The sequence below is a fragment of the Zea mays genome, chromosome 10 (assembly GCF_902167145.1).
Source record: "Zea mays cultivar B73 chromosome 10, Zm-B73-REFERENCE-NAM-5.0, whole genome shotgun sequence".
NCBI classification, from domain to species: domain Eukaryota; kingdom Viridiplantae; phylum Streptophyta; class Magnoliopsida; order Poales; family Poaceae; genus Zea; species Zea mays.
The window spans coordinates 97160560-97232071 of record NC_050105.1 but is presented as its reverse complement, the minus strand read 5'-3'; the positions used below and the strand labels follow the sequence as shown (position 1 = coordinate 97232071).

Genomic DNA, 71512 nt, shown 5'->3' with positions numbered 1-71512 from the left:
AAGGCTGCCCCGGCTTCCAGTGGGGTTGGCCAGAACCTGGCTGCAGCGGCAATACTACTCCGAGCGATGCCGGAGCCATCCACCACCGAGGGGCGGCGTATCCAGGGAGAGCTCAAGAATCTCCTGGAGGATGCCGCGGTCCGACGGACCGAGAGCTCTGCCTCCCGAAGGCAAGGGTACCCCCTGGAGCATCACGCCGCGACTTCCCGATTCATGCAGGAAGCCTCGGTCCACACCGGGAGCACACGGGACGCGATGCCTACGGCCCCGGGTCGCCTCGGCAACGAGCACCACCGCCACGACCGTCGATCCCGCCTCAACGAAAAGGTGCACCAAGGCTACCACCCCAGGCGTGGGGGACGCTACGACAGTGTGGAGGATCGGAGCCCCTCACCCGAACCACCTAGTCCGCAAGCCTTCAGCAGGGCCATACGACGGGCGCCGTTCCCGACCCAGTTCCGAGCCCCGACTACCATCACCAAGTACTCAGGGGAAACAAGGCCGGAACTATGGCTTGCGGACTATCGGCTGGCCTGCCAGCTAGGTGGAACGGATGATGACAACCTCATCATCTGCAACCTCCCCCTGTTCCTCTCCGACACCGCCCGAGCCTGGCTGGAGCATCTGCCTCCTGCGCAGATCTCCAACTAGGACGATCTGGTCAAAGCCTTCACCGGAAACTTCCAGGGCACATACGTGCACCCTAGGAACTCCTGGGATCTCCGAAGCTGCCGCCAGCAGCCAGGGGAATCCCTGCGGGACTACATCCGGCGGTTTTCGAAGCAGCGCACCGAGCTGCCCAACATCACCAACTCGGATGTCATCGACGCGTTCCTCGCCGGCACCACTTCTCGCGACCTGGTGAGAAAACTGGGTCACAAGACTCCCACCAGAGCGAGTGAGTTGATGGACATCGCCACCAAGTTCGCCTCTGGTCAGGAGGCGGTCGAGGCCATCTTCCGGAAGGACAAGCAGCCTCAGGGACGCCAGCAGGAAGACGTCCCCGAGGCGTCCGCCCAGTGCGGCACAAAGAAGAAAGGCAAGAAGAAGTCGCAAGCAAAACGCAACGCCGCCGACGCAGATCTTGTCATTGTCGCCGAGCACAGGAACCTTCAGAAGCCTCCTGGAGGGGCCAACCTGTTCGACAAGATGCTCAAGGAGTCGTGCCCCTATCATCAGGGTCCCGTCAAGCACACCCTTGAGGAATGTGTCATGCTTCGGCGCTACTTCCATAAGGTCGGGCCCCCGGTGGAAGGTGGCAAAGGCCATGACAACGACAAGAAGGAGGGCAACAAGGCAGAGGAGTTCCCCGAGGTCCATGACTGTTTCATGATCTACGGTGGGCAAGTGGCGAACGCCTCGGCTCGGCACCGCAAGCAGGAGCGCCAGGAGGTCTGCTCGGTGAAGGTGGCGGCGCCAGTCTACCTAGACTGGTCCGACAAGCCCATCACCTTCGACCAAAGCGACCACCCCGACCACGTGGCGAGCCCAGGAAAGTACCTGCTCGTTGTCGACCCCGTCATCGGCAACGTTAGGCTCACCAAGGTCCTCATGGACGGAGGCAGCAGCCTCAACATCATCTATGCCGAGACCCTCGGACTCTTGCAGATCGATCTGTCCATGATCCGGGCCGGTGCGGCGCCCTTTCACGGGATCATCCCCGGGAAGCGCGTCCAGCCCCTTGGACAACTCGATCTGCTCGTCTGCTTTGGGACTCCCTCCAACTTCCGAAAGGAAACCCTCACGTTCGAGGTGGTCGGGTTCCGAGGAACCTACCACGCGGTGCTGGGGAGACCGTGCTACGCCAAGTTCATGGCCATCCCCAACTACACCTACCTCAAGCTCAAGATGTCGGGCCCCAACGAGGTCATCACCGTTGGATCCACATACCGACACGCGTATGAATGCAGCATGGAGTGTGTGGAGTATGTTGAGGCCCTCGCCGAGTCCGAGGCCCTCATCGCCGACCTGGGGTGCCTCTCTAAGGAGGTGCCAGATGCGAAGCGCCACGCCGGCAACTTCGAGCCAGCAGAGGCAGTTAAGTCCGTCCCTCTCGATCCCAGCAACAACGCCTCCAAGCAAGTCCGGATCGGCTCCGAGCTCGACCCCAAATAGGAAGCAGTGCTCATCGACTTTCTCCGCGCGAACGCCGAGGTTTTTGCGTGGAGTCCCTCGGACATGCCTGGCATACCGAGGGATGTCGCCGAGCACTCGCTTGATATCCGAGCTGGAGCCCGACCCGTGAAGCAGCCTCTGCGCCGTTTCGACGAAGAAAAGCGCAGAGCCATAGGCGAGGAGATCCACAAGCTGATGGCTGCGGGGTTCATCAAAGAGGTATTCCATCCCAAATGGTTAGCCAACCCTGTGCTTGTGAAAAAGAAAGGTGGGAAATGGAGGATGTGTGTAGACTACACTGGTCTAAACAAAGCATGTCCAAAGGTTCCCTACCCTCTGCCTCGCATCGATCAAATCGTGGATTCCACTACTGGGTGCAAAACCCTGTCATTCCTCGACACCTACTTAGGGTATCACCAAATCAAGATGAAAGAGTCCGACCAGCTCGCGACTTCTTTCATCACACCTTTTGGCATGTACTGTTATATTACTATGCCATTTGGTTTGAGGAATGTAGGTGCGACATACCAAAGGTGCATGAACCACGTGTTTGGAGAGCACATCGACCGAACGGTCGAGGCTTACGTCGATGACATCGTAGTCAAGACGAGAAAAGCCTCCGACCTCCTCTCTAACCTTGAAACGACATTCAAGTGTCTGAGGGTGAAGGGCGTGAAACTCAACCCCGAGAAATGTGTCTTCGGAGTCCTCTGAGGCATGCTCCTGGGGTTCATCATCTCCGAGCGGGGCATCGAGGCCAACCCAGAGAAAATCGCGGCCATCACCAACATGGGGCCTATCAAAGACTTGAAAGGAGTACAAAGGGTCATGGGATGCCTTGCGGCTCTGAGCCGCTTCATCTTACGCCTCGGCGAAAGAGGCCTACCCTTGTATCGCCTCTTAAGGAAGACCGAGCGCTTCTCTTGGACCCCCGAGGCCGAGGAAGCCCTCAGAAACTTAAAGGCACTCTTTACAAGTGCGCCCATCTTGGTGCCCCCCGCTGCAGGAGAAGCCCTCTTGATCTACGTAGCCGCAACCACTCAGGTGGTCAGCGCCGCGATCGTAGTCGAGAGACGAGAAGAAGGGCATGCACTGCTCGTCCAGAGGCCGGTTTACTTCATCAGCGAAGTGCTATCCGAGCCAAGATCCGCTACCCGCAAATTCAGAAGCTACTATACGCAGTAATTCTGACGCGGCGAAAGTTGCGACACTACTTTGTCTCATCCGGTGACTGTGGTGTCATCCTTCCCCCTAGGGGAGATCATCCAGTGCCGAGAGGCCTCGGGTAGGATAGCAAAGTGGGCGGTGGAGATCATGGGCGAGACAATCTCGTTCGCTCCTCGGAAGGCTATCAAGTCCCAAGTCTTGGCAGACTTCGTGGCTGAATGGGTCGACACCCAGCTACCAACAGCTCCGATCCAACCGGAACTCTAGACCATGTACTTCGATGAGTTACTGATGAAAACAGGAGCAGGTGCGGGCCTGCTCTTCATCTCACCCCTCGGGAAGCACCTCCGCTACGTGCTGCGCCTTCATTTCCCGGCGTCAAACAACGTGGCTGAGTACGAGGCTCTGGTTAACGGGTTGCGCATCGCCATCGAGCTAGGGGTTCGGCGCCTCGACGCTCGTGGTGACTCGCAGCTTGTCATCGACCAAGTCATGAAGAACTCCCACTGCCGTGACCGGAAGATGGAGGCCTACTGCGACGAGGTTCGGCGCCTGGAAGACAAGTTCTACGGACTCGAGCTCAACCACGTCGCCCGACGGTACAACGAGACTGCGGATGAGCTGGCTAAGATAGCCTCGGGGTGGACAACGGTTCCCCTGGATGTCTTCTCTAGAGACATACATCAACCCTTCGTCAGGACCGACGACACGCCCGAGCCCGGGGAGGCCTCGGCCCAGCTCGAGGCACCCTCGGTCGCCGAGGGTGAGGCACTGCGTGTCGAGGGAGAGCGGAATGGGGTCACGCCTAATCGAAACTGGCAGATCCCGTACCTGCAATATCTCCACCGAGGAGAGCTCCCCCTCGACAAGGCCGAAGCTCGGCGACTGGCGCGACGCGCCAAGTCGTTCGTCTTACTGGGCGATGAAAAGGAGCTCTACCACCGCAGCCCCTCAGGCATTCTCCAACGATGCATATCCATCACTGAAGGACAGGAGCTATTGCAAGAGATACACTCGGGGGCTTGCGGCCACCACGCAGCACCACGAGCCCTCGTTGGGAACGCCTTCCGACAAGGCTTCTACTGGGCCACCGCGGTGGCCGACGCCACTAGGATTGTACGCTCCTGCCAGGGGTGTCAATTCTACGCAAGACAGATGCACCTGCCCGCTCAGGCCCTGCAGACAATACCCATCACTTGGTCGTTTGCTGTGTGGGGTCTAGACCTCGTCGGTCCCTTGCAAAAGGCACCCGGGGGCTTCTCGCACCTGCTGGTCGCCATAGACAAATTCTCCAAGTGGATCGAGGTCCGACCCTTAACCAGCATCAGGTCCGAGCAGGCGGTGGCGTTCTTCACCAACATCATCTATCGCTTCGGGGTCCCGAACTCCATCATCACCGACAATGGCACCCAGTTCACTGGCAAGAAGTTCCTGGACTTCTGCGAGGACCACCACATCCGAGTGGACTGGGCCGCCGTGGCTCACCCCATGACAAATGGGCAGGTGGAGTGTGCCAACGGCATGATTCTGCAGGGACTTAAGCCGAGGATCTACAACGACCTCAACAAGTTCGGCAGGTGGTGGATGAAGGAACTACCCTCGGTGGTCTGGAGTCTGAGGACGACGCCAAGCCGAGCCACAGGTTTCTCATCGTTCTTTCTAGTCTATGGGGCCGAGGCTGTCTTGCCCACAGACTTAGAATACGGTTCCCCGAGGACAAGGGCGTACGACGACCAAAGCAACCAGACCAGCCGAGAAGACTCGCTGGACCAGCTAGAAGAAGCTTGGGACGTGGCCTTGCTACACTCGGCGCGATATCAGCAGTCTCTGCGACGCTACCACGCCCGAGGGGTTCGGCCCCGAGACCTCCAAGTAGGAGATTTGGTGCTTCGGCTGCGGCAAGACGCTCGAGGGCGCCACAAGCTTACTCCTCCCTGGGAGGGGCCATTCATCATCACCAAGATTTTGAAGCCCGGAACATACAAGCTGGCCAACGATCAAGGCGAGGTCTACAGCAACGCTTGGAACATCCGACAGCTACGTCGCTTTTACCCTTAAGATGTTTTCAAATCGTTCATATACCTCGTTTTCTATACATACACAAATAAAGTCTAACCGTCAAGGAAGGGTCAGCCTTGCCTCGGCAAAGCCCGACCCTCCCTCGGGGGCTAGAAGGGGGGAACCCCCTCTGCGTCAAAATTTTCCTCGGGAAAAGTCTTTCTGCCAGAACATCTTTCGCGCTTTTCGATTGCTTCGATAGCGGGATCCTAAAAACGATGGAGTACACGTAAGCGGCAAGGCCGACCGAGCCGAGGGACTCCTATGCCTCCGGGATATGGATACCTCATTCATCACCTTCTGTGATAAGTAACTCACGCTCGGATAAGCGATTCTGCTAACCGAACAAGTCTTAACGCTCAAAAACTTTTCTGCCAGAACGTTTTTCGTATCTTCTCGACTATATCGATAACAGAATCCTATGAACGAGTAAGAGTGCACGTAAGCGGCGAGGCCGACCGAGCCGAGGGACTCCTACGCCTCCGGGATACGGATACCTCACTCATCACATCCCGTGAAAAGTAACTCTCGCTCGGATAAACAATTCTGCTACCGACGAACAAGTCCTGATACTCGAAACAGAGAGGAAAGGAAACGCAGCTTTACAACACGACAATAATATGTTTGGGCCTCGGCGGCCGTGAAAAACATACGCACACTACAGACAAACTCTCCCTGCAGGTTCAGACATCAACAAAGGGAGCAGCAGCACACTCGGCGTCGTCTCCACCTTCGGCGGAATCTGGCCCGGCCTCGGACGGCGACGCGAGCGAAAGGATCTCCACCTCGAAGGAGGAAGCCAGCACCAAGCTCGGGCCATCAAAGCCAAGGTCTCCGTAAGGGTCCCGGCCCGGGCAAACACCTCGACCGGCCGCTCCGTAGCCTCAGCCAGCTGTTCCCCGAGGACATCATTCCGGCTCATGGCCTCGGCAGCCTGACTCTGGGGTTGGTCCCACCAGCGGACGACCTAGCCAGGTTCCAGCCGTCGCTGCTGCACCTCCTCGGCCAGGGAGGCCACGTGCTCCCGGGCCAACGAAGCTTCTTCTCGAGCCTACTTCGCCTCTGTCCACGCTGACACTGCTGCCTCCGGCTCCGGCTCATCGCAGAGCAGCCGAGGGTTCTTTAACTGAGCAAGAGAAGCCTTGTGTGGTAAGGCCGACCGAGCCGAGGGACTCCTACGCCTCCGGGATACGGATACCTCACTCGTCACCTTCCGCACAGGGCAACTCACACTCGGTTAGGCGGTTTAGCTAGCCGACAGGCGAGTCCTGGAGCTCGAAATGAGGAAGAAACACGGTATTACACTCAAATACCTAGATGTTCAGGCCTCGACAGCCATAATGAACAAACACCGGCACTCAAGGTGCCATTACAAACAGAACTCCGGTTCCACTCCCGCGGGTATGAACAACCTCCACATCGTAGAGCCTGCGGGACGACAAACTCCAGTTGGCTCACCGCCGACCACTACAACAGCAGCGACAATGATCTCCGCTCCGGGCGGCTAAACAGCAGCAACGATGACCTCAGGGCAGACGCTGCTGCGACAAGGCCCTCGCCCGCGCCCACACTCGAGGGGCGAGGACAAGCCGCCCAGGCCGAAGAGCCGGAGGTCCGACCGCAGGTGGCGCCGACGATCTAGTCGGCAGAGAAACCTTCTCTGGCTGCCACCACCTCAGCACCGACGACGGCAGCCACCTGCCCACCAAACCGCACCAGCGAGCACCGGCCGCCCCAAAGCGCACCGGCAGGTCCTCACTCCCGTCCTCGCCACAAGAACGAGAACGGGACCGTCTCAGAACACGAGTACCACCCTCGCGGCGTACGACGTGTTGTGAGACCCTCCGGTGCGGCCGACCATAGTCGCCCGGGCAGAGGACGGAAAGCTGCACCCTGGCCAGGCAGTAGCAGTTCGCCTTCCCCCGCATGGCTGGAGGACGCCTCCTCCGCAGAGCTGGAGGATGGTTTCCACCCCCAGATGCCGGAGGAAGAAGCGGGACGCCAGCCCACGTGAAGTCAGGCCCCGGCTCGCCTCACCCTCCTCCCCAGCAAGGATGATGAAGATCCTTGAAGCTGAGGGCGGGGCAGAGGCCGCAGCCCGGCTTGCTTCTCCCCACCATCGAACTGGTGGTCACCATTCTGGCTGACCATCAGTGAGGGGATGCAGCCGGGCTGTCTGATGAAAATCCTTGAAGCCGAGCGATGGCTGAAGGGTGCCCACCTCCGTAAGGTTGCGCTCCTCCAACGACAAGACGAAGGCAACGCGGGCGCTCCCCATCCAGGGGCTCGGAAGGTGGGAGGATGCGATGCATGAGGGGAGTGCGAAGGCATGGCTACCACCCGGGGGGTCGATCCCTTTTTAAAGGCGGCTCTTCCCACTCGCATCCTCAGGCGTCGCGGGCTAAGTCTTCATCGACGCGCTCCAGTGTCCTCCCCCAACGACACGGGGGTTGGGTCCCACACGTCATGCAAGCTGGCCCAGAACAGAAGAAGCCAAACAGCCGTGCGCGGAGCGTGTAACCGCTCCGCGGTTACAAGCACTCCTCCATCCTCGCTGAAACCAACGGTTGAAAGGGCGGACCGCCATGCAGGTGGCGTGCAACCACACCACGAAGACGCACCCCTTCGACTTCGACGCATCTAGCATGGAGGCCCAGGCCCACACGTCATGTAACCGCCGCGCCGGTTACTACGTGCGAAAAACTGCACCGCCACTTACGCTAATGTCGCGCCTTCTCGACTGCGGAACCGGTGCCGCGACTCGAGGCAACCCTGCGCATGGCCCAATAGTGCCAACCGAGCACATCGGTCACGGGTCAGTCAGCCGCGGGAGGAGGCGCGACGGTCGATCTGGCCAAAAGCGGGCCGACAGTAATGGCGGCAGTAGGCGAGCGGAAGCAGCAGTCAAATCGTCTGCAGGCTCACGCCCCCTCCTGGAGCAGCAGGGGAGCCCTCTCCCACGGCGTGAAGACGACGCACCCGTGTTCCGTCCCTCGAACGGCTCGCACAACGACTGCCCCGCGAACCACCCGTCCCGTCGCATTAACTTCGCGGCAGGGCAAGCGACACCTTTGGCAGGCGAAGCGGGCAACGTTTCACCTCCGCCTTAATGACCACGTCAAAAAAGGTGCGCCAAATCGTTTAAATTTGTATCCTTTTCTTCTTCCCCTTTCTCTCTCTTGCTACAGGGACCGGGAAAGGGGATATTTCGAAAGGGATCCTTCTCCGTGAAGGAAGCGGGCCCCGAGCCCTCCTACTGATCAGGGGTTCGAAGGCTGGCCCCTCGGAAGGGTTCGACAGCCGCCCCAGAGCACTCGGGCTTCAGGCTCATTACTGATCAGAGGTTCGAAGGCTGGCCCCTTGGAAGGGTTCGACAGCCGCCTCAGAGCACTCGGGCTCCGCGCCCACTACTGATCAGGGGTTCGAAGGCTGGCCCCTCGAAGGGTTCGACAGCCGCCCCAGAGCACGCAGAGCGAGGGATGACTATGGGTACGTCCGATACATGGCCGAGGCTCGGGCTACGCTCCCGAGGTACCCTAGGACATTTCCGAGACCAGCAGGAGCGATTTTGTAACGGGGTCCCATCAGAGGGAGGCATCGAGCCCTCGGACCCTATCGAACGGGACCGGGTCCGGCAAATCACCTGCAGGTACTTTTGGAGCGCGCCTCTGGGCCACTAGCCGACCCTTATCGAACGGGGCATGGGCGTCCACTCGGATCACCCGTCAGCAACTCACTAGAGACACCATGTTCGGCGCCCTCTGAGGGCAACATGGCACTTTCCCCCCTCCTCCTTGCGGAAAGGCGACAAAGGGGCGTATGATAAAAGTCGAGTCAGTCCTTGATCATCCTCTCGCTCTGTGCAGAGGCTTGGGGGCTGCTCTCGCAAACCCGGCTCCGGCCAAACCGTTGACAGCGTCAACAAACCAGCCTGAAAACTTGGAACCTGACCATGCACCCGGACTACGATCAGATCGCATGAAGGAACAACCAGACCGGCCAAGGCATCACGAAAGGCATTAAGACCTCGGAGGAGTCAAACCACTCCTCCGAGGCCTCGGGGGCTACACCCGGCGGGTGCGCTCGCGCGCACCCACCGGAACAAAATGTAATCGAGAAAGGCCGGTCCCCTTGCAAAAAAGTGTGACAAAGCCTCCAAGCGAGTACCAACACTCCCTTTGAGGCTCGGGCGCTACTGTCGAGTACCATAATTAGGGGTACCCCCAAGACTCCTAAACTCGGCTGGTAATCACCATTAGCGCAAACTGCAGAGGCTGATGGGCGCAATTCAGGTCAAGGCTTCGTCTACTTAAGGGACGCGATCTCGCCTCACCCGAGCCCAGCCTCGGGCGAGAACAGTAGTCCCAGACGGATTCACGCCTCGCCCGAGGGCCTCCTCAAGCAACGGGCGCTCCCTTGACTCGCCCGAAGCCCAGCTCGGGCAGGCTTCGTAGTGAAGCAGCCTTGGCCAAATCGCCTCACCAACCGACCGTATCGCAGGAGCATTCAATGCAAGGATCACCTGGCGCCTTATCCTGACACGCGTACCTCAGTCGGCAGGGTCGAAGTGACCGCAGTCACTTCGCCCTCCCACTAACTGACCTGACAGGAAAACAGCGCCGCTCGCCCCTCTCCGACTGCTGTGCCACCCGCCAGGGTGAGGCTAACAGCAGCTGAGTCCAGCCTCAGGCGCCACAGGAAGCTCCGCCTCGCCCGACCTTGGGCCTCGGCCTCAGGAGAAGTCTCCGCCTCGCCCGACCCCAGGGCTCGGCCTCAACCTCGACCTTGACCTCGGAAGGTGGTCTCCGCCTCGCCCGACCCCAGGGCCCAGCCTCAACCTCGACGTCGGGCGGAATCACGTCCTCGCCCAACCCCGGCCTCGGCCTCAGGAGGAGTCTCCGCCTCACCCGACCTTGGGCTCGGACCGACCACGCCGCAGGGGGTACATCATTACCATACCCCTAGCTAGCTCAGGCTACGGGGGAACAAGACCGGCATCCCATCCAGGCCCGCCCCGGTAACAAGTAATGATGGCTCCCCGCGTGCGTCCATGACGACGGTGGCTCTCAGTCCCTTACGGAAGCAAGGAGACGTCAGCAAGGTCCCGACAGCCCCGACAGTTGTGCTTCTACAGGGCTCAAACGCTCCTCCGACGGCCACGACACCGCGTACACAGGGCTCTAGCACCTCTCCGACAACCACGTTGGCATGTACATAGGGCTCTGGCTCCTCTCTGCCGGACGCGTTAGCATATTGCTACACCCCCATTGTACACCTGGACCCTCTCCTTGCATCTATAAAAGGAAGGGCCAGGGCCCTCCTACAGGAGGGTGGTCGCGCGGGACTCTCTCTCTCTCCCTCGCGAACGCTTGTAACCCCTACTGCAAGCGCACCCACTCTGGCGCAGGATAACACGAAGCCACGGTTTTCCCCCTTTTGTGTTCCGTCTCGCACCAACCCATCTGGGCTGGGGCACGCAACAACAATTTACTCGTCGGTCCAAGGACCCCCCGGGGTCGAAACGCCGACAGCTACTGACACTTTGGGTTGTGATAATGGTTGTCGATTGCCCACATACTTAGGATTGTACGGAGAATAGCACGAAACAGTATGTAAGACCTGCTTCGGCTGATTCTGTCGTGCTTCGGTCTCAGCTATCTTCTTTTGCTTCTGTATTGTAACTTGGCATGTCCTAGTTGTGTGCCCCTTATCCTCTCCACGGAACAAGCAAAACAACCTTCTTGATTGTGAGCTGAATCTTCCTCCAAAGCTTCGCCCCCTCTGCCTCTTGGGGCTGGTGGTCTGAAAGAGTTTTGTTGTGTCCCAGTTGATCGAGAATTGTGTTGATGCCCTTGGTTGTGATTGCCTCTGTCTTCACTTTGGCTAGGATTGTGTATCGTCCTAACATGCCTTGGGTGGAGCCTTCCTCCGAAGCCCCTGGTCATCTCAGAATATCTGTAAGCTTCTTCCCTTCTTTGTCGAAAATCATTGTCGGCTCTGATGTACTCATCCATCTTCTGTAGAAGCTTCTCTAGGGTTTGTGGGGGCTTTTTGGCAAAATATTATGTTGTTGGTCTTGGACGAAGTCCCTTGATCATGGCTTCAATAACAATTTCATTTGGCACTGTTGGCGCCTGAGCTTTGAGCCGTAGAAACCTTCAGACATATGCCTGCAAATACTCCTCGTGGTCCTATGTGCAATGGAATAAGGCTTGTGTAGTCACTTGCTTCGTTGGAAGCCCTGGAAACTGGTGACTAGCATATCCTTTAACTTCTGCCACAATGTGATTATTCCTGGCCGAAGAGAAGAATACCTAGTTTGAGCAACACTCCTGACTGCCATGACAAAGGATTTCGCCATGACAACAGTATTGCCACCATATGATGATATGGTTGCTTCGTAACTCATGAGAAACTGATTCGGGTCCAAATTCATGTCATACATGGGAAGCTGTGGCGGTTTGTACAAAGGTGGCCATGGGGTAGCCTGCAATTCTGTAGCTACGGTGAAGCGTCATCAAAAGCAATGTTGTCATGATGGAAATCGTCATACCATAAGTTATCAAAGCTTGGGCTTTCCTGACGAAGCTCTCTATGTTGTGCCTTATGCCCTTGCTCGTTGTCTTGTGTGATGTGATGCATCTCTTTGGCTGCTTCATTGATCTTCTTCTGGAGTCCAGCCAGCCGAAGCATTTTCTCCCTTCTTCTCTCCACTTGTTGGTGGATAGCTTCTACATCTCTGATTTCTTGGTCCAATTCTTCGTCCTATGGTGTTGGGCTGATGGCTTTCCTTTTCTGGCTTCGAGCCTCCCTTAGTAGGAGCCCTTTTGGATTGGTGTCCAGCGGCGCAAGGACAACCCCTGGCACTACTGCCTTCTTCGACAGCATGATAAGGTAGTTGTTTGAGTTCTTGTTGTCGAAGGTGGTCGTTCGAGTTCACCGGAGGTGGGCGCCAATGTTGGTCACTTGTTCTCAATTGTTGTGGATCAAGAATAAGGCAACCCATTTGTTATATGTTAAAGACCTTCGTTCTTCGAAGCATTATTCCCTCTCGGGCATAATGGCTCTCAGACAAAGGTCATAAAAAATACTACTCATCATTCACAGATATAAAAATATACATGTGAAATGTACTATGTCAAGCCTCTTATTTATTTCATAGTGAATGCATAAGCATTATTAACAATTTGTATTACATCGATACCTTTGGTTTGTTTGAAGGCAATGACGCGAGAGCAGTTAGAAATCAGCATGAACAATACGAGGGTACCGTTCATCTATTTATAGGCAGTCGTACAGCTCCGTATGATATTACATTTATGCCCTCATAGATTACACACAAAGTTTACAATTATCCCAAGGGTAATATTGTCATTTGCACATAACAATTTGAACAACACCTTCTCCTTTCGTCGCCTTCCCGTGTCAACATAACGAAGCTTGATTTGTTGTGCTTCCATTGGTCCGCGCCGAAGCTTTTCTGGTGACGAAGATCCTGTAACACTTAGTAGCATGCTGATAACAGATGGTTAGCGTTGTTTTTGAGGACCTTCGGAAGACGAAGGCCCCCAATAGGGACAACCTGGGTTTTTGTGTTTTTAAGCAAGGGTGAGTACACATCAACGTACTCAGCAAATGTCCCGTTTGGCTAAAGTGGACTAGTTGTATGTGAGGTTAAGCTTAAAGCAGTTGTTTTGAGTTGCTCAAGTATTTATTACTTGTAGAAAGCCAAGTTTTAGCAACAATCCCAAGTTATTAACCCAAATAGTACCCCCAAAAGGAAATGACATGCACCACCATAATTATAAACATCATCATTAAGCATCTTCATAAGGTATCCAGAGTTACTCTAATCAAAGGAGCTCCCAAGGCTGTTCATAACCGTGAGCACAACTGATTTACCAGTTTCTAACACTCTGCAGAGGTCGCACACTTTATCCATGAGCCATGATTCCCTTTATGCCCGAGGAGCACTACTCCCCATTGATCACTACCTAGGTGATCTGGCAGGGTATCACTATGTAGCCTTTACAAAGATTCACTAGAGGCCATAGTCGCCCGTTAGGTTTCTCCAGTTTGATAAACACGGTACCTCTCCCCACAGTAAGGGTGACTAACAAAAGAAACACGAAAAGAACCTCAGCACTCAGCCTTGGCAGCACAAGTACTGTGCCCGGACCCCATTAACGGCACGACAGCGAAGCCGACTACACCTCAAGTTCCTCTAATTAATCGACTAAGGGTGTCCCATACCACCCTCATGGTTTTACTGTTTTCCCGGATGGTCATCCAACGAACAAGTCCTTACGAAGAGGTACTCGGGAAACAGTCCGAGTCCCCTATAGCATCACAAGTTCATCATCATATGCAGAATAACATCATCGTATCATAAATATTCTCATCATGTTCATTGATTAAAGTAAAGCAATAACATGCTACTAATCATAGTGGCCAATTCCCAAAGGATAACCAAGGATAGGAAAATAGAACACTAGCCAATCATTAGGTTGATCATAGTATGTGGGGTAATGAATTATAAAATAAGTAGGACATAATGGGTCAGAGAACACTTGCCTTCACCAGGTTGCTGCGCAGGGAAGTCTCCTGCAATGCACTCGGGGACCACAGAATGCTTGTTGTCTACGCAAAGCAATCATTCATTCAACACACTTGGGAATAACAAAAGAACAATACACCAAACATATGCAACCGAGTGAACACAAGTTCAATATAAATGTAAAGACACATAGGTGCATTCTAGGTCTTATGGTAGATCACTATGCCTAATGGTCTATTGTTCTCTAACTAAGTCTACCTCAACAAATTACTTACTTAAATAAACTTATTCCAGGGATGGGATCATACATTAAATGGGATTAAGTCTACAAAGTTAGGCATTTGGATATTCATTAGGGTTTTACCCTTATTTTATTTCCAATGAAATTCCCATAGCCTTATTCTAACCTAGAGAGTAATCACAAAATTGAGACATGGAAATAGTGGATGGATGTAATTTAAACAGATAAAGAATAACATTATGAACATTTTGCAATTTGAACCACCCAATTTGAAGTTCATATGCAAAAGTTATGAAATTTACAAGTTTTGGAATTCAAAACCCTAAATCAGACAGCTTTTATTAATTAAATCGAAACTCAGGGTTCTTTCTACAAGAAACTAGGGCTCGACTGTAAAGGCTAAGGACGACAGGTTCTAATTCTAGGGAACCGAGGGTTTCTTTGACAAAACAACCAATCGAAGGGGTATCGGGCTTCCTCGGTCGTTGGATCTCGGATCAACGACCGAGATTAGAAATGGCGAGTGAACGCGTGGGCACGTGGGGCGTGGACGTCTAACGCGCGGGGCCCACGGGCCAGTGGCTCGTGCGGGGCGGTGGACGTGTAGCGGGGCGCCAGGGTGCGGGTTGGCTGACAGGAGGGGCCACGACATGGCTGGACCCGCTGGTCAGCGGCACCGGACATGCGCAGGCGCGAACGCGCGCTGGTGGATGGGGCCCGCCGGTCAGTGACCCATAGAGGGGGAAAATGAGGTTGGCATGGGGGAGACTGCCAGTGGGCCCCGAGTGTCGGGGTCCACATCTTCCCCGGCCGCGAACAGAGTCCTTTCCGTTGGCCGTGGCCAACGATGACGCAGGGAGGAGAGGGCATCGGGCGTCGGCGGTTGGCCGGAGGGGCACAACACGACGATGTAATACCACAGTCGGCCCTCACCGGTGAACGCGCAAAGGCAGAGAAGAAACAGGGAGAGAGAAGAAGGAAGATGGCCGACGATCCTTACCTCGGGCGGAGCTCGATCGAGGTGAGGCTCGGCCAGCGCTGGCGGGCTTCGGGCACGAACGCAACGGAGACTCGAGGCGAGGCGGTGATGGGATTCCGACGTGGTGTGGTCGCGGGGCCCAGCGTGGCGAGAGGTCGCGGCGGAGCTCCGGCTCGGCGCAGGTTGTTCTCCAGGCGGTGCTCAGGCACGGGCGGGCGAGAGTGGGCGAGCTAGGCGCGGTCTGTGAGTGGAGGTGGCCGAGCAGGGGAGCGAGGGGGGTTTGAATAGAGGCCGAGCGCATGGGCGGTTGCTTAGGGACGCGCTTCATGGACGTGTCCACGATGGCGCGCGCAGAGGAGGCGGCTACGGAGTAGTGGGCGAAGCTGACGAGCGGGACCCGCTGATCGGTGACCGCGGGTGCGAAGGGCAGGTGAGGGCGCGCGGCTGGGGCTGGCAAGCAGGGCCCACAGACTGAGGGAGTACGGACGCACGCGGGCAATGCGGTGGCGCTGACAGGGTGGGCCCACCGAGAAGAGAGAGAAAGGGGGAAGTGGGTGCGCGACTAGGGTGGACCAACTGGGTCGAAAGGCCGAGGTGGAGAGGGTCCTGTGCTGATTTGGTTTTTTATTTTATTCCGAATTATCTTTTCCTTTTCTTTTTATTTTCTCTTTTGGATTCAAATTCAAACATGCCACAAATTCAAATTGGAATAATTCAAGCATATGCATCAAACAAAAATTAGAGTTTAGGGTCAGCATGATGCAACATATCATACTACCCTAGATTTTGATCTACTAGAGTAATAATACATTTCCAATTAAATAATCTAAACCCTACTCAAAGGAAGAGAAAATAAATATATAGAGAGTAGAAAAGAGATAACACCTGAATTTAGTAGATATTATAGAAGAAATTTTATACCCCAAATTTAGAGTGTTACAATCTGTCTGTGTTAACTTTTTGTGCGAGGGATTCCTATATCGCCCCTCATGCCTAATTCTGTAGCGGGTTCTCTCGTGCTAGTGAAACTTTGGAAAGGCCTCGTAGTGCTACCCTGTCTTGCCTCCTCGGTAGAGGTGTATGAGATCCGTACAACCCGTGGCAGATGGGTATCACGACTTGTGGGTAAATATGCGCAACCTCTACAGAGTGTAAACCTAGTATATCAGCCGTGCTCACTGTCATGAGTGGCTCGATCCATCACATGAGTAATTTATGGAATTAAACTTAATTTGTCATATGCATTGCATTGTGAGATTTATTATCAATTGTGATATCTTATTTAATTAGGATGGTATATACTTATACTTAGTAATTGCTAATAAAATTTTGACCAGCTTATTAAAAGCAATGCTGAGCCTTAACCATTTTTCCTTGGTAAGCCTTACACTTCACATGAGCCCCACCGTAAGTGAGCTCATGCACATTGTTCCCCACAACTTGTTGAGCGATGAACGTATGTGAGCTCACTCTTGTTAAGCTCACACCAGGTCAAGAACAGTTACCGCTGGAGGAGCATGAAGGATACTACGATGAGTTCGGAGAGATCTAGACCATCGTCTCCGAGTCAACTATAGTTGCGAAAGATCATTGCCATCATATGATGTAATTATTTAACTATTTTGTATAGAACCCGTATATGTAATAAATATGTGACATTGATTTCTGTACATGAGTCATCATATGCGTGATACTTGATCATAACACGCATTTGAAATGCGCCCCGGTTTGCCCTTAAATATGGGTGTGACACACGTCCTCTCAGCTGCCCACACCTAACTGGATGTTGTCGAAGGCGTAGTTCTGTGAAGTCGTCTCCTTCACGGAGTCGTGCCCTCGCGCACATGTGAGTTACAGAAACGGGTGAGTGGGCCTCACTCGCCAGCTCCGTTTTCCCCGTCCGAAGCGAACTCATCTTCGAGTTCGTTGCTGATCCGACGATTGAGCAAGCTCCGCACCGCCCAAACGTGCCCCCCTCACACCTATATAAGCCACTGCAAACCCTTAGATCTATCCAAGACTTAGAAGCCTTTGTTATCGAGTTCTAGCAAACCGTTGCTGCTAGAATCACGAAGCCAAGCGTCGTCGCAGCGAAGACAAGCAACCACCGTCGTGTGGTCCTCAGTGAGTAGCGTAGGAGCTTCATGAAAGGGAAATGGGATTTAAGCCAATAGTTTTGGTGCTTGATGACCATCACAACCTTATAGACTAACTAGTTTGATAAGTGAATGAACGCAGGTCCATAAGAATGAAATTGGAGAATTGAATATGAACAATAGCTCAAACCAAGGCTAGAAGGGGAATAATTTGGAAAAGATGAACTATAAGTAGTTCATGAGTTTGGATAAGTTCTAAATACCCTTAGAAATGCTTTTGAGCACCTTAAAGGGATTGAAAAGATTAGACTTTAGAAAGGTGCATTGGAACTAAGTTAGAGCCAAAATTGGAATCTAAGACAGAGAATTCAAAAAGATGAACTATGACCTATACTAGTTGGACAAACTGCCCAAAAAGGATTTAAGTGTGCTGCTCTGTGGTGCACCAGACCGAGTTCGATGTGCGCCAAACCGGTTACATAGAGAGGGTTTATTTCAGGCTTTTGTGTGGGATGGTGCACCTGATCACTTATGCAAAGAGGCTATTTTTCAGAGTTAAGGACTTCGGCGCACCGGACTTGGTCCGATGAGCGTCAGACTTGTCAGAGTTCAACGACCAACTTTAGAATTCAATGGATAGCTGACGTGGAAGCACACGTGGCAGGGTCCGGTGCCACTGACAAGACAACTTTTCTATCAGAATGGTCACTGATCTCACAAGCGTGGCAGAGGTTCGACGGTGCACCATTGGTTGTCGCGTGGGGGGAGGGGGCGGTACAGACACATGGGGGGAGGGGTCGTGAGAGAGGGAGATGAATGGGGATTGATCCAAATAATATTGTCTATTGAATTTGAGTGGGTAAAGGATATGAGTTATCTAGCGATCTGAATCGTTGGTTTTGATGAGATTATCCAACGATCTAAACCTCTGGGTGTAATTTTTTGGTGGATTTAGTGAAAGTTATGGGTATGAGGGTGATTTGGTTGAGTGAGTTTTGCTAAATTTAAACTGATAGATTATATAGTGGCACGATGTAGTACAACCGTCGAAACTGTAGTAGATAAGAGAAAATAGATGAGGGAGACAACATATGGATCAGAATAGAGAAGGCCGTTTTCCAGATGAGAAAGCGAACAACTAACGGGCCACTTGCAAAAAAAGGCCCAAGACGAGAATTCCTTTCGTTGCGCGTTGCAAGTGCAAGTGCAACCCGCCGATCCGCGCACACAGCCGACCGCCGCCGCCATGGAGGACGTCCTGACACCGCCGCCGCAGCCGGAACTCGTCGGAGAGAAGCGTAAGAGGGATGAGACTTCGCTGGATGCGTCCATTGAAGACGCTCCAGCCGCCCCCGCCTCCACCGGCGGCGCCGAGGATGCGGCCGGCAGCGACGTCGCCCGGCACCCGATGTGGAAGACGAGCCTGTGCTCCTACTTTCGCCGTCGCGGCGCCGGCGCCGAAGAGTGCAGCCACGGGGAGTCCTGCCGTTACGCGCACACCGAGGAGGAGCTCCGCCCGCGTCCCGACGGCACCTGGGACCCCACCTCTGACCGCGCCAAGAAGCTGCGCAAGGTCGCCGCGGAGGCCCAGGAGGAGGCCGAGGAGGAGGTCACGGTGGATGAGCAGTCACTTGAAAAGTGCCTCGTCGGGCTCCCCATGGGGTGGACGGCTGATAGGCTCAAGCCCTTCCTCCAGGACCAGGCAAGTAGTACTAGTGCTGAATTCCTTCTTGTTCTTGGTTTTATTGGACAGTGTCTCGTACTGTTGAATCTAGTACTATGCATTGCCCGTAGGTATCAGCAACTAGAACTATATTTAATGCCAGAGCTCGAGAAGTTTGCTTAATCCATTGAAGCCTGAACCAATACTGATTCGATCCAGCAGGGGCGTCTAAGCGATCATGGTGTATGAGTGTTTTAGGCAGCTTAAGTGTAATTCGTATAGGTACATGTTGTTAAATATCAACACCAACACATTTGGAGTCTCATGCAGTCAATTTCTCCCTTATCCTTTAAAAAAGGAATAAGGATATGCATTCGTGAATCCTGTTAGTTTATGCTGAATTACCAACCTAATTGTTGAGAAATTTGGAATTATGCTATTATGAGAAGTGGGTTTCGCCGGATTGCCATCAAATATAGGGGTTTCGTCGAGGTGCCCGCTAAAATGCCATTTCGCTATTTAAGAAAAAGAAAAACCAATTTAATTTAGTTAAAGCAAGCAAGCTGATAGATTTACCATTCTTCTCTCCTCACCAGCGTGATGCTGCTCATATTTTTGATGTGCCCGCTCGGCTGCTCCTCTTTGCAAAGTTTTGCTAGGCGCTAGGCGGAATCTAGGCGATGACCCTTAGCCTAGGGACTAGTCCAGCCTAGGCTAGCCTAGGCGATGCTAGGCGTTTTTCTAGGCGTTTTGCTAATTTTTATAATATATACATTTATAGATAAAAAATAGGGAAGGACCAGTAGACATACCTTAGGTCCTTTGTCCTTGCAGATCTGCTGATTACTGAATCCTCAAGCACTGCTGCAATAGAAGTGGACAACACTTTTAATGCAATTGGGCATCAATACAAGTGATAAAAAAATAGGAAATAGCAAGTTAGGTACTTATCTGAGGTCTGACCCTTCTTTCATCCATTAAGTACTGATCAACAACATAGGATAGCCTTTTGAAATCACAAACATGAAGGGACAGCAGGCAGCAACACATATAAAATGCATAGCAGACTAGCAGTAAGCAGTAGCAATATACATCACATGATTCACTTCTCACAAGTCACAACACAAAACACAAGCACACAGCAGGAGTTCTAAGTTCACAAGTTAAAGATACATGGATGCATAATAAAAGCTAAAACATGACACGAAGCTGTCTCACACTTAGGGTTCATCCATCTCATACTCATCCTCATCTTCATCAAACTCTTCTTCTTCGGACTCAAAACTCTTCTTCATTGAGCTCTCTCACCCTTGCACTTCTACGCAGCTCTAGTTGTTCTTCTGCTCCCACTGCATCTCCAAGCACAGACCAAGGTATCCCTGTACCTTCCATGACTTCTTCCTCATCTTCCTCATCTCTAAAGGAAACTAATGCACAATCATCTCCATTCTCTTGGAGGAAACCTTGAGCTTCAGTTGTATCACTAGACAAGAGAACATCAGTAATTTTCTTGGACTTGATCTTTGCTCTCTTATTAATCAGCCTGTTGTTGAATTGAATGTAGACCAACTTGTTGAGGCGGTCTGTAGTAAGCCTATTTCTCTTCTTAGTGTGCACCTATAAATTAAAAATAAGAGCCCTTTTAGTTCTGCAATTTTATTGTAATGCTGCTGTAATTTTGATAAAAGATAGGTACTAACCCCATCAAACCCACTCCAATTTCTTTCACAACCAGAAGAACTTGCTGTTAAAGATAGGATCTTGGTAGTCATCTTATGTAGAGCTGGTGTTTCAGTTCCATAAAGCCGCCACCATGATGCTGAAATAAAAACCTCTCTATTAGTTAGTAGGTACAACAGATTGCTTGTTACAATGCTGAAATAAAAAACCTCTCTATCAGCAAACAACTGTTACCTGGATTATAATCAAAGTTTTCAAAAGTACTTGCAAGCTTCTTGCTAAATGGGCCTTCTCTATTTTGAAACTTCTGGAGTTCGATGTTGGCTGCTTGTTCTTGCATTTCGTCGTCATGATAATAAAAAGTCTCCACACAACTGATAAAACCTTCTGTTATTTTGGGAACATCAAAGATTGATGGGTCAGCATAACTGTAGTGTGGATTCAACAATTAAGCTGTCAAATGCAATGGAGAATCAAGTCTTCCAGCCATCTTCTTCTCAATAACAACAACACCATCCTTGAAACGGTTCTCAACATTGCCAAGGGCCTCTTTGACCTGTCTCTTTGCCTTCAATAGTTCTCCATATACAAAGCCCATGGATGGCTTCACATCTCCAACCAAACGGAGAACTTTGAACAATGGCGCAAAACAGCCAATGTCAACTTCACATCCTTCCAAAAGCTTGGATTCAATATAGTTGCTGTGGCATTTTTCCCTTCTTTGATTTCACATCCTTCAGTGAGTCCCACCTACTATGAACCACCATCTTTCGTAGCTGGTCCTTCTTTTCTTGTATGCTATCCAAAGTTAGATAGTTTGAAGCAAACCTAGTCACTCCTGGCCTTACTATCTCTTTCCCCTCAGTGAAGTATCTCATGCAAGAGGTCCAAAACTTAGTGACAGGGAACGAGGAACGATGGCGCGATCCGCGTTCTGGGAACTTCGTCCCGAAACGAGGAATGGGAACGATCGGGAACACTCCAATAAACGCTCGCGGAACGTTGTATACCAAAGATAGGAACACTTACCTTGAGGAAGCCGCGCCGCCGCGCTGCCGTCGTCCGGCCGCCGCGCTGGGGCGCGCTGGGATGATGCGCCGTCCGGCCGCTGGACGTTGTGTCGCGCTGGGAAGAGGATAGCCGCGTGGAAGAGGAAGGGAAGAGGAAGGGGAAGATGAAGAGGAAGGGAAGAGGAATCGACTGATCGTTCGCGCAGTGGGGAAGAGGAATCGCGCGCCGCGTCGTTGCAGTGGCCGCCCGTGGAAGAGGAATCACACACCGCGTCGTTGCAGTGGCCGCCCGTGGAAGAGGAATCGAGCGCCGCGTCGTTGCAGTGGCCGTCCGTGGAAGAGGAATCGCGCTGCCGCGTTGCAGTGGGGAAGAGGAATGGACTGGCCACCCTCCACCGCGTAGGAAGCCGAGGGGTTAGGAGAAGAGGAAGGGATAGAGGCGTAGGGTCGCAGGGAGCCGCGTAGGAAGGGAAAGGGATAACCGCGTAGGGTTGCAGGGAGCCGCGTACTGGTTGGTCCGCTGGTATTTAAATATACCTCAATCTCAATCCACCGATGCACAACGCCACAACACAACTCAAACCTCAACACAGACATGGTTTTCGGTTCTTCAAGCAAAAGAAAGCGTGCGGATGAAAAAGAAGATGATGATGTGCAAGTCGTCCAAGAGGTGCCTGTAGATATCCAAGATGGTGGTGCAGACGCAAACAACAGTGACGAAGATGGGGCTGCGGCTACTGGTATGAGACATCCACTTCTAGATGAAATTAATATTATTGGTGTTCCTAGTGGAAAAAATGTTGGTGGAACAAAGGAGTGGCAGTTTAAACATTGCAAGAAATTGTACAAAGGTAGTTTAACTAGAGTTCGTGTTCATTTGCTTGGTCCATTACCTGGTAAAAAAGCACAAATTGCACGTTGTATGTCATTGCAAAACGATCCCAACAAGAGCAAAGCTTTGCGGGAAAAGGTGAAAGAAGCTGATAGTAAAGGATTTCATATGAGATAACATCAGGGACGTCCACTCTGAATCCGTTGGCAAAATCGTTTGGAGTAGCCCAAAGGGAATCTGTCGATATGGAAATTACCAAATTTTTATGTGCCAACGGTATTCCATTCAATGTGTTGAGGAGCCCTCAATTTTCACAAATGATAATGGCAATACAAAATGGTCCAAAAGATTATAAAGGTCCGTCGAGTGAAAAGGCAAGGACAACTCTCCTAGATGCATGCAAGAGAAGTGTGGAGACCGACTTAGCACCACTTAAAAGTACATGGTAAGTTCTTAATTTTATTGCCTTTTCATTGTATGATTTTTTCCCAAAAACTCACTTTTAATCATGCATTAGGTTGACACAAGGTGTTTTGGTTGTGTCCGATGTATGGACGAATATAAAAAACAAGCCCCTAATCAATGTGATTGCGTCAAACAGTTGAGGTTCATGTTTCTTATATGCAGAAGATTTCTCTGGAGTTGAAAAAACTGGTGAAGCTATTGCACAATATCTCTTGAAGGCTATTGATGAAATTGGACCAGGAAATGTCCTTCAAGTGGTAACGGACAATGCTGCTAATTGCAAAGCAGCTGGAAAGGAAATTGAAAAAGTAAGTCACATATTTTGTCCTTCAAGTGTTTTTTTATCTTGGATTTTCCCTAATCATATTTTGTTTGATTACGTGTACAGGTGCATAAGCACATTTTTTGGGCCCCATGCGTTGTTCACACGCTAAACCTTATATTCAAGGATTTTGCTGTGAAATTTCCATGGATGCTTAACACATATAAGACTGGAAAAGCAATTGTCAAGTTTTTTTAGAATCATTGCCATTGTTTGGCAATGTTTAGAACCAACTCTCGTTTGGACCTACTTAAGGTGAAAAAAACTCGGTTTGCTTCACATTACATTTTGCTTCAAAGACTCATAACATGTAGAGAAGCACTTGCCACCACAATAGTCACAAGGCAGTGGAAAGATTGGGTAAATACTTGCACTAATGATGTGAAGCACCAAGCAAGGGTCATTGTCCTAATAATAAATGATGACAACTTTTGGATGGAGGCTGAAAATATAATTGCTGTCACAGAGCCAATATACTCCGTATTAAGGTTTAGTGATGGAGAAGGTCCAAAGATGGGAGAAATCTACGAGAGAATGGATTGCATGGTTGGTGAAATAAAAGATATAATGACAAAAGATGATAACCTGCATAAAGATGATTTTGTTGAGGTTGAAAGTATCGTTATGCGCCGTTGGGAGAAGATGAATCTTCCCCTTCATTGCTTAGCATATGCCTTATGCCCCAAATTTTATCATCAACAATACCTCAACACCCCAGCTCCTGGTGGCACCATAAGGCAAGCTCCTAATACAGATAAGGAGGTTATGACCAATGTGCTTGAAGCTTTTAGTAAAATTGCAGATTCTCCAAGGGAACAACAAATTTTGAGGGAGCAATTTAATGCTTTTATTATGAAGAAGGGAATGTTTGCGCTGCCACCCGTTCAATTGGATGCATTTACCATGGAGCCGATTGAATGGTGGGTAAGTTATGGTTCTGAGACTCCGGATTTAGCTGAGGTTGCAAAAAAGTTTTATCTCAACCCATCAGCAGTTCATCGACCGAGAGAATTTGGAGCACATTCAACCATATCCATAACACCAAGCGCAATAGGATGAACACTACTGCAGATAAATTAGTCTTCATCCACTCCAATTTGCGACTTCTGTCAAGATCAACAGATGACTACAACATGGCGCACATGCTAAATGGGACATCGATCTAGAAGACTCTTCTATCTAGGCTTTGCAAGAAAGTGATTATCGTTACCGTTATATATATATTAATAAATAAGCTAAGACACTATGAACTTATCATTATCGGGATCCCATCATTATCAGTTATATATACATATATTATATATTATGTACGTGTCATTGCTTGTTTCAATTACGCATCGTTCCCTGTTTCATTACAATCGTTCCCTAACTGCGTTCCTAAATCGTTGGGAACACGTTCCACGCATCGAATGAACGTGGATCAGCTGTATACCCCTCTACGTTCCATGTTGCTTTAACAGACGTACCGCGTTCCTCGTTCCCAACGTTCCGGGAACCTTGTGACTAAGGTCCAAAAGGTCCAACTGAGGCATGTGTTGCCAATGTAAGCAACGAGACTCTTACTCTCATCGAGAGAATGACACTATGGGTTGGGACGATTTTCTGTTTATTTTCTCAAACACTACATAGTGCCATACCCGTCTAAGGGTTGGGATACATATTTATAGCCCAAGGGGCTGCAACATATGCTTCATAGAGATGCGAACAGTGTTATTAAAACTACGTTTAAACGATGTTTAAACTACGTTTAAACGTCAAAACTCTAATTAGAGGTTGAAACCACGTTTTAGCGTTTTAGCGTTCTAAACTGTAAAACGCAGTGTTTTATGCATTTTAGACCATTAGCTACTTTTGGGCCCAGTCTATTAGTTACTTTTGGGGTTCAATCCAGCTCATGGGTGAAGTTTTGGTAAGCCACTAACATCTCTGTTTTGGTATTTAACTTCATATTATTGTCTGAAATTATGATGTATTGGTGTTTTTCCTATGTTGTTTAAAACTACGTTTAAACAAAGTTTAAACGTTTAAAAGTCAAAATTTCACCCACGAGCGTTCCAACGTTTTATCGTTTTAATAACCTTGGATGCGAATATGCTGTCCTACAAACAGAGCTGCCGGCGCTATTGTCACGCAGAGCCTCGAGCTCTGCCGCCGCCGCACGGGCAGCATCCGCCGCCTCCGCTGCTTCTACTTCCGCTCTCGCTGCTGCCAGTTCCGCAGCCGCTAGTCGTGCTGCCCTCGCCGCTGTCGCTGCAGCCGTCGCTGCCGCTCGCTCGCGTTCTTGTGCCGCGGCAACCTCGGCCTCCTGCTGGCGCCGCGCACTCGAAGTGATCGAGCGTAGTGACATGGTGTGCTAGCGAGGGGTCGCTGCGTATGGAAGAGGCTCTCTCAGATGAAAGGCTGCTCGTCCGAGCAGGAGATGAAGGAACAGTTGGAGCTCTTGCTGCCGACTGAGTATATGGAGAGGCGCGGGAAGGAGATGAGCAAGAGATGTTTAGGCTGCAAGACAACCTGCCTCTGATACCAATTGTAAGCATCATGACTCTTACTCTCATCGAGAGGATGGCACTATGGGTTGGGGCGATTCTCTGTTTATTTTCTCAAACACTACACAATGCTATACCTGTTTAAGGGTTGTGATACATATTTATAGCCCATGGGGCTGCAACATATGCTTCCTAGAGATGCGAATATGGTGTCCTACAAACTGCACTACCTGTCCTACAAACTGCACTAACCACTAGGTGCTGTTGTACTCTAGTCAAAAGAAAACTGCAGCAAGCTGCTGTCCTCCAAATGCTAGAAAAGCGGAAAAGGAGATGCCTGCAGCATGCTGTCCTTGCAGTCAAAAGACTGACATGCTGCTGCTGCTGCTGTCCCACATTGTCCTTGCAGTCAAAGAGATTGAGATGTTGCTGTCCCTGCACTCAAAAACCGCCAAGGACTGCTACTGTCCTTCCCACAGACCACGAGACTTATTCTAACAGCCAATTCCTTGGAGCATCAAGTTAATTGTGTGAGTTGCACAAGAGGTCCAAAAGATATGTGGTCTCTTCACATGCAGTAGCTTCTTTGCTCCCATGTTGTTAGAAGCATTGTCAGTCACAACTTGCACCACATCATTTGGACCAATGCCTTCGATTGCTTTGTCCACTAGTTCAAAGATCACTTCACTTGTGTGTGATACATCTGACATCTCTTTTGAGGAAATAAAACTGGTTCCATCAGCACAATTAGCGCACACATTCATTATGCTTCTCCTCTTATCTGACCAAACTTTGGTCATAATAGAGCACCCATTCTTCATCTTCTCGGCTTCACGTTCTTGCAGCAAACTCTTGGTTCTTGCATATTCTTCTTCCAACAATCTCCCTCGCAGGTCAAACATAGTTGGAGGTTCAATTCTAGGCCCAAATTATCCAATTGCTTCACACATTTGCTTGAACTCATCGTTGTCACATGCATTGAATGATATTGCTGTCAATGTTACAAAAAAAGGAAATTAGTGTTCAGTTCAGTACTACAACAAGGAAATCTGATGAAATTGAAATCTGTAATTAAAAAACAGCAAGGAAATTACCATGGTCAAAGGCCCATCTTGCAATATATTTATGCACCTCATGTAATCTTTCTTTCCAAAGTTCCTTGTTCAGCCTCTGTTGAGTCAAAGATTCAGATTTGGTTGCTGTAGGATCAATAGCTTTTGTCCATTTGTCCATGGGGCCTAATTTGTGAGGCTCTAAGCTTCCAACACAAGTCACTTCCTCTGACCCTCCAACCCTAGACACATGAACTTCCTCTCTAAGTTCTAGCTCACGAACAGTCTTCTCCTCCCTTTTCCTTTTTGCTTCATCTAGTGCTTTCTTGCACTTTTCTTGAGCCTCCAGCAACTTCTCTTTGGTGGTCTTCATGCACTGGCATTTCTTCACATTCTTTCCTTTCTGGGCGATATGTTGCTTCAACTGATAAACCCCTCCACACTTTTGCTTGTCACACAGTATGCACTTTACCTTGTCCTTGTTGTTTAGATCAACAAGAGCCCCATACTCCCATCCCACATCATCTGAATTCCTTCTAAGGACACTAACTCCCTCTGGTGCACTTGCAGTTTCAGATTGACCCTCTGTTATCTGAGTTCAAGCCATCAATCAACAAATTACAAACTGAATATGTGAATAACTGATATATAGAAAAGAAAGGAAACAGAGGAGAGGAGAGGTGAGGAGAGAAGCAGGGGAGGAGGACATACGGACCTTGGGGCTTGGCCGCTTGGACTGAGGAAGGAGAAGCAGGGGAGGAGCTGTCGTCGGCGGGAGGAGCTACACTTGCAGCACAAGCAGTCACCGACAGGAGGAGCTGTAGCCGCGTCGCCGGCGTGCGGCTTATTCTCTCCAGCGCCCTTATCCTCTCCCGCGCGCGCCATGCGGCTTATTCCCGCGCGCGCTCTTTCTCGTGCGCGCCGCGCGGCTTATTCTCTCCGTTTGCGCTCTTTCCCTCGACGCCATTATTCGCGCGTGCGCACCCGCGGCGCCTGGCTCGCCTCCGCACCGCCTGGGGCACCTGGGCGCCGCGGAATCGCCGCAAGCCGCCGCCTAGGCGCCTAGAGCGATAGGGGCCTGACTACCCCCCTAGTCCAGGCGGGAGGACATAGCCTAGCGCCTAGGCGGGTCGTAGGCGTTGACTTTCAAAACCCTGCCTCTTCGATTGTTGATCGTTTGGTGCTCCAGCTTCTCTGTGAGACGGTGGCTCGGCGCTCACTGCCGCGCCGGCCTCCAGGCGCAGAGCCGCCACCGCCGACCTTAGTGGCTGCTGCAAGCCTGCAAGCACGATGACGCCCTTGGCTGCCCCGGCCCCAGACCACCCAGCCCAGATCACTGTGGGGTGACCGCGTTCTAGTGTAGGAGTGGAAAGCTAGCAGGACGCCATGGAAGCGACGATGCTTCTCCTCCTCGCCATCCTTCTCGCGGGGCATCAAGGCAGCATCTTGCATGGCCTCTGACCTTGCTGGTGAAGGCGGGTTCAGTGTGGACTTCATTCACCACGACTCTGCCAGGTCGCGACTCCACCCGTCATGCTCGACGAAGCACAACCTCGTGAGCTGCAAATCCTGGTGAGAAGGAGAGGAGGAATGGAGAAAAGGAGGTCAAATCTACCAGCTCGCCTGTTTTAAATCGGTTTTCCTTTTTATTAAATAGCTAAATGGCATTTCAGCGTGTGTGTCTCAGTTGATAATGTCATCTGAACGAAACCCTTATATTTAATGGCAATTCGGCGAAACCCACTTTTCATAATGGCATAATTCCAAATTTCTCCCTAATTGTTACATGTCAAATGATGGCGCTGCAGGGAATCTCATATGCAATAGCAAAGAAAAAGAAGGGAATGACAGTTGGTTTTGTGACTTTTCAGAGTGTTGAACAACTAACAAATGCTGTTCAGGTATTTGTCCCTCTCTACATACTGTCTATTTGCTTGGGTGTCTAGGCAAGGAACATTGAGTTTTACCTCTTGAATTGGTTAGATCCTTAAGAAGAACCCTTCTGGTGGAAAGGAAATAAAGATAGTAGATGCCAATCGTAGGTCTCATCAAAAAGCACATGATGGAGCACTTGTATCCAATACTGGAACCACAACAGAAAATGGTAGCAGTCCTACTACACCTGCAGAGGAAACATCTGTGCTTGAATCGGTGTCATCAAGTAAAAAAGGTGCCCGTGATGCAGTTACTCCCCTTGCCAATATGACTTACATTGATCAGCTAGAACACAAAAATCAATCTATGGCACAGATACTGAAGAAACTTGTAAGGCCAATTTCACGTCCTTGTACTGTTCTAAACACTGATAAACTATGGTTCTGCAGAAATTGCTAATCTCTCTTTTACTGTCTAATCTAATGCAGACTCGCAATGCTAGGAAAGCTTGCCCACCTGCCATTCCCCATCCTGATTGGGTTTTTAAATCAAAGGAAATCGGTAACCTTCCAACCTTATTGTGTTATAATTTCACATGGTATTTTAGTAATTGTGATAAGCTCTTGAATGACCGTCAATGGGCTGATCCAGCATCCATCATTATCATATAATTTATGTTCTTTTTTGTGTTTCAAAAAGTTTTCTTTACTAGTACTTTTTACCACCGCTCGTCGAATGCAATTACACATGGCTTGTTTTAGCTCTAGCCAAATGCTAGCTCTGCCTCTTATGATCCCCATGCAGATTTTTTTAGACAACTACATATGGAATTATGGATGAAGATAATTGTATGACATGTTTTATGTTGGATTTTTATTTGGCAGAATGATAGAAATGTAACACATGAAGGGCGGGCCTGGTGCAGTGGTAGAGCCTACCGTCTGTAACCGGAAGGTCCCGGGTTCGAGCCCCAGCCTCTGCATATTATGCGGGTAAGGCTTGGCGCTTAAAGATACCCTTCCCCAGACCCCGCACAGTGCGGGAAGCCTACGACACTGGGTACACCCTTATAGAAATGTAACACATATTTTGATATAAGCCATGTGGGATTGTGAGTGAACTGAAACAATCTTTATCCACAGAGGAGTTAAATATAGTGCTAAGGGGCATGCATGCTAATCCTTACTTTATTACTGATAAGTGATAATCGAATCTCTAGTCAAAACAGAAGTTTTAATCAGCAAATGCAAATAGTTATGCCATATGTGTATGTGCTGGTAGCATTGTTCCAAAGGCAATAGGCAACAAGGCGATCCACGGTGAGCTGGGTATGCCCTAACTAGACACACAAGGTGAGCTGCACCTGCTTGGACGCCTAGGTGACACCTTTGAAACAGAGGCCAATGGAACAACTTCTTGTTCAATGTTTTTTGTTATATAGTTTTTACTACCCTACGATGATTATAGCACATATTAATGTTGAAGACCTTTCCTGTCAGGGCCTAAGGAGGTCCATGGAGGGGCTGCGACAGCAGCCATGGGCCCTCCAAGGCGGATTAGATAATGATAGTCAGAGATAAGATTAGAAGATTAGTTAAGATTATCTAGGAGATTAGTTGAGATTATCTAGGAAGGTTATCAGCTAACAGTCGCTGCCCAAGCCGTGGCGCGGCCTCGTCGACGTCATCACCAGCTACCTCTACTACCGGAACCCCTACACCAACGCCACACAGTACGAGCGGCCCACGGCTGCGCCTCTGCCTCTCGTGGGTCCTTGGGTTCCTGACCAGGCGTACTTCGACGATCTGTTTGCAAAGCTCAATGCAATCAACATGGCACTCTCCAGCAGCACGCCAGCACCAGCGGCCTGGCCGTCGTCGCCCGCTCCGGCACCTACATCTTCGTGAAGCGGTGAAGCCTACCAGTTGCGTTGCGCCCTCAGGGCCGTCTTCATCACCAGTTGCATGGCTGACGACGCTAGGGGCAACCATACCAGGACCAGCGTACCAGCCCCTGGCACCGACCCTCGCTGCTGCTACCATGTCGACGACTGCAGCACCCCCTCCTTCCCCATCTACGATGACAGCGATGACCCTCTGGGGTGGTTCAACAGCTGCGAGCAGTTCTTCCGGAGCCAGCGCACTCTGGAGTCCGACAAGGCCTGACTGGCATCGTATCACCTCACCGGCCATGCACATACGTGGTTCTGGCGGCTGGAACGCGACGAGCGTGAGGTCACGTGGCCACAGTTCAAGATCATGTGCCAGCAGCGCTTTGGTTCCCTCGCAGCAATAGCGACTTCTTCTGCCACGTTTGTCGTGCCCTCATCGCCGACACCGCCCCCGTCATCAGGGGCAGCCATCACCGCTACCCTTGAACCCAAGAGCGATGTCCAGGAGAGGGTGCTTGCTCCACGACAGACAACGACGACCGTCCACCTGCAGGCTGCAGCACGCGGTTTCCTAGCGCGTTGGCGGGTGAAGCAGATGATGGGGGTGGTCCATTGTGGGGGAGTCGTAGATGCACCAGCGCCCGAGCAATGTAGTGGTTGTTCACCTCCGCGTACAAGAGGCTGCAAGACATGGCGCCCCTCTGCAACGCTCTGTCCAGCGCTGGCCCTCATCTGCGGCGACCGGGCAACTACCACGACAATTCTCCATCGTACAAGGGGGTCTGCTGGCCTCGCCACCATCTGCTCCAGCCACACCACCCTTTGCGCACTTGTGGCCACAGGACCATGAGGGGCTGCACTGCACAAGATTCACTTGATGCAAGCAACACCAACGTTGGCCTCCACGGGCCCGCCTCCAAAGGCTGCTGTGTCTTTACCTCCGTGGTTCCAGCTCGCGCCCTTCTTTTCGCTGTGCAACGTTTCCTTGGGACATAGGATCAGTGTTCTTAAGGCGTCGCCTAGGCGTCCAGGCGCCCGGGCAAAACTGGTCGCCTTGCTCGCCATACCCGCCTAGGCGCCGCCTAGGCGCTAAGGCGGTTTTCTGGTCCACTTGCTCGCCTAGGCGCCTTAAGAACACTGCATAGGATGATGCTTGCAGTTGCAGTATATCTAGATTCTAGAATAATTAAAAGATGAGTCGAGATGTAAAAGATTCATTTTTCGGTGATAGGTTAGGTCATTAAAGGTCGTTTGTTGGATGGTACAGCTCGAGGACAAGCTGCTTGTCCAGGGGGGTGTAGTGTCAGGGCATAAGGAGGCCCACGGAGGGCTTGCGACAGCAGCCATAGGCCCTCCAAGGGGGATTAGATAAGGATAGTTAGAGATAAGATTAAAAGATTAGTTGAGATTATCTAGGAAGGTTATCAGTTAGTAGTTGTTGAGAGTTTTAAGGAGATAAGGATCTCTAGCTAGATAGGGGCGGCCAACTGGCTTATTTATGTAATCAATGGATGAGAAATAAAGCTGGCAAGAATTAGAAGGGAGAAACCCTCCTCTTGCTCGGCCGTGGGCAGAGGCCCCCGGCCGACGTTCCTGCCCATCGATACCCCTCTCCAATCCCTCACCGATCTAGCGACCATAACACTTCCACATCACCGCTTCTATTTTTGAGTCTTCCATGACCCTATTATAAGAGAAGAATAACCCTTCCATGTTTCAATGATTCATATCAATTTCAGACAAGCCGTTAAAATCTTTAGGCAAAGACATATAAGCATTTGGTGCTGACTGTCGAGTGTAAAATGTCAGGGCCTAAGGAGGCCCACGAAGGGGCTACGGCAGCAGCAACCATGGGCCCTCCAAGGGGGATTAGATAAGGATAGTTAGAGATAAGATTAGAAGATTAGTTGAGATTATTTAGGAGATTAGTTGAGATTATCTAGAAATGTTATCAGTTAGTAGTTTGTTGAGAGTTTTAAGGAGATAAGGATCTTTAGCTAGATAGGGGCGGTCAGCCGGCCTATTTATGTAACCAATGGATGAGAATTAAAGCAGGCAAGAATTAGAAGGGAGAAACCCTCCTCTTGCTCGGCCGTGGGCAGAGGCCCCCGACCGACATTCCTGCCCATCGATACCTCTCCAATCCCTCACCGATCTAGCGACCATAACATCTGGTATCAGATAGCTTGGGTTTCGATCTGATCCCATGGCTTCTGCTGCCAATTTCACGGTGTCATCCTGGCAACCGGCGCCCCCATCTCCATGGACTGCGCCGCATGTCACCTTCGTCACGCCGTCCTGGCAACCGACGTCCCCATCTCCATGGGCTGCGCCGCTTGCAACCTTCGTCACGCCATCCTGGCAACCGACGTCCCTATCTCCATGGGTAGCATCGCCTGCCAATTTTGTCACATCATCTTCATTGACAACGTCTCCGTCCCCATGGGCGACGCCACTAGGGGCAGCCACGGCTCAGCAATCACCAGCTCCATCGATGGGGAACTTGTGGACCAACATAAGGGTTGATCTCGCAAAGATGCAAGACACGCTCCAGAAGGTTGAGCAAGGGCTGCTGCAAATCAAGGCAGTAGTGCAACATGAGCAACACCAGCTGGCGCTGTCTGCACGGCTCCAGACGCCGACGGCTGTGGGCATACAAGCTGCTGCTTGTGGCTTCCTTGCACGACGGAGAGTGCGGGAGATGCGCCGGCAGATGCTCGAGGCAGCCTTGGTGACGGTTGACCTCGGCACACGGGGGCGCGACCTCGCCCTGTCGGACGGCCATCAGCAGCGGCACCGGGCCGCTATCTCCAAGTGTGAGCATGGTACGTGTCCGACGGGCGACGAACTTCAACTCTACAGCAACGGCAGTAGGGAAGGCACTTCCCTCGTCATCGACAAGGGCGCACTATTTAGCACCACCACATTACGCTACCGGCCGCCACGAGGGCGCCTCCGCTGGTTATTGTTGCGACCTACTCCAGGTGCTCGTCCATGTGCTCCCCTTTCGTCTAGATGGTAGGGGTGAAAACGGGTAGGGTATCCGAAACGGGTACCGGATACAAATACTAATTCGGGACCATTTTTCGGATACGGATACGGGTATTTTTATATTCGGGACGGATACGGGTAATATCCGGATAGTACAGCTTCAGATTCGGGTCGGATACGGAACGAGTACTACCCGGTAAATACCCGGATATTCGGATCGGATACGGGTACCCGGAATTCGGGTACCCGTTTTTTCTTTTTCTGCATAATAATATAGTTATAAAATCATAACTTTTACATATGAAATCGGATGAAGATAAAGTTTATATGAAAATTGTAGAGCTCGAAGAGATCTATAACTTTGTAGTACAACACATTTTTGTTTAAACATATCTTTAGGCCAAAATCATTGAAATAATGTCTAAATTTATATCAAAATAATAGACTTTAACATTTTCATGTGGGGACTTAAGATTATCTCCATGTGGGAACTTAGAATTATTTTTTTATAAACTATTTAGTAATATTGGTAACTTATTCGCAATTTCCGGTCGACACTACAATATTTTTATGAATTTAATTGTATTTTAATGATTTTGTACAACAAGAAATTAATAATACACCAAATAGCCTAAAAAATCATGAATTTTTACGGGGACACAACATATATCCACATATAGTTCTCAAAAAACATTTGGATTATAAAATCCACAAGATGTTGGTGTTTCTTCCATTCCACTCCCACTTATTGCGTGAGTTACACGAGAAATCATTTTATGTATCGACGTTTCAACATAATTAATATTTTATTTATCATTTTCATGTGGCGACTTGAGGTTTTATTTGAATAGAATGTTTATTTGTTTTGGTAAGTTTTTTGCAATTTTGGGTCAAAACTAGTGTATTTATGAATTTTAATTATATTTGATGATTTTATGTAGAAAGAAATTAATAATGTACAAATAGCCTCAGAAATCTATGAAATTATACGAAGGTACAACATATGGCCACATATAGTCATAAAAAATAATGGGACCATAAAATCCATAGGATGTCAACGTTTTTTCTATTTTATTTCCACTTATTGCGTGAGTTACACGTGAAATCACTTTAAGTATCCAAGTTTCAACATAATCAATACTTCACTTTACCATTTTTATGTGGGAACTTGAGATTATCTTTTATTAAATGTTTATTAGTATTAATTTACTTGCAATTTCGTGGTCGAACAAGAATATTTTATGATAACCAATTAATGCATTATCCGACAAGTATCCGATATCCGATCAAATAATATCCATATCCGTCACTTATCCGCCCGGATAAATATCCGGTCCCTGTATCCGTATCCGTCCCGTTTCTAACTATCCGTATCCGATCCCGAATCCGTTTTAAATACATTAGGGTAGGATACAGGATGAGCTACTATCCATCCGTATCCGCCCGTTTTCACCCCTACTAGATGGCGTCCATGGGATCCAGGTGGCTGCACACGTGCAAGTCCAATGCGCGGAGGGTGTCCGCCTTATCTTATGGGGTAAAAAAATCCAGATTCGGAATAATAAGATAAGCCGAGATGTAAAAGGCTTGTCTTCTAGGTGTCTGGTTTTGGGTCAAGTAGACTCGGTCTTTGAGCACCCGTCATGCTGCAGCTCGAGGACGAGCTGCTTGTCCAGGAGGAGTGTAGTGTCAGGGCCTAAGGAGGCCCACGAAGGGGCTACGACAGCAGCAACCATGGGCCCTCCAAGGGGGATTATATAAGGATAGTTAGAGATAAGATTAGAAGATTAGTTGAGATTATTTAGGAGATTAGTTGAGATTATCTAGAAAGGTTATCGGTTAGTAGTTTGTTGAGAGTTTTAAGGAGATAAGGATCTTTAGCTAGATAGGGGCGGTCAGCCGGCCTATTTATGTAATCAATGGATGATAATTAAAGCAGGCAAGAATTAGAAGGGAGAAACCCTCCTCTTGCTCGGCCGTGGGCAGAGGCCCCCGGCCGACATTCCTGCCCATCGATACCTCTCCAATCCCTCACCGATCTAGCGACCATAACAAAAATGTGTCAGATTCGGACATGCCTTTTCTTTTGATTAAAAGTGAACATAAGTAGTATGCGATCCAACTCTTTACAAACACAGACAAATTCTAATATGTTTCACTTACAAACGCATACAAATTCTAATATGTTTCACTTACCTAAAACATATATAAATCTGTTTTCGCCCAGTGTCTGAGACCCTTTGCAATTTATCTCAAATATTTGTAACATGCTCGTCTCATTATTCTGACTTCTGAACATTGGGGGTCTGAAAATTTTGCTTTTTCAGCTTAACTGGATGCACCTTATTATGGCCTTTGCAAGGGCCTTTTGTGCTTTGCCTCTTGGTAATGCCCTTCTGGACTTTACTCCTTTAAGCTAAGTAATGGTCTGTTCAATCACCCAGGTGGTCTTCCTTGCAAGTTTGAAGGCATTTTGGAGTCCCCAGTTGTTAATGGATACCGTAACAAGTGTGAGTTCTCTGTAGGATATTCCTTAGAGGGCAAAAAGACAGTAGGATTTATGCTCGGAAATTTCAGGTTGATTTCTCTCTCATTTTTTCACTGCTCTTAATTCCATTAATAATGACTGGTACAACGTAATTCTAGGGAAGGTGTGACTGCTGTTGAGGAACCTGTGAATTGTCCAAATGTCTCAGAAATTTCCTGCAAATACGCTCAGATGTTCCAAGATTTTCTTCAACCATCAAGTTTCCCTTTGTGGAGCAGGATTGACAACTCTGGGTTTTGGCGCCAACTCACAGTATGCTCTATAACTTCTCAATCCACAGCTAGATGCTTTTATTTTATGTTTATATGGGGATCTATAACTAAGACAACTATAGAATTAACTTCTTTACACTGGGATTGTTTTAGGTCCGTGAAGGAAGATGTCCAGCTGAAGCTGTTGTTTCACAGAATGCAGAATCACAAATATCAGAAGTCATGCTTATTGTGCAGGTTGTTTAGAGTAAAACCTCACTTGTCGTGTCCAACCATAATTAGGGTGTTTGGTTTGAGGAATGAGTTAGTCCATTATCTACTCACTTTTTTATTTGGTTTGTGAATTGAAATAGGATGATCCATCGTCACCTCATTCCTCACAAGCCAATAACTAATACTAGTATGAGGAATGGAGTCATTCCATCAAATTTGAGGAATGATCTCATGATGCAACACCTCATCTGGTATGGCTGATTCCTCAAACCAAACATCCTAAAACATTCCTACTGGTTGGCCGTTGACACCCTATCAAACTTTGCCTGTAATTTCAGGTGTGTTCAACAGGTGTTGATGAAGCTCTTATGAAAGAAGAGTTTGACAAGCTGTCTGCTATCCTGATACAAGGAGCAGCAACATGCTCACCTCCCTTGCCACTGACAACTATTGTAGTGCAAGTAAGTGTTCCCAGCTTTTTCAGAACTATGATTTCTGGCTGTTCTTATTAACTTCATTTACTTTTCATTTTTCCTTGTAAATCATATTCTGTGCTGTCCAGTAAAAGCTATAGCCCTTAGATGTTAATGACTTACTTTGTCATGGTTGTCAGTAATTTTGTTTAACATTTTTCTTTGAGCACTTAAGAGAGCTTGTAGCTTTGAACTGAACTTTTGTATTTATATATTACTCTCTAATTTGTATATCATGCTTAACACTGGGTTCATTATTCATTTGTTCTTTAGTGGTTGTTTGGATCATGTTGATTTAGAAATAACATTTTTGGAAAATATAGGCTTCATATGGTTTTCAGGAAAACTGATTTTAAGTTACAATTCTTTTGGATAAGTTTACAGATCATTCTATTTAGATTATTTGTTCAACCTTTGAGAAAATTTAGATTGGAAACTGATTCATGAAAAAAAGTTGATATGTCAGAAAACCCATACTATGTGTTAGCTTTTTTTTTTAATATCTTGATCTTTATCTTTGCTAACCGAACCAAATTTGTTGTCGTTAAGGTTAAGCTCTGAAAATTGTGGTAAACTTGAGATCAAACAACCCCGTAGTGATGTTACTTTCAGTTTATGTTGAAAACTTGCCTGTCTGTGCTGTACTTGAAATAATTAAAGAATAGTAAAACTTGAGATCATACAACCCAGTAATGAAACCAACTTGTGCATGCAGGATCATAAAGGGATATCAAATGCTGCACCTACTGATTGCCCACTGATCCCACTATTGGTACCAAAGGGAGATCAGTTGGATGGCACAACAGAAGATAAAATAAGAATCCATGATCACATAAGCAACTTAAAGTTCTCTCTATCACCAACAGCTTTTTTCCAGGTCAGTAGCTGAAACAGCAAGTTATTGCTAATTTCCTTTGCTGTTACAAATGAATGTTTTGATGACACACAATTGCACAGGTTAATACTCTTGCTGCGGAAAGGTTGTACACCCTTGCTGGTGATTGGGCTAATCTCAATTCAGACACATTACTTTTTGATGTGTGTTGTGGGACTGGAACTATTGGCCTGACCTTAGCACAGCATGTTGGAATGGTGATTTCTTTTACAAAATTTATTATCTACTGTAACCCACAACTACAGCTTGAGACATTGTTAACTTATTTACATTCTTGTTGGGAGTCTATATTTGGAAGAATTTTTCTCAAATCTATTTACTAATTTTGCCAGGTTGTTGGGATTGAAATGAATGAATCGGCAGTTTCAAATGCTTGCAGAAATGCCCTTGTCAATGGCATAAAAAATTGTCGTTTTGTCTGTGGTAAGGTAAGGCTCATATTCACTACATGAAACTGATGCCACATTGCCTCATTCTTAACTACCATGTTGTCTTCCTCTAGGAACTACCATAATGTCATCCTGTTCAGTTCCATTTTCTTCCTGATCTATCTGCATAATGAAATAATCTCATTTACTCTATGTGTTGGGATTAAACAGGCTGAAGATGTGATGGGGCCCCTTCTCACAGAATATCTTGGTTCACCACAGCAGCAGGCTGCAGCTTCTAAAAGTAATTCTGAAATCGATGATGCAAGCAAAAATGAGGATACAATTGGCTGTGCAAGTTATGATGGTGAAAATATAGATAGCTCAAAGCAGAGAAATGACAATGCTGAAGGTCAGCAGCCTATGGGTGCGTCAGTTGATCATCCTACCTGTGCAAGCGAGGTGGATGAAAACAATGTGGCTTCTGGTGAACAGAATTGTGGGGAAGCATCATTGGTTAATGATAAACCCATTGAGACAGCATCAGATAATAGTTTGGAGCAAGGCAAGGCATGCAAGGATGGTTCTTCCAGTCCAAACAACAATGTCCTTGCTGCTAATGCATGCCAGTTTAAGAATGTCGTTGCTATTGTAGACTCTCCACGTGTTGGCCTTCGCCCTACTGTAAGTAAATCTCAGCCTACTGCTGAATGATTGTAGTTAATTCCTGAAACAGTCTTCTTGTTGTCACTTTCCTGCTGTTATAGTGTAAGGAGCTATTGTTTGCCCCCCTCTATTTAATCAAAGAGCTGGTTATCTTAGGGTGCGTTTGGTTGTATTGTAATGACAGAACGGGATGGGATAAGACAATTTCTCAAACAAGGTTGTTTGTTTCAGGTCAGGGGTTGGGACAGGATTATTCAAGTGTTGTCCACAGTTGTCCCTCAAAATTGGAGGGACGAGAGAGAACACCAGAGTATGTCCCTGTCCTGCCTGTTCTCAGTTGTCCCGCAACCAAATGCATCCTTAGTTCATCCCTCTATATACTTTGTCCCTGTTCCTTGATTATCATTTGAATATTGAACCTTCTTATTTGTCAAACATCTACATGTTTTTAGGCTTGTAGCTAAAACCCATTAGCGAACCAAAACACTTGGGGTTAGCATAATGTTTTTTTACTGGATTTACTTGCACTATGTTATAGTGTATATTCTGCTTCTTACTAGGCCTGGTGCAGTGATGGGAGCTATCTCACTAAGTCACCAGGTTACAGTTCGGTTCAGTTTATCTTTTTTTTTATAAACCCTACTCATGTAGGAGCCTCTAGTAGTAGGGTCTGTTCTTCATTCTTACTAAAATGGTAACCTTCGTGGTCGATCATCCTCAGATTCAAAGTATCTTTATAGGTGATCAAGGCATTGAGGACGCATCCACGTATTCGACGTCTAGTGTACGTATTTCACATATTTGTGTTGTACCATACTGTCTTAGCTTGACAGGCACTGATAGATTTTCTTACTTCCCTTTAAGATAAAGTTTACTAGGCGCATATGCAGTGAAGTGTTTGCTGCTGCGCTATTGAATTGTGATCGAGGTAGTGATGTCAGGTGGTTCTGTTCTGAAGACCAGGGGCAGTTTCTAGCCTAGAGTTTGAACAAACATACAACAGTGTTATGGATTAGTCAGTTACAGTTGTGAAGCTCGCTCACTGCTTGTTTTTCTTTTCTTGTATCACAGGTACGTTTCCTGCAACCCTGACAGTCTAGTCGCCAACGCGATCGAGCTTTGCACACCAACATCCGAGAAACAAGAGAAGAACAAGGGCAACCGAGGGTGGCGGTCTATGAGCAGCGCGGGGCTTGCTCGGCAGAGGACGAAGTCGATGCCCAACTCTGAGCCTTTTATCCCCAAGAGGGCAATGGCTGTCGATCTGTTCCCTCACACGCCGCATTGCGAGATGGTTATGCTCTTTGAGAGATGAAGGAAGTGTGTGTCTACCAATGCCTCAGATTCTTGACCTGTGTCGAGGACCCTATCAGTTTTTCCTCATCACCTTGGCCCATCCATATGTTGTAACTTAGTGACATCTATTCGATTGAGAGGCCAGGACAGTTGGTGGTGGGATTTGCCTTCTTTTGATATAGGATCGGCTACTCTTAATCACCTGTACGTATTTATTGTTTTTGTTAAATGGATGTAATAGTAGGATTAATTTCAGCTTTTATATCGATGGTCCAACCTGGAGTGGCATCCTAGTCAGGGAAGAGAACCGTACATGAGTACTAGAGCTAGTGTTGGCCCAGCTCCAACCGTGACAGCAGTATTGCAGCACTCTGATATTTTTTGTTTCGATGTTTTAAGAGTGGATTTGGTTCCTTTTTTTTTTAAAAAAAATTGATCTGACAGGATTTGGAAGAGATAACGACATGTTCCTAATTGTTGCAACATGAGCATGATGCTATCACATTTTGACAAGGAGTACAATACTAGACCCTTGTTCATTGGTTACTTGCTAGTACTAAAGATGAATTGTCGGCCATGCAGCTAAAAAAGGGGTTAAACCAAAAGCTGAATGATTTGTGAGACAAGGTATTGCTTGGTGAGGTGTGCATGGAGAGATTTATTGCTGCATACGAACATTTGCACCTTTTTTTCCTATATATAAAAAAGCACAGGTACCAGTGCTCAAATTGAAATGGAAATAGGAGAAAGCACTAGGTACAATCGAATGAATGAGATTTGCTTTTAACAGGGCCTACACACAAAGTAAACAAATATCTAACGTACGATGTGATGCTGGTGCAGACATAAAGAGTGGGTCTTCTTTTGGAGCAAGAAAAGTAAAGCAGAAAATGAAAAGAAGAGAAGAAAAAAAAAGAGAAAATGATTCCTAGAGATTGAGTTACAGTAGGTCCAGGCTGATGAGGCATCACATTCATAAACGTACCTGTTGCTGCTGAAGTTGAGAGGCATCATCACATTCACAAGGCAGGCTCCTGCAGGCATGAGGTTTAGGTGGCCAGCATGCAATTTTTTTTATTCATTCCATTTAGAGCATTTATTAATTAAGGGCTAGGTAGCTGCTGCAGGACACTCCCATTGGCTGCAAGACCAGGTTTCTTCATCCATAAATTCTGAGCTAACAACCGCTTGACTGCCGGTGGTGGTGTTGGTGTTGGTTATGAATCACTACTCCATCACTGATTGGCATGGCATGGCATGAAACGAACCATACCGGCGGCGGCATGTGCGACCTGCAAAAGTCAACCTCCTATTTTGCTTAAACAGCCAATATATTACTAATATGCAATTCTAGACCATACAAAAATTTACTAACTTTTATTCTACCAGATAAGAAACATTAGATTTATAATAATGAGATATTTTTTATATTATACATGTTTAGAGTCAAATGTTACTGATATTTTTTTAATGAATTTGATTAAACTTGAGATGCTTTCACTGTATATCAATGTAGAGAGGGTCATGTAAGATCAAATCTAGAACTAAATTATGTGGAATGGAGGCGGTGCTAGCAGCAGCAGCAGCAGTAGTAGGATGTCAGAATACACAAGACATTTTTCTGGATCGGGCCATGCAACCATCAATCAGACCTTAGGTGTAGATGAGCAATTGGTAGTTCTTGAAATTTGAAATTGAGATTTGGTTTTGGCAAATTTGTATCGCGCGCCTTGTTTCCATTATTCATGTGAGTTTGGTACATGATGCTTGCTATCATGAAAATCTCAAAATATTCATGTGGAGACCATAGGACATGACAAGCAACAAAGGTGCCGTTTGGTTCACATATTTGTAACGTAATGGGTAACGGATAACGTTAAATCATGTTTGTTTTAGTCCAATCGTAATCAGATACCACACTAAAATTTGATACAGCCTATTCAAATTTGTTACCGTCAGTAATCGAGCCGAAACCATTACCATTACCATTTACGTTACATTTTTTGAACCAAACAGCACCAAAGTGTCTGTGATGGCAAAGAAGGAACCAACAATTCTCAAAACATGTATTTGCGCCAGCAGTGATGTCAGACAAAAGTTGGTCCATCTGGCTAGAAAATGCACGCACTGGTTGCCGCCGATTGGCAGAATACGTCATCTCCATTTATACCAGTGATCCTCCACGTGGCATGCAATCTCTCAAGAGATCATTGCACCACGTCACTGATTACATGCATGAGGCCTCCAACTAAAAAATTATTCTCTCGGCGTACATGAGTTAATCGTTTTGGCTTTGTTCTAAATCAAACTATTTAATTTTAACTTAATATATATCTATATAATTAAATTATTTTAAGCTAAAAGAGTTATATATTATAATAGTTTAAGTCACGATAAATTTAATATTTTTATTTTTATATTATAAAATTTTATAAAACATCAGGTATCACGGTCAAAGTTGATAGCGATTTACTTAGGACGACTACGGAGGGAGTATAATTAATCTATACTAATATGCGTATCTAGCTTTACACGGTTACACCAGCCATCACCTGTCCAGCCCACACTGGAAACCTTTGACTTTATACTGCAAAGCAAACCAGCCAGCACCCCATACCGTTGGACATGTGGAAGGTAGGTCAGACACCTGTCACGGTGCCCTCTTCGAATCCGGGACAAACACACGCTAGCATTTGGTGGCTCTATAGTATTTTTAAACTATGGAATGATTAGCTAACTATATAAAAGACAATGTCTTGCTTTGTTCTTCCAGAAGTCTAAACGGTTTTATTGTTGTCCATTGCTACATAAAAACTGCAATAGAATTCATAAAGTTCGGTTTCACTGTTCCCCTGTACATTCTCGTAGCAACGACTGATTAATCGTTGGCCGGCTGAAAAATATCTGTTGGATTGCAGATGATTTTCCGATACTGCAACAGTAGTAGAGGACGTACGCGTTTCCTTTTGTTGGTGTTGTTACCATCACATACAGTTCAGTCCTCTCTTTTTACCTTTAATCATGGCCAAGTTGACCGCAGGGGTTTCGAGATTTGCATACTAACGCAGACGCACAGTGATCTCCAAGAGCGCGACACGTTAGACCGCATCCAACAGTCTTGCGTAAAGCTATCTCCAGTAGATTCCTTATCTCATCCCCTATTTCAAACTCCATTCTGTAAACATTGTCAACTATAGTCTCGCGTCCCCGAGACAGTCTAATAATGGGACCTCACCATTTTACTCGCTCGTTGGCACTATCAGGGCCTCAGGGGTAGACCCAAAGAGGGCTATGACTCCCTCAATTTTTATAACCTCTTATACCTAATGTTCACTTACCATTAAGTTTTTGGATTGACACAGTTCTCTCGACTCCCGTTCTCCTCAGACCAGTCCTCGGATATATCCGTTCGAGCACATTTTTTCTGACACTGCCTGAGCTAGTCTTCCTTGCTCCCAATGTTGCCCGTCGTCTCCCATCCCCCACGTGTGACACTCCCTGCCCCCACCCATTCCTAGTGCCCTCGCCCTAGTCGTCGTTGCGATGTCGACCTGATCTTTCTCGTCACGACATTGTGACCTGTCCCTGGTGGCCAATGAGCTTAGCAAACCAGTGAGACCTAGCTCTTGACCGGAGATGTCGCCTAACCCTGCACCTTTCCTAGTGCCCCGCCCTTCGAGAAGATCGTCATTCGACAACTATGCACCTTTCTTAGTACCCCCGCCCTTCTAGAAGATCGCCATTCGACAAGGTAAGCACGACTTCAATTCGGTCAGTAAGAACTGAACGACATGTTTGCTTCTTTTGTTCATATAGCTTCCTTCTTTAAACTTCTATCGTGTATTGATATGAAACTTGAACTCTATGCAACACTAGTTTTTATGGTCTTGCTTGATTTCGTCATGTGGTCTTCTTGCCCCCCATGAATTCTCATCCTGCGTCTGTCACTGTGTACTATTTAGGGATGGCAACGGGTTTAAAACCCGCGGGTACAGAGATTACAAACCCGTACCCGCGAGATTAATGTTAAACCCGTACCCGCACCCGCGACAGGGTAGCGTATGTTACCCAAACCCGCTACCCGCGGGTTTATGGCACCCGCGGGCACAGTCATATAATAAATATTTATTACTGATAGCATATAATAATAAATATTTATTAAACTGATAAAAACATGTACCGATCTTAGCCAAAAGCTCTACGAGTTCCCTGACGCCTGTAGTCTTCTTTTATATCATTTGATTGGCTCCGCTCGCTCAAAGCTTTCGGGGTGGCACTAAATTGAGATGCATGTGCTCTACAGTCTACACAGACACACACATGGGTATGCGGGTTTGCGGGCATGAGTACAACATTTTCATACCCACGAGAAAAAACCCGTCGGGTTGAGAATCAAACCCGTACTCGTACCCACGGGTACAAACTCACACCCAAACCCGCACCCTATAGGGTTTTAACCCACGGGCACGCGGGTAAAATGTGCCCGTTGCCATCCCTAGTAATATTCATCTTCCCAGCACTGCCCCCTTCACTGCATGAAAAATAGAAGTGGCTCCATCTACTTCATATCTTGGCGAGCTCTCTCCTCCTTGCACTTCAACTGTCGGCCTCATCCATTCACCCATAACATCGTGCTCAGCTGCCAGCTCGCTCCACTATGGCGCCTTACACATCCTCCCCAGTTCCCTCTCATCCTCTATAGCGTCGCTTAGGGTTTTCACTCTCGTTGGAGAAGATCCCGCTTAGGACCGAACTGAGCTGTTGCTCTCGCGGCACCATCTACATCTTCCACCACCACCTCCCATCCTCCCCTGTTGCGGCAATGTGGCTACGAACCACCACCTCCTCTTCATGTTCTCCCCTTTAGCATCGTTTAGGTTTTCAACACTCAATGGAGAAGATACCTCCAGTGACCGAACCAAGATGCTCCTCCCGCGACATATTCCGCCTCTTCACGTACACCCGTACAACAGTGGTGGTGTTGTAGCCGTTGTTTGAGAAGATCCAATCATGGAGTAAATCGAGCTACTACTCCAACAACCAATTGCACCTCCTCTCCTGTCGCCTCCTAATCTCCCCTAAAGTTGTGGTGCAACTATGTCATCGTTGGAGATGACTCAACCATCGTTCGAACCGAGCTGCTCCTCCACTACCACCTCCTATCCTCCGATCTCACTCCTCCTCCTCCCTCGCCGCCTCCCGCCCTTTGATCTCCTCTCTCCAATGCTGCTATCGCCTAACAAGTAAACATTGTTGCCTTCGTCTCATTGGCATGCACCCCAACCATCTCCTGGTTGCAGAGAGTGATCAGGGTGTTGGTTGGGAGGCTACTAGAAGGGGGAGTCTGTTGATGGTACTATTGACGGTGGGACCCACAGATAGAGTGACATTTTAAGGGATGTGGAAGCAAAACTATTGGAGTTGGTACTTGGTATTACAACCACCATAAGCAAACAACCTCTACAATACATGCCCTTGAGTTGGACATTCTTCTCGAACGATTGGCATGCAAATAGACTATGTTTGGTTGGTGCTGAGGGCCGAGGTTTGAAAGGGAAATGAACTTAAACAATTTTCTATATTGATTTTGGTGCTTAATATCAATCATAATCATATGGACTAAATAGTTTGCCAAGTCTTTGATTCACTGGTTCATAATATCAACTTTAGAGTTTCCAAGTCAGAAATAGCTCAAACCGAGCCAAATAGGGGTAAAACTTGGAATAGATGATGTTGGAGAGTAAACTCCAGCCGGGTGTGCGGAATGCACCCCCTAATACTAAGAACAAAGGGGCTACCTAGGATTTACCTGTGGAGATGCAAGAACACAAGAACACAAGGGTTTAGAGTGGTTCGAGCCGCTGGAGCGTAATACCCTACGTCCACTTGTGGGTTGTATTGCTGAGGATGTCTGAGTTCGAGAGAGTTTGTAAGAGCTTGTCCCCTTGCAACGCATGTGCCTCCCTTTTATAGGCCAAGCGAGGCACATACAAGGGAGCTCAGGCCCGACAGGTGGGCCCTAACAATCTAGTATTAATATGAAACTTCTATCGTGTATTGATATAAACTTGAATTCTATGCAACACTAGTTTTTATGGTCTTGTTTGATTTCGTCATGCGGACTTTTTGGCCCCATAAATTCTCATCCTGCGTCCGCCACCCTGTGCTATTCATCTTCCCAGCACTGTATTTTTTTTCATTCCATTTAGAGCATTTATTAATTAAGGGCTAGGTAGCTGCTGCAGGACACTCCCATTGGCTGCAAGACCAGGTTTCTTCATCCATAAATTTCAAAGCTAACAACCGCTTGACTGCCGGTGGTGGTGGTTAGGAATCACTACTCCATCATCACTGCTTGCATTGGCTTGGCATGGCATGAAACGAACCATACCATACTGGCGGCGACATGTGCGACCTGCAAAAGTCAACCTCCTATTTTGCTTCAATAGCCAGTATTACTAAATATGCAATTCTAGACTGTACAAAAAAGTAATAATATTTAGTCTACCACATGAGCAACATTAGATTTATAATAATAATGAGATATATTTTTATATTATACATGTTTAGAGTAAAATGTTAGTGATATATTTTTTAATGAATTTGACTAAACTTGAGATGCTTTAACTATATATCAATGTAGAACTACTTTTCATCTTCCTGTAAGATGTGAGGGCAAATTTAGAACTACTTTTTTTTGGGGGGTGGAATGGAGGTAGTACGGTAGCAGCTGGATACTAGAATGTAAAAGACAATTTTGTGGATTGAGCCATGGAACAAACCAGGCCTAGGTGTATGTAGATGAGCACCTGGTAGTTCTTGAAATTTGAAACTGAGATTTGGTTTCGGCAAATTTGTATGGCGCGCCTTGTTCCTATTCATGTGAGTTTGGCAGATGATTCTCGCCATGATGAAAAAAGATTCTCAAAATATCTATCTGGAGACCATAGGACAAAGCAAACCAGGTAGGAAACCTTTGACGTTGTACTACAAAGCAAACCAGCAGCAGCACCCCATAACTAATCCGGAACAAACACACGCGCTAGCATTTGGCTAGTATTTCTAAACTATGGAATGATTAACTAATAAATACTACTCCCTCGGTTCTTTTTTATTTGTCGCGGTTTAGTTTAAAAATAAACTAGCGGTCGACAAATATTTGAGAACAGAGGTAGTATGTCTTGCTTTGTTCTTGCAGAAGTCTAACGGTCAGTCCACGAAAGATTTCTATGTCCTGAATCGAGCTTAAGTCCCTAATTTGCCAATTTGATTATGACCTCAATAAAATGAACAAGTCTTAACTCTAATATGAGAGATCGAGAGGGGAAGGGAAACTTGTGTCATACCTTCCCGTCCTAAGCTGATTGCCGTGTTAGCCAGCGCTGTCGCGTCTTGCGTCGACTCTCCTCCTCCATCATGTCGGTGATTGGGGGCTCCTGCCTTCGGCCACCGACGTCGTCCTATCCATGGTTAGTGGTAGCAGTAGATTCCCCGGAGCATGGTGGGAAAGGAGACGTGGGCTTCGATGTCGCCATAGATACAATGTTTCCGATCACTAAGAGCCGTTGGGATCGGATCCCTCCGTGGAAAATGTGGCGGCTAGGATTTTTCAGAAGCACAAGAGTGTTGGCTTCCGTGCTGGCCCTGCCTCTGTTTATATTGCGTCTCTCATAATCGAGGGCCACAACTATGGATTGGCATATGGAAAGCTAATGAAAATAATCTCTATAGTCTAGATTTGAATTCATGCCGATTTGATCGGATCTGCACACCGGACTTTGCATCGTGCCTCCCTATGCACATCACGACCTTTTGAACTATAAACATAAACACTAGCAAATACATTAGTTTAAATGGTTATGTTGATCATCAAACACCAAAAACACTTATGCAAATGGTTATGTATTGTACTCTTAGTTTAAATGACTAACTTCTACAAGTTTCCACATAGACTAGCCTAGGTGTGAAAATATACTGCATAGTGATCCGGTGAGAAGAAAGTGAAAACCCTTGAAAAATGTTTGTGAAAATGCTAACTCACTTGCGCTTATGACGAACACTCGTAGAAGTTAGCACATTTGAAAAAGATGTAAAATACAGTTATTTGAGGCAGATATACAGGCACAAGATTTTGCTCGACAGAGGTCACCGAAGTATCCGCTTTAAAAATTATAAACCTTTTTGTGAATAATAAATAACTTAATTTAAATAATGTATTTTAACTTAGGGGTGTCTGGTTCCAGCCAACTAATATTTTATCACATGTTTGAATAATAATTATATGTATTAAGTATATTCTAATTATAAAACTAATTACACTAATTATACATACGAAGACTAAAAGATGAGACGATTTTTTAAAACTTAGTTAAACATATATTTAATACGTACAATTATTCAAATATTTGATGTGGCACGAACTAAACTTAGTTGGGAAACTAACACCCCCTAATATACTAAAAAGGGTTATCCGAGAGAAGAGGAAGTAGAAAGCCTCGAGCTGCTTCAGGTCATACGTAGGAACGACTGAATCGTTCCGGCTCCTAATCGTCGTTGGCTGGCTGAAAAAACATCTATTGGATTGGAGATGATTCTCACAAAATGGAATCGTTTCTCACATCCATACGTGATAGGTAGGCTCCTCGACTGTCGACTCCTAACCACTATAGATCTTAAGGAGATTGGAGGGGATTAAATTCCTACAATTCTCTTTGATCCAAACGCAACGGAACGAGCTCTAAATTGATTCGTTGTCAGCAATGAGCCAATGAGCACCCCATATAGGACTTGATTGTGAGTGCGTGTCCTTTCGGATCGTCATGCGAGTAGATGGAGACCCAAGGCATATGCAGAAGCAGCATGGAAATTTCTCTAAAGCGAGCAGATAGAATAGATAGGTACATATCTCTTTCTTTCATCGTGCATCCATGCTGATCCATCTGCAACAGTAGTAGAGGACGTACGCGTTTTTATTGTTGGTGTTGTTACCATCACATACAGTTCAGTCATCTCCTTTTTACTTTTAATCATGGCCAAGTTGACTGTATAGTAGCCCTGTAGGGGTTTCAAGATTTGTATACTAAAATACAGACGCACAGTGATCCCAAAAGCGCGACACTTTAGACCAACTCCAGCAGTCTGCGTAATGGGCTCCATATCCCTTTGTACACGCGTGTTGGCAGTATCACGGGCGGACCCAAGGGGAGTGAGGTGGACTATGACCCATTCAATATTTTTTATAATATAACCTTTTATACCAAATGTTCACTTACTGTAAAGTTTTCGGAGCGACACAGTTCTCTCCACTTGTGTCCTCCTCGGTCTAGTCCTCGGATCTTTCCGTTTGGCCCCATTCCTCCTGATGCTGCTTGAGTCAGTCTGCCTACTGTTCCCGATGTCGCCTGCCCTTCCTGGCTTGCGACACTGCCTGCCCTAGTCCCTTCCCGATGCTCTCGTCCTAGTTGTCGTTGTGACGTCGACCTGATCTCACTCATCGCGGCGATGACCTGCCCCCGGCAACCGATGAGCTTAACGAACTAGCAAGCCCTAGCTCTTAGCCGAAGACGTCACCTAACCCCCCAACTTTCCCAGTGCCCCCGCCCTTCGAGAAGATCGACATTCGACAAGATACTCACGGCTTCGATTCGGTCAGTAAAAACTTAGCGGTATGTTTGCTTCTTCTGTTCATATTGTTTTCTTCTTTAAACTTGCTTCGTGTATTAATATGAAACTTGAATTCTACGCAACACTAGTTTTTACGATTTTACTTGATTTCGTCATGGGAGCTCTCCACTCCTCCATGCACTTCAACCACCGGTGTCATCCATTCACCCATCATATCGTGCTCTGTCACCACCTTGCTCTGTCGCAGCGCCTTTCACATCCTCCCCTGCCCCTTCTCGTCCTCCCCTATAGTGTTGTTTAGGGTTTTGGCTCTCGTTGGAGAATACCCCGCCTAGGACCGAACCAAACTATTACTCCCATGACGCCATCTGCGTCTTCCCCCGTCGCCTCCCATCCTCCCCTGCAGTAGCGATGCAGTTGTGACCCACCTCCTCCTTCTCTTGTCCTCCCATGCAGTGTCGTTTGGGATTTTGCACTCGACAGAGAAGATACCTCTGGTGACCAAACCGAGATGTTCCTACCGAGGCACCTTCCACCTCCTCTTGTGCTCCCCTGCAACAGTGGTGCGGCTACGATCGTTGTTTGGGAAGATCCAGTCATGGGCCAAACCGAGATACTACTCCCACGACCCCTTGCACCTCCTCCCTATGTATCCCAGCCCCCCTAAAGCGGTGGTGCGACTGTATCGTCATTGGAGATGACCCGACCATCGACCGAACCGAGACCCTCCTCCACCGTCACCTCCCATCCTCCAATATCCCTCCTCCTCCTACCCCGCCACCTCCTGCCCTTTGATCTCTCTCCTTCTCCAATGCCACTCTCGCCCACCAAGCAAACATTATTGCCTTTGTCTCAGTGGCATCCACCCTAACCATCGTCTGGTTGCAGAGGGTGATGCAAGTGTCGGTTGGGAGGCTACTGGAAGGGGGTGTCCGTCGATGGTATCATTGATGGTGAGACACATAGCTTATTTTTAAGGGATCGAGAAGCAAAATGGCTGGAGTTGGTCTTACAACCACCACAAGCAACAACCTCTACAATACACGCCCATAGTTTGAAAATTTTCTCGGATGATTGGCATGCAAGTAAGCATGTATGGTTGGCACTATGGTCCAAGGTTGCGTAGAATTGGAGGGTTGTTGCCTAACAATAAGGATGATCTTAACTCTGGTTTTTACTTAGCGGTAACTGAAAGTCACCTAGAGGGGGGTGGATAGGCGAAACCTGAAAATTATAACTTTACACCCCAACTAGATCCCTTGATTAGTGGTTAGAACAAGATACACAATTGTCGGAGTATAAAGACTAAGTCCTTTGCTTGTAAGGAGTATTGCTTTCAAATAATGCGGAATTGATAAATCAATACTACTAATAAGTCTATGAGAATAAATCAAGAGGGCTTAGATAAGAAGAGCAATAACACAAGTTCTTTCTTGCAAGGTGTTGCTTTACTAAATGAGAATTTAACTTAAAGCAACACCAAATAGTATTAGCAAAGAATAGTGCAAGAAAAACTTAGAAAGGGAAAGAACAAACAAATCACAAGCAATAAGCACACGAGACACGGGTGATTTGTTTTACCGAGGTTCGGCCCTCGAAGGCCTAGTCCCCGTTGAGGAGTCCACTAAGGACGGGTCTTTTTCAACACTTTCCCTCTCCCCACCGATCACCAAAGACCGACGAGCTCTTCTTCTCAAGGATCACTTAAGACCCCACAAGGACCACCACACTCTTTGGTGTTGTAAAGCCCAAAATTTATGTAAAAATAATAATAATATGCAATCTAATCCATCCCTTATAAGCTATGTATTAAGAATACTCTTTAAAGTAGTTAGATTAAAATAATTTATTATAGGAACTTCCCATTATCCTCTACTAGAATAAAAAGGAATGATGATTCTAAGATTTTAGTAACTCAAAATTTTAATTAAAAACTAGAAATTAAAATTTGAACTCCAAACACAAAAATGTGTGATTTCCAAACTAATTGGTTTCGAGAGAATACTCCTTGCTCGAATAGTATCTTTAGAGGGGTCAACATGAATTAATTAAAATAAACCTTGCATCATGCTGGGATTTTATGGCTTGTGCATTCAGGTTTGTCAAACTTAAACTTGAATTTGAATTTGTGGACCGGAAATTGACGTGAATCTAAAATAAAAAAAACAGAAATTAGAAAAAAATAGAAATTAGAAAAAAAATGGTGAATTGGCCGGCCGGCTGGATCGGATTTTCTAGCCAATTTATCTTTTCCTGACGGCAGCTCACATCCCCTTGCTTTTTCCATTTCTTTATTCCTCTAGCCGAATTTTGCTTCATCATGAGATCGTAGATGGCATTATCCAATGAGTCTCCGTTGTGTGGAGTGCTTAGACCAGTTCATCTTCTACCGAGAACAGAACGTGGATCAGAGTCCCGCCCGGATTTTTCTCGCCGAAAACCAACGACCTCTACCAGGAGCTTTAGTGCCTCAGCCAGTACGTGGATCGCGCGGACTCAACGAGACCGAGCGTGAAATCAGGACGTGCCCACCTGCTCGGACTCAGTCCGGAGTTTAAAGCTGTGCCTTCCCCCTCTGAGCCATCCAAGGGGAGAACTTGTCGAGCCGCCATTAGCGCAGAGAGATTTGTGTGCACAGCCGCTGCCATCGATCCTTCTCTGGGATGACCACCCGGCCGAGGTGCCATTTAGAAGCTCCGTTGAATCACCAGAAACGGGATCGTGGGAGTCTTGAGCTGGGAAACCTAGCTGGTTGCCCGGAATTTGTCGCCGGCGCTGTCGGGTCGCCGTGATGCCGCGCCTCAATGTGACCCCGTGTTCCCACACGGCCATCCTAGGTAAGTTCTACCCCCAGCGATTCGTCTTAATCCTTGTATCGCGTAGATCGTCTCAGATTGGAGGATTTGTGCCAGATGCGGCGGATTGAGTTCCTTCCAGTGGCTTTCCACCGCCGTAAGCTATGCGCCGCCGTCGCCCAGCTCGGGTGAGGGAAGAAGGTTGGGAGCCTTCGGATCCGTGATGAGGGGTGGAGATTAGATCGGGAACGAACGGTTAGAAATAGACTTAGAGTAATAAAATCCTCACCGTTGAATTCGAATCCAACGGTTCTCGTCGCTTACCGATTCATTCGCTGCTAGATCTAATCCTGGCCGCAGAATTTAGATCTGACGGCTAATCTCGATCCGTACCCTTTCGTGATGCCGAACTTACAGATGAACCCCTCTGTTTATAGGAAATAAATGTGCCATCCACTTTAGCTATTCACTGTGTCTCGGGTTTCTTGCGCCGAGGCCCTTTCCGTTTCTGGTATTTAAGGCGCAGTCCAGAAATGAATAAATAAACGTGGGAATTGGTTTCTAGTATGAAATTAATTGTAGAAACTTGTATAATTCATAGAAAATTCATACTAGCTCCTTTTTAATCCATTCCGGTTCCTATAATTTGGTAATAATATTGTCTATCACTAAGTAACATTGTTCTAGCATGAAAACTATATTAAAATTTATCACGTGATTATGTTTGTACCAAACACATAAAACCATCAGAAATTCATAATTTAATATATATAACTCCAAATTGATTCATTCTAGTGGCATTTATTTTGTTTAAATATTGTTTATCACCTAGTATCTTTGTCTAACCATGAAACTTTATTTAAAATTATCCACATAAATAACTCTATTCTAGGCATTAAATAACTTCAGAAAATCATAACTTAATAACTCTAACTCCGATTTTAGTGGTTTTCGAACCCGCGATCTCGTAGCAACGCATAGATTATTAATATGTATTTTGTTCTTATGTTTGGTGTGATGTTAATTTTATCTATACCATGTTTGTTTGTATTGCTACGACTAGCGCGAGGACACGTGTCATCAGAAAAGCAAGTTGGTACCTGGAATCTCAAGTGCCAGGCAAGTTGTGCCCTTGATCACTTCTTTTACCCACTCATGTTCTAATTAATCATAATGATCTGCATAGGTTAATTTTGATGGGACCTAATAGGTTACCTAGTCTGTCTATCTTTATGCCTTGTTTACCACTGAACTTTTTGGGTAGTACTTGCTAGTGCTATATGTGGTTTTGGGCATTGAGATACACATTATTCATGATTATACTTTTGTTATCCGTTGTTATTTACTGTTCATGTCAAGATCATTAATGTTAATTGGAACATAGAGCTTAACTTGAGAAACACGTGCCACCACAAGGGTTTATGGACGCCCTTGGCTGATTAATTAGGAAAGCTAGTGGAGGACTACCTTACCCGAAAGGGGCAAGGGCAGTAGGGGAGTGGTCAGTGTAGGGAGGTCCTTGCTTGATTTTGCTGCGATGGCGGTCAGGCAAGAACCCTGCATTGGAGCTTCCTATAAACTGTAGCGGGTTTTCTGAAGCTAGTGGAACTTTGTAAAGGCCTCGTAGTGTTACCCTGCCTCGCCTCCTCGGTAGAGGTGTATGGAAAGTCGCGATCCCTTGGCAGATGGGTAACATGACTTGTGGGTAAAGGGTACCACCTCTGCAGAGTGTAAAACTGGTATACTAGCCGAGCTCACGGTCATGAGCAGCTCAGGACTCTCTGATGATTAAATTATGGAACTTAAATTCAATTTGTCATATGCATTGCATTGCAGGTGATGTTGTTACTTTGTTCTACTACTTAATTGGGTTGGTATTTACTTATACTTAGTAACTGCTAATAAAATTTTGACCAACTTTAAAAGCAATGCTCAGCTCTAACCATCCTCTTTGGTAAGCCTTACACTTCACGTGAGCTCCCACCTTTGGCGAGTTCATGCACATTATTCCCCACAACTTGTTGAGCGATGAACGTATGTGAGCTCACTCTTGCTGTCTCACACCCCCCACAGGTCAAGAACAGGTACCACAGGATGAGGCACATGGAGGATGCTGCGATGTGTTCGTGAGAGGTCTAGGCCGTCGTCTCCCAGTCAACTTTGGGTTGCTGGACCGTTGTCTCCTTATAATGTAATTATTTATTTATTTTGTATAGAACTCCTGCTATGAAGTAAAGATGTGACATTCGATCCTGTGCCATGATTCATCATATGTGTGAGACTTGGTCCCAGCACACCTGGTGATTATGTTCGCGCCCGGGTCTTGGTGCCCCGAAACCCGGGTGTGACAGGTGTCTCTTGCTAGCTTTTACAAGCCTCCAAAACTTTGGAGGAAGTTCAATGGGAGTCAAAACTCCACACACAAATGATCATAAGATGTAGTGCTCACTAACTCTCAATAATTCTCACAAGGCACTCTTGCTAGACTCACACGAGAGGCTTTCTTTTGCTAGCTCTCTTTTTGTGGCACTTGTGTTGGTTGTAGTGGCCTAAATCTTGCGCATAGGATGGATCAATGAATATATGTGGTTGGGAGGGCTTGAGTATGTCAACTAGATGACTTGGAATGTTGCTTGGACTCCCACACCTTGAAGTGGCCGGTTGGGGTGGTATTTATAGCCACCAACCAAATTGTAGCCATTGGAGAAGGCTGCTGGCGATGGGCGCACCGGACAGTCCGGTGTGCCGCCACGTCATCCTGTCATTAGGGCTTGGAGCTGGTCGACCGTTGGAGGCTCTGTCCTCATGTGGCACCAGACAGTCCGGTGCTACACCGGATAGTCCGGTGCCCCTCTGACCAACTGCTCTGACTTCTGCCGCGTTCACTGTTCTGTACTGTTCACTGTCAGAGTCGACCGTTGCGCGCAGATAGCCGTTGCTCCGCTGGTGCACCGGACAGTCCGGTGGCACACCGGACAGTCCAGTGAATTTTAGCGGAGCTGCGCCTGGAAACCCGAAGCTGAAGAGTTTGGAGTGTACGACCCCTGGTGCACCGGACACTGTCCGGTGGCACACCGGACAGTCCGGTGCGCTAGACCAGGGCACACTTCGGTTTCCTTTTTGCTCCTATCTTTTGATGCCTAACTTGTTCTTTTGTTGGTTTGTGTTGAACCTTTGACACCTATAGAGTGTATAATCTAGAGCAAACTAGTTAGTCCAATTATTTGTGTTGGTCAATTCAACCACCAAAATTATTTAGGAAAAGGTTTGACCCTATTTCCCTTTCAATCTCCCCCTTTTTGGTGATTGATGCCAACACAAACCAAAGCAAATATGTAAGTGCAAAATTGAACTAGTTTGCATAAGATAAGTGCAAAGGTTGCTTGGAATTAAACCAATTTATATATTCATAGGATATGCATGGATGCTTTCTTCATTTTTAATATTTTGGACCATGCTTGCACCGCTTGTTTTGTTTTTGCAAACTCTTTTGGAAATTCTTTTCAAAAGTCTTTTTGCAAATAGTCAAAGGTAAATGAATAAGATTTTGAGAAGCATTTTCAAGATTTGAAATTTTCTCCCCCTGTTTCAAATGCTTTTCCTTTGACTAAACAAAACTCCCCCTCAATAAAATCCTCCTCTTAGTGTTCAAGAGGTTTTGAAGAGGGTATACCAATTTGAAATTATATCACAAATAAGATACCAATAAAAAAATCTTCTCTTAACACAAACTTGAAAGACTACATTTTTGAAATTGGTGTGGTGGTGCGGTCCTTTTGCTTTGGGCTAATACTTTCTCCCCCTTTGACATGAATCGCCAAAAATAGATACTTGCGAGTGAAATATAAGCCTTTCTTACGTTCTCTCCCCCTTTGGCAAACAATATGTGAGTGAAGATTATACAAAATTGGAGAGCTGGCGGAATACCGGCAAGGAAGGATAATACCGAAGATGTAGAGTGGAAGCGATGTCTTTGCTGAATACTCCATTTCCCTTTCAATCTAAGACTTAATACACAAGATGCTCATGGAAACATATTAGTCTTAGCCTTGGCACAATAGTGATAGGAAATATGCAAATGTACCAAAGGAAAGAGACATGATTAAAAAGATATGTCAATTAAGCTTAAACAGTTCTATATAATATAGATTGCTCCCCCTAAATATGTGCCGTGAGAGGAATACAGATTTTGGCCTTTAAATGCCAAGTGCACATAGTTAGGTTAATGAGGTCATATCTATATCATAGAGAATGTGTAGTGCATTGTGTCATAGTATAAGTGTAATGCTCATGACAGTTTATGCACTAATGAAAGCATGTTATAGACAACTTAAGCATTTTCCCTTAAGGATTGCAAAGAGGCTTAAGGACCATCCACCTTTGGAACAAAGACAACTTATCCTCGTTACAAGGTTAAGCTTTAAGCTCTTTAACAATAAAATCACTTCACCCAACTTTAACAAAGATGCAAGAATGAATGTTTGAGTAGTTAAACTAGGTATGAAGTAGGGGTAATGCATGAACATGCTTTCTCTTCCTTTTTATACAATATATGCAAAGTAAGTATGGAAAAAGGAAGATTTAGGTACAAGTTAGAATGAAAGAAAGTTGTTTTACCCTTTTGTACCTTCACATAGAGACGCTCTCTTCATTGTGCGTTGTCCTTAGTCTTAGATGCTTAAGACTTATACTTAAGACAATATATGGAAATATTTTGCACAAGAAAGAGTTCTACAACTAGTGATCCCTTTCTAAGTCATTGTTAGCATATATCAAATAGATCACAAATTGCATAGATGTATCATGAATTCTCCTTTTAACTTAGTGCATATCAAGAGAGATATCGATTGAAATTACATGAGGCACTAAGAAGCATAAGTGTTAATTGAAGTTATTCAATGATCAAACACACAACAGATGCGATCAAAAGAACAACATAGGCATTGGATCATTAAACAAGCTTAACATGGGAGAATCCAGTAAATATGCTACTTTAACAATGAAAGCTACAATCCTTGATAAAGGTGACATTATTTTACCAGATGAATTGACATGTAGTAGCATACTTCATGAGAAACTTATTCTTATACTTGAGACTATATGAGATTACTAAGATAAAGTGTTAGTCTCAATATAATTAAGATTTAGAAATATGCTCCCCCTAAAGATATGCATCAAGAAATTGAATGAATTGGATAGATGTACTTACTTTTAAAACAAATAGGGACAAGCATTATTCATCTTGATCAAGGCTTACAAAATTTGCAATAAACATTTTATGCCTAGTATTCTCACAATGAAAAAGATTTAGAATGCTTACAACCACACCATTGATTATTTTGAAGATCTCATTATCCAAGTAGGTGTTGTTGCTCTTGATGTCTTCCTTTTTCATTTGAGTGTCCTCCCTTTATAGTTGACTCTTTTTCCTTCCAAACTTATTGAAAATACTCAAGATAGATGTTAATAGCACAAGGGAGTATATGATGAAGAATGATTTCTTTTAGATAAGGAGTATAAACAATTTATCATTCACAAGTCACACAGACATGAAGTAAAATCCTTAACATTTGTGCACATCATTAGAAAGGAGGAATATGCACCTTTTAAACAATTTTAATCAACCATAGGAAATTTACTTCTTCATATTGAATTTATTATCATAACTTAGAAGTATATCAATATGAGAACAGATATAGCAAAGGCATGAATTAGATTCTAATGGATAAGTGCATTAATGAGAATGAGATTGAATGCACATCTTAGCCAATTTAAATTCAATAAAGAATATATTCTTCACAAAGGTAGAATATGATAATTTAGAGTGAATAACCATTGATGGGAACTAAATCTGATAAATAAGATGAGTTCCCATACCTTTGCTTTTACCTTTCATCCTTTGGGGTGAAGAGTACCCCTTGATGCTTGTGTCTTGAATTGATCATACACTTATTCTCTCGCAGATTTTCATAAATATGCTCAAGATATATGTCATTAGTAACACAAGCACTTGTTTTCCTTTTTGTAATCAATTTTTGATAAGGAATAAAAGATAGATTACTAAAGCATGAAAACTTTATAATATGAACTAGGTTATTCCATGATGTATGCTTAATTTGCTTTCAAAACAAGCATAGATAATTCTTTAAAGATTATGGGAATAAATCTAATTCATAACATGGAGAGCGATAAATATAGAAGAATCATATCCAATTTAAGCAAGAGGCAAAACAACATAAATCATTGGATTGACTCTTCATTTCATGTTAGATTACGCATCTCCAAAGAGAAACTTATTCTCTACATGTGAGACTACTTAGGTTATTTAGATAAAAACATTAGTCTCACGATTTCTAGATATAAAGAGAGATTCCCTTTATAAGTGTCCTAAGGAATTGAATTCCTTACATGACACCTTATTCTTTTAAGAACATGGAATATCTCTCTATATCTGGAACATGGCAATAATAGGATGATTAGTGTAAAGCATGCCATGAGACACTTACAACAATTTAAAGCATGTAGATTGCCATGGTATAGAAATGATGAATATACAATCTACCATATGAGAGGATTTTCTTCAAAGAATGGTGACATAATTTAAAAATATTTGAAGTGCTTTCTTTTTCTATACAAGACACATAAGAAATGATAATTTAAGATACTTGCACTTAAAAACATAGATGTTACCATCCTTTGGCTTTCCTCCACGTTGTAGGCCTTGTTGTTTCTGCACAGGATAATTCTTTATTTCCTACAACATCAATACTTTCCCCGAGATGATATGAGTTTAAGACATAGTAATTTGAAAAATAACCTTGGGTCAATCATGGATATAGATCATTGAAGATCGATAGCTTGAGTTAACAAGAATTGAATTGACTCTCTCAAGCACCCCAAAGCTTCATATCATCTCCTTCTCCTGCAAAAACTTGTCAAGCATATTTTGGTACCCATCGCTTGATGGGTCCATCAAGGTTAGTCAACAAAGATCTAGGAACCCAAGAGTCCTTTGTGTTAGCACTTGGTAAACTCATTACCTTTCTAACACAAGTTGCAATTTTGGGTTGCCTAGTTACATGAGAAATAATTGACAAGCTAGGAGTGGGGTTGTTACCAATGGGACAATCCTTGCATTGATGTCCCTTCTTTCGACATATGTAGCAAAGGCGATCTTCAAGTCTTGAAGATTTCTTCTTTCCTTGTTTCTTTCTTGCTACATGGTTAGTGAATATTTTATTTTCTAACATTATGCCTTTTTGTTTCAAATGGGGACAAGATTTAATAAAGTGTCCCTTCTTCGAACATTTAAAACAAAGTTTATCATCCTTGTTAATAATCAAGCCATTTTTAATATAGGGACATGATCTAATCAAGTGTCCTTTCTCAAAGCATTCACTACACCTTCTACTTTTCTTAGTGTGAAGTGTGGCTTGATCATTACCTTGGATGTTACCTTGTATGGAAGCATGGTTGAGGCTTTTGGAAGAGGTGTTGATTTTCTTCTTTTGTTCCTTCCTCTTGGCAATCCTCAAGTCCTTGACATTTTCTTCAAGGGAGTTAGTGCATGCCTCGGTTGTTCCCGTCTCAAGCTTCTTCACCATGTGATCACGGTTATCTTGAGAAGGTTGAGCAATGCACTTCCCTTTTAGTTGTGTCAAGCTCATCTTTAGCCTCTCATTTTCTTCTTTGAGCTTTTGATATGTATCATCACTTGTTCCTGCAAATTCTAGCTCAAAGGAAGATTTGCTTGTCGATGGACAACAAGCATTAGCACATGGTAATGTAGTTTCAATTTGAATACATGTGCATGAGTGAGGTTGTTGGGATTTTACGTTTTCTATCACAACCTCATGAGCAATGTTTAATATGATATGATCATTCAAAAGATTTTCATTAGAATATAGAAGCATATCATATTTATCTTGAAAAGCAAGATTTTCATCTTTTAGCTTTTCTATTTGGTCCTTAAGCAAGGCATTCCTATTTACTAATTGAGCGATACAATGTAAAGCGTTATCTTGCTCAATTGAAATAGTTTCATACCTTTGGACCAACTCAACATGAGAGCACTTTAGCTCCTCATGTTCTTTAGTCAACTCGTCAAAGTATAGCATTTTCATGGAGAGAACATTTTCTAGCCTTTGACGAGCTTCGCTTTGCTCTCTCGCTCTTTCTAGAAGTTTGAGCATGACCGCCTTATCTTCTTGGCTTAGGCGAGCGTAGAGTTGCATGAAGCTTCTTTCTTCCTCCTCATCCTCGTTTGTGCTTCCGCTATCATTTTCATTAGCCACACAACATATGTGGGAATCAAAATGGGAAGACAAACCTTTTGGAGAGGTGGATTCATCGTTTGGTCTCCATCGGTCATTTTCTTCTTCTTCTTTGCAAGGGTTAGTATCACAAGAACTAAAGGAAGTAGAAGCACTAAATGAACTATCATGTTTGGACTCATCAAATTTGACTTTAATTCTAGTCCAAATATCATGCGCATCATGAATAGATTCATTATAATTTGATATGAAGGCACAATAATCTTCATTGCTAAGAGAATTACTTAAGATGTCATAAGCTAGATAATTTAAGCGTATACATCTTTGATCTTCGTCGGAAGCATTTTTCCTATCATAACTAGGAGGTATAATACTCTTGTATAAGATTTGTTCTAATCGTGGATCTATAGTTCTAAAAGCATTTAGTACACTAGTAGACCATGAATCATAGTTAGAACAATCAAAAAATAATATCTCAAGAGTTACCTCCTTTCGAGTTGTGTTCTTGTTCTTTTGGGATCTTCTTTGAGCCATCACTTCGAGTTGTTAGACTCAATATGAAGTGCTTAGCTCTGATACTATCGGCGTTTCGAGACCGGGGAGTCCCTGGGCCGACGAGTGAATGTCGCCGCGTGCCCCAGCCCAGATGGGTCGAGCGCGAGGGCGAGCGCGAAGGGGGGAGAGCGAGGCGGCCGGAGACCGGCGTGAGAGAGGTGGGAATCCCGCGGCCTTCGTGTTCGTCCCGCGCCCAGGTCGGGTGCGCTTGCAGTAGGGGGTTACAAGCGTCCACGCGGGAGAGGGAGCGAGCGGCCCCAGGCGAGCGCCTGTCTCGTCCTCGTCCCCGCGCGGCCAACCCTCTCTAAGAGGGCCCTGATCCTTCCTTTTATAGGCGTAAGGAGGGGATCCAGGTGTACAATGGGGGGTGTAGCAGAGTGCTACGTGTCTAGCGGAGGAGAGCTAGCGCCCTAAGTACATGCCGTTGTGGCAGCCGGAGAGATTTTGGCACCCAGCTGGTGTGATGTCGTGGCCGTCGGAGGAGCGATGGAGCCTGGCGGAGGGACAACTGTCGGAGCGGTTGAGTCCTTGCTGACGTCCTCCTGCTTCCGTAAGGGGGCCGAGAGCCACCGTCGTCACAGAGTATGGGGGGCGTCATCATTGCCTATCTGGCGGAGCGAGCCAGATGGGACGCCGGTCTTGTTTCCTGCGGCCCGAGTCAGCTCGGGGTAGGGCGATGATGGCGCCTCCTGTCGACGTGGCTGGCCTGCGCCCTAGGTTGGGCGATGTGGAAGCTCCTCCGAAGCCGAGGTCGAGTCTATCTTCCGTGGTCGAGGTCGAGTCCGAGCCCCTGGGTCGGGCGAGGCGGAGGCCGTCGGCTGAGGCCAGGGCGGAGTCCGAGCCCTAGGGTCGGGCGAAGCGGAGTTCGTCGTCTTCTGGGGCTGAGCCTGAGTCCGAGCCCTGGGTCGGGCGGAGCGGAGTTCGCCGTCTTCCGGGACTTAGCCCGAGTCCGAGCCCTGGGTCGGGCGGAGCGGAGTTCGTCGTCTTCTGGGGCTGAGCCCGAGTCCGAGCCCTGGGTCGGGTGGAGCGGAGTTCGTCGTCTTTCGGGACTTAGCCCAAGTCCGAGCCCTGGGTCGGGCGGAGCGGAGCTTCCTATGGTGCCTTCGGCCAGGCCTGACTGCCTGTCAGTCTCACTCTGTCAAGTGGCACCGCAGTCGAAGTGGCATAGGCGGTGCTGTCCTTCTGTCAGGCCGGTCAGTGGAGCGGCGAAGTGACGGCGGTCACTTCGGCTCTACCAGCTGGGGGGCGCGCGTCAGGATAAAGGTGTCAGGCCACCTTTGCATTAAATGCTCCTGCGATTTGGTCGGTTGGTGCGGCGATTTGGTGAGGGTTGCTTCTTAGCGAAGGCAGGGCCTCGGGCGAGCCGGAGATATATTCGCCGTTGGAGGGGGGCCTCGGGCGAGACGGAAATCCTCCGGGGTCGGCTGCCCTTGTCCGAGGCTAGGCTCGGGCGAGGCGTGATCGAGTCGCTCGAATGGACTGATCCCTGACTTAGTCGCACCCATCAGGCCTTTGCAGCTTTATGCTGATGGGGGTTACCAGCTGAGAATTAGGAGCCTTGAGGGTACCCCTAATTATGGTCCCTGACAGTAGCCCCCGAGCCTCGAAGGGAGTGTTAGCACTCGCTTGGAGGCTTTCGTCGCACTTTTTTGCAAGGGGACCAGCCTTTCTCGGTTGCATTTTATTCCGGTGGGTGCGCGCGAGCGCTCCCGCCGGGTGTAGCCCCCGAGGCCTCGGAGGAGTGGTTTTACTCCTTCGAGGTCTTAATGCCTTGCGTAATGCTTCGGCTGGTCTGGTTGTTCCCTCATGCGAGCTGGCCGTAGCCCGGGTGTACGGTCGGGTCCCAAGTTCTCGGGCTGGTATGTTGACGCTGTCAACGGTTCGGCCGGAGCCGGGTTTGCGAGAGCAGCCCTCGAGCCTCTGCACAGGGCGAGAGGGCGATCAGGGACAAACTCGGTTTTTTTCATACGCCCCTGCGTCGCCTTTCCGCAAGGAGGAGGGGGGGAAAGCGCCATGTTGCCCTCGATGGGCGCCGAACATGGTGTCTCCGGTGAGCTGCAAGCGGGTAATCCGAGTGGACGTCCGTGCCCCGTTCGTTAGGGGTCGGCTAGGGGCCCAGAGGCACGCCCAAAAGTACCTGCGGGTGATCTGCCGGACCCGGTCCCCTGGTGACGGGGTCCGAGGGCTCGATGCCTCCCTCTGATGGGATTCCGTTACAAGATCGCTCCCGCTGGTCTCGGAAATGTCCTAGGGTACCTCGGGAGCGCAGCCCGAGCCTTGGTTATGTATCGAACGTACCCATGGTCATCCCTCGCTCGGCGTCTGAGGCGGCTGTGAACCCTTCGGGGCCAGCCTTCGAACCCCTGATCAGTAATGGGCGTGGAGCCCGAGTAGCCTGAGGCGGCTGTGGAACCCTTCCGAGGGGCCGACCTTCGAACCTCTGACCAGTAGTGGGTGTAGGGCCCACGCGATCTGAGGCGGCTGTCGAACCCTTTCAGGGGGCCAGCCTTCGAACCTCTGATCAGTAGGGTGGCTCGGAGCCCGGTTCCTTCACGGGGAAGGATCCTTTTCGGGGTATCCCCCTTTCCCGGTCCCTGTTGCAAGAGAGAAAGAGGAAAAAAGGAAAAGGATACGAAATTGAACGACGCGATTTACCTTTTTTGGCGCGGTTATTGCGGCGAAGGCGAAGCGTTGCCTGCTTCTCCTGCCAGAGGCGCCGCCTGTCCCGCCGCGGAGTTAATGCGACGGGGCGAGTGGTTGGCGGGGCGGCCGTTGCGTGTGCGCGAGCCGTTCGAGGAACGGAACACGGGCGCGTTGTCTTTACGCCATGAGAGAGGGTTCTCTCGCTGCCCCTGGATGGGACGTGAGCTTGGCTGACGACGTGACCGCTGCTCCCGCTCGCCTGCCACCGCCATTACTGCCGGCCCATTTTTGGTCGCACTGACCGCCGCGCCAGGCTGGCGCTGCTGGGTCATGCACTGGGTCGCCTCGAGTCACGGTATTGGTTCCACAATCGAGGAGGCGCGGTGGTGGCGCAAGTGGCGGTGCGGTTGCTTGCACGAAGCGTTCGGCGCGCCGGTTGCATGACACGTGGGCCTGGGCCTCCATGCTGGGCGTGTTGGGAGTCGGAGAAGTGCGCCCACTTGGCGCGGTTGCATGCCGCCTGCATGACCGCCCGCCCCTTTCACCCGTTGGTCTGGGCAAAAGTGGAGGGTCACTTGTAACCGCTGGGCGGTTGTGCACACCGCGCATGGCGGTTTGGCTTCTTCTGCTCTGAGCCGGCTTGCATGACATGTGGGACCCAGCCCCCGCGCCGCAGGGGAGGGCCTTGGAGCGTGTTGGAGAAGACTCAGCTCGTGACGGCTGGGGACGCAAGTAGGGATAGTCGCCTTTAAAAGGAGGGCGACCCCCTTGGAAGGCGGCCATGTCTTCGCGCTCCCTTATGCATCGTGTCTTTCCACCTTCCAAGCCCCCGAATGGGGGATACCCGCCGTCTTTCCGCCTCATCGCCGGAGGAGCGCAACTCCGTGGGAGTTGGTACCTTTCAGCCATCGTTCGGCTTCAAGGATTTTCATCATGCAGCCCGGCCGCACCCCTCCACCGGCGGTCACCCAAGATGGTGGCCTCCAGCTTGATGGTGGGGGAAAGCAAGCCAGGCTGCGGCCTCTGCCCCTCCCTCAGCCTCAAGGATTTTCATCACCAGGGCTGGGGAGGGGAGTGTGCCGAGTTGGGGTCGGCCCCTGCGTGGGCGGTGGCCCGCTCCTTCACTCAGTGATCGGAGGGAAGGGCGGTCGTCGTCCGTGGCACCGGCAGCTGCACCGTGCCTGGCTCTCGGACGCGAGTAGCTTTGGAGCTGCTCGCGGCGCCGGCGTCTGCCACTGCAGCTGGAGGAGGTTCTTCCGCCGACGAGATAGCCAGGGCCGGCCACGGACCGACCTCCAACTCTACGGCCTTCTGCCCGTCCTTGCCTCACGAGTTTGGGCGTGGGTGGGGGCCTCTTGGCAGCAGCATCCGCCCTGAGGTCAGTGCTGCCGCTGTTCGGCCCCCCGGAGCAGAAGTCGTCGTCGTCGCTGCTGCTGGAGCGGGCGACGGCGCGCCGTTCGTCGGTCTTCTGTTGCTCCGTAGGCCCTCCCCCATCGAGTGGGGTTGTTCGTACCTGCGGAGGGGGAACCGGAGTTCCGTTTGTAATGGCACTTTGAATGCTAGTGTTTTTGTTCATTGTGGCTGTCGAGGCCTGAACATGTATGTAATTTTGGCACGGAGCCGTGTTTTTTTTTCTCATTTTCGAGCACCAAGACTCGCATGTTGGTTGTCTGAACTGCTTCACCAAGCGTGAGTCGCCCCGTGTCAAGGTGACGAGTGAGGTATCCGTATCCTGGAGGCGTAGGAGTCCCTCAGCTCGATCGACCTTGTTGTCTGAGGCTTCTCTAGCTTAGTTAAAGGGACCCCTTGGCCGCTCTTCGATGAGCCGAGGCCAGGGGCAGCGATATCAGCATGAACAGGGGCAGAGTTGGCTCGAAAAGGAAACCTGGTTGGCCGGAGCCCAGCCGAGTCATCCGTTAGCGGGACCGACGCTGGAGTTGACCAGCCGAGGCCTCGGGTCGGGATGGCGCCCTTGGAGGACGGCTGGCCGAGGCCCCGGGGCGACCGGCCGAGCCGCCTACTCGGGCCGGATTCCCGGAGAAGACCCTGGCAGCGATTGCCCGGGCGTGGTGATGACGTTGTCCTTTAGAGCGGAGATCCGTGGACCGCGTCGCCGTCCGAGGCTAGGTCGGACCTCGCCGAAGGTGTCGTCGATGCCGAGGGTGTTGCTGCCCCCTTCCAGCGTCAAGACCCGAGCCTGCAGGATCGGATTGTCTTGTAGCGTGTGTCTCCTGCGGCCGCCGAGGCCAGAACACACCCTCGCTGTGTTGTAAAGCTGCGTCTCTTTTCCTCTTGTTTCGAGTATCTAGACTTTTTTGTCGGTAACTGGGATGTTTGTGCGAGCGAGAGTTGCTTCTCGCGGAAGGTGATGAGTGAGGTATCCGTATCCCAGAGGCGTAGGAGTCCCTCGGCTCGGTCGGCCTTGCCGCTTACGCGCACCTTTACCCGTCCATGAGGCTCTGTCACCGACTCAATCGAGAAAGCTCGGAGGATCGCTTCGGCAGAAGAACTTCCGAACGTGAAGACTTGTTCGGTCCGCGGAATCACTTATTCGAACGTGAGTTACTTATCGCAGAAGGTGATGAGTGAGGTATCCGTATCCCGGAGGCGTAGGAGTCCCTCGGCTCGGTCAGCCTTGGCTGCTTACGTGTACTCTGTCGTTTTCAGGATCCACTTTTCGAAGTAGTCAAAAGGCATGAAAGATATTCTGGCACAAGAGATCTTTTTTCGAGGAAAATTTCAACGCAGAGGGGGTTCCCCCCCTTTTAGCCCCCGAGGGAGGGTCGGGCTTTGCCGAGGCGAGGCCGACCCTTCCTTGATGACTAAACTTTGCGTGGGTGCGAGGTATATGAACAACTTGAAAACATCTTAAGGGTAGAAGCGACGTAGTTGTTGGATGTTCCAAGCGTTGTCGTAGACCTCGCCTTGACTGTTGGCCAGCTTGTACGTTCCGGGTTTCAGAACCTTGGCGATGACGAATGGTCCCTCCCAGGGGGGCGTGAGCTTGTGCCTCCCTCGGGCGTCTTGTCGCAGCCGAAGCACCAGGTCGCCCACCTGGAGGTCTCGGGACCGGACCCCTCGGGCGTGGTAGCGTCGCAGGGACTGCTGGTACCTCGCCGAGTGTAGCAAGGCCTTATCCCGAGCCTCCTCCAGCAGGTCCAGCGAGTCTTCTCGGCTAGCTTGGTTGCTTTGATCGCTGTAGGCCCTCGTCCTCGGGGAGCCGTATTCCAGGTCTGTGGGCAAGACGGCCTTGGCCCCGTAGACTAGGAAGAACGACGTGAAACCCATGGCTCGGCTCGGCGTTGTCCTCAGGCTCCAGACCACCGAGGGGAGTTCCTTCATCCATCGCTTGCCGAACTTGTTGAGGTCGTTGTAGATCCGAGGCTTGAGCCCTTGTAGAATCATGCCATTGGCACGCTCTACTTGCCCATTTGACATGGGATGAGCCACGGCGGCCCAGTCCACCCGGATGTGGTGATCCTCGCAGAAGTCCAAGAACTTTCTGCCGGTGAACTGGGTGCCGTTGTCGGTGATGATGGAGTTTGGGACCCCGAAGCGATGGATGATGTTGGTGAAGAACGCCACCGCCTGCTCGGACCTGATGCTGTTCAGAGGTCGGACCTCGATCCACTTGGAGAATTTGTCGATGGCGACCAGCAGGTGCGTGTAGCCCCCGGGCGCCTTCTGCAAGGGGCCGACGAGGTCTAGACCCCACACAGCAAAGGGCCAGGTGATGGGTATCGTCTGCAGAGCCTGAGCGGGCAGGTGGGTCTGCTTCGCATAAAATTGACACCCTTCGCAGGTGCGGACAATTCTAGTGGCGTTGGCCACCGCCGTCGGCCAGTAGAAGCCTAGTCAGAAAGCATTCCCGACAAGGGCTCGAGGCGCTGCGCGATGGCCGCAAGCCCCCGAGTGTATCTCTCGCAGGAGTTCCTGACCTTCGATGACGGAGATGCATCGCTGGAGGATGCCTGAGGAGCTGCGGTGGTAGAGCTCCTTCTCATCGCCCAGCAGGACGAACGACTTGGCGCGCCGCGCCACCTGCCGAGCCTCGGCTCGGTCGAGGGGTAGCTCTCCTTGGTGGAGATATTGCAGGTACGGGGCCTGCCAGTTTCGATCAGGTGTGGCCCCGCTTCGCTCCCCCTCGACGCGCAGCGCCTCACCCTCGGGGGCCGAGGGTACCTCGGGCTAAACCGAGGACGCCTCGGGCCGAGCTGAGGGTGCCTCGAACTGGGCCGAGGGCGCCTCAGGCTCGGGCGTGTCGTCGATCTTGACGGAGGGTTGATGCAGATCCCGGGAGAAGACGTCCGGGGGAACCGTTGTTCGCCCCGAGGCTATTTTAGCCAGCTCGTCCGCAGTCTCGTTGTAGCGCCGAGCGAAGTGGTTGAGCTCGAGCCCGTAGAACTTGTCCTCCAAGCGCCGAACCTCATCGCAGTAGGCCTCCATCTTCGGGTTGCGGCAGTGGGAGTTCTTCATGACTTGGTTGATGACGAGTTGCGAGTCACCGCGGGCGTCCAGGCGCCGGACCCCTAGCTCGATGGCGATCCACAACCCGTTGACCAGAGCCTCGTACTCAGCCACATTGTTGGACGCTGGGAAATGGAGGCGTAGCACATAGCGTAGGTGTTTCCCGAGGGGTGAGATGAAGAGCAGGCCTGCGCCGGCTCCCGTCTTCATCAACGACCCGTCGAAAAACATGGTCCAGAGCTCTGGTTGGATCGGAGCCGTCGGTAATTGGGTGTCGACCCATTCGGCCACGAAGTCCGCCAAAACCTGGGACTTGATGGCCTTCCGAGGGGCGAACAAGATTGTCTCGCCCATGATTTCCACCGCCCACTTTGCAATCCTACCCGAGGCCTCTCGGCACTGGATGATCTCCCCAGGGAGAAGGATGACACCACAGTTACCGGATGAGACTCGAAGTAGTGTCGCAACTTCCGCCGTGTCTGGATCACCGCATACAGCAGCTTCTGAACTTGTGGGTAGCGGACCTTGGTTTCGGACATTACCTCGCTGACGAAGTAAACTGGCCTCTGAACGGGCAATGCATGCCCCTCTTCTTGCCTCTCGACCACAATCGCGGCGCTAACCACCTGAGTGGTCGCGGCGACGTAGACCAAGAGGGCTTCCCCGACAGCCGGAGGCACCAAGATGGGCGCCTTTGTGAGGAGCGCCTTCAAGTTCCCGAGAGCTTCCTCGGCCTCGGGGGTCCAAGTGAAGCACTCGGTCTTCCTTAAGAGGCGGTACAGAGGTAGACCTCTTTCGTCGAGGCATGGGATGAAACGGCTCAGAGCCGCGAGACATCCCATGACCCTCTGTACGCCTTTCAAGTCCTTGATGGGCCCCATGCTGGTGATGGCTGCGATCTTCTCCGGGTTGGCTTCGATGCCTCGCTCATAGACGATGAACCCCAAGAGCATGCCTCGGGGCACCCCGAAGACACACTTCTCGGGATTGAGCTTGACGCCTTTCGCCTTGAGGCATCGGAATGTCACTTCAAGGTCGGAAAGGAGGTCGGAAGCTTTCCTCGTCTTGACTACGATGTCATCGACGTAGGCCTCGACCGTGCGACCGATGTGTTCGCCGAACACATGGTTCATGCACCGCTGGTACGTCGCGCCCGCATTCCTCAAGCCGAACGGCATGGTGACATAGCAGTACATGCCGAAGGGCGTGATGAAAGAAGTCGCGAGCTGGTCGGACTCTTTCATCCTGATTTGATGATACCCTGAGTAGGCATCGAGGAAAGACAGGGTTTCGCTCCCAGCAGTGGAATCCACGATTTGATCGATGCGAGACAGAGGGTAGGGAACCTTCGGACATGCTTTGTTGAGACCAGTGTAGTCTACACACATCCGCCATTTCCCCCCTTTCTTTCTCACAAGCACAGGGTTGGCAAGCCATTCGGGATGGAATACCTCTTTGATGAACCCTGCGGCCATTAGCTTGTGGATCTCCTCGCCTATCGCTCTGCGCTTCTCCTCGTCGAATCGGCGCAGAGGCTGCTTGATGGGTCGGGCTCCGACCCGAATATCCAGCGAGTGCTCGGCGACATCCCTCGGTATGCCGGGCATGTCCGAGGGACTCCACGCGAAGACGTCGGCGTTCACGCGGAGGAAGTCGACGAGCACTGCTTCCTATTTGGGATCGAGCCCGGAGCCGATCCGGATCTGCTTGGAGGCGTCGCCGCTGGGGTCGAGGGGGACGGCCTTAACCGTCTCCACTGGCTCGAAGTTGCCGGCATGACGTTTCATGTCTGGCACCTCCTTGGAGAGGCTTTCCAGGTCGGCGATGAGGGCCTCGGACTCGGCGAGGGCCTCGGCGTACTCCACGCACTCCATGTCGCATTCGAACGCGTGCTTGTACGTGGGGCCGACAGTGATGACCCCGTTGGGGCCCGACATCTTGAGCTTCAGGTAGGTGTAGTTGGGGACGGCCATGAACTTCGCGTAGCATGGCCTTCCCAGTACCGCGTGGTAGGTTCCTCGGAACCCGACCACCTCGAACGTCAGGGTTTCCCTTCGGAAGTTGGAGGGCGTTCCGAAGCAGACGGGGAGGTCGAGTTGTCCGAGGGGCTGGACGTGCTTCCCAGGAATGATCCCATGGAAGGGCGCAGCGCCTGCTCGGACGGAGGACAGATCGACACGCAGGAGCCCGAGGATCTCGGCGTAGATGATGTTGAGGCTGCTGCCTCCGTCCATGAGGACCTTGGTGAGCCTGACGTCGCCGATGACGGGGTCGACGACGAGCGGGTATTTCCCCGGGCTCGACACATGGTCGGGGTGGTCGGCTTGGTCGAAGGTGATGGGCTTGTCGGACCAGTCTAGGTAGACTGGCGCCGCCACCTTCACCGCGCAGACCTCCCGGCGCTCTTGCTTGCGGTGCCGAGCCGAGGGATTCGCCGCTTGCCCACCGTAGATCATGAAGCAGTCGCGGACCTCGGGGAACTCTCCTGCTTGGTGATCTTCCTTCTTGTCGTCGTCGCGGGCCCTGCCACCCTCCGCGGGTGGCCCGGCCCTGTGGAAGTGGCGCCGAAGCATGATGCACTCCTCAAGGGTGTGCTTGACGGGCCCCTGGTGATAGGGGCACGACTCCTTGAGCATCTTGTTGAAGAGGTTGGCACCTCCAGGGGGGTTTCCGAGGGTTCTTATACTCGGCGGCGGCGACAAGGTCCGCGTCGGCGGCGTCGCGTTTCGCTTGCGACTTCTTCTTGCCTTTCTTCTTGGCGCCGCGCTGAGTTGACGCCTTGGGAGCATCTTCCGACGGGCGGCCCTGGGGCTGCTTGTCCTTTCGGAAGATGGCCTCGACCGCCTCCTAGCCGGAGGCGAACTTGGTGGCGATGTCCATCAGCTCGCTCGCCCTGGTGGGGGTCTTGCGACCCAACTTGCTCACCAGGTCGCGGCAGGTGGTGCCGGCGAGGAACGCGCCAATGACATCCGAGTCGGTGATGTTGGGCAGCTCGGTGCGCTGC

General features: G+C 48.5%; 1 protein-coding gene and 2 long non-coding RNA genes across 9 annotated transcripts; 1 reads left to right on the top strand and 2 right to left on the bottom strand.

Annotated features, from left to right (window-relative positions):
• Nucleotides 1-18343: 18343 nt before the first annotated feature.
• Nucleotides 18344-40573, top strand: LOC103641439 (zinc finger CCCH domain-containing protein 24). Of its 7 annotated transcripts, none has more exons than XR_004853201.1 (16): nucleotides 18379-18915; nucleotides 28532-28624; nucleotides 28707-28988; nucleotides 29087-29159; nucleotides 35925-36057; nucleotides 36127-36280; nucleotides 36394-36477; nucleotides 36792-36914; nucleotides 37642-37803; nucleotides 37884-38018; nucleotides 38154-38249; nucleotides 38421-38873; nucleotides 39087-39165; nucleotides 39416-39455; nucleotides 39577-39639; nucleotides 39927-40564. XR_004853201.1 is itself a non-coding variant. In XM_008664784.3 (15 exons), the coding sequence occupies exons 1-15, from the start codon at nucleotides 18460-18462 to the stop codon at nucleotides 39945-39947; spliced, it is 2388 nt and encodes a 795-aa protein (XP_008663006.1). In that variant the 5' UTR covers nucleotides 18379-18459; the 3' UTR covers nucleotides 39948-40573. The 7 variants fall into 7 exon arrangements, 5 of the variants coding, with proteins under 5 accessions (XP_008663009.1, XP_008663006.1, XP_008663005.1 ...); XR_560315.4 differs by having other exon boundaries at nucleotides 39596-39639; nucleotides 39927-40424; XM_008664784.3 differs by lacking the exon at nucleotides 39416-39455 and having other exon boundaries at nucleotides 39596-39639; nucleotides 39927-40573.
• On the bottom strand, nucleotides 20398-20883 carry LOC103641436 (uncharacterized). The gene is made up of 3 exons (XR_004853202.1): nucleotides 20791-20883; nucleotides 20577-20695; nucleotides 20398-20493 (listed from the first exon to the last, which is right to left on the bottom strand). It is a non-coding gene; the product is annotated as an uncharacterized lncRNA (long non-coding RNA).
• A 298-nt stretch (nucleotides 40574-40871) lies between the features above and the next one.
• LOC103641435 (uncharacterized) lies at nucleotides 40872-47756 on the bottom strand. The gene is made up of 2 exons (XR_560310.2): nucleotides 47498-47756; nucleotides 40872-41443 (listed from the first exon to the last, which is right to left on the bottom strand). It is a non-coding gene; the product is annotated as an uncharacterized lncRNA (long non-coding RNA).
• Nucleotides 47757-71512: the final 23756 nt, after the last annotated feature.

Excerpts from the sequence above, each read along its gene's own strand:
- LOC103641439 (XM_008664783.4), top strand. The coding sequence starts at position 18,460 with ATGGAGGACGTCCTGACACCGCCGCCGCAGCCGGAACTCGTCGGAGAG. Across the intron at positions 36,478-36,791 it reads AAGTCATGCTTATTGTGCAG|GTGTGTTCAACAGGTGTTGA; the intron begins GTTGTTTAGAGT and ends CTGTAATTTCAG. Across the intron at positions 38,874-39,595 it reads GTGTTGGCCTTCGCCCTACT|GTGATCAAGGCATTGAGGAC; the intron begins GTAAGTAAATCT and ends GTATCTTTATAG.